Consider the following 72,089-nt stretch of genomic DNA (forward strand, 5'->3'; position numbering starts at 1 on the left):
ATGTTTTCGATAGTGTATTTAAATAGAGCTACTGTAGGTAAGTAGTTTTCAGTTTTAAAGGCATAGTTTAACAAGACAACACTTGCCACCATCCTTCAAACCCATTGGTGAAAAAGACCACAGTTTATGTTTACATTATAATATGTTTACATTATATATAATATATAATATAATGTTTACATTATATATAATATAATGTTTATATATAATATATAATATAATGTTTACATTATAATACAATGTTTACATTATATATAATATAATGTTTATGCAAGAGCCGGAGACTTATGGGACCCCGGGGTCCCACCAAAGGTTCATATGAATGGTTACCTAATAACTTTTGAAACACGGTAATCGCTGTGAAGTGCAGTTTCCAATTCTTATTGTTCACTCAATCTCTCTGGCCTTTCTATGCAATATGAATAAGGGTCATTGCCCGAAACGTCGCTTATCGGATTTTTTCCCTTTTTCAAGGCACCAGTGCTACTGATGCATGAATTTGTTTGGTATTTGAAATGATACGAAGGCTCAGCAAGTGATTCCTTGCAGACATAAACAGAAGCGATACGCGCCACCCCAGCCACCCATGTCGCGAATCAATCGATTATCGCGATTGAGGGCTCGTGAATAAATTCTAGATTCAACGCCTTGTTTTAAAACGTGAACACAGCCGGCTCTAGTGACTGGAGTGGGTGGGTGTTGGACAATGTGAAACAATGACACGCAACATATACAAATCTAAAACATAAATTCTTATGCACGCGATCCGGTGTGCATATCGCGATCTTTAGGATGAATGATCACGTCCGAATCAATGCATCGTCGTTGTTCCCCTAGCATGCGCTCTGCGTAACCCGCTCGTGTTGTTGTTGTTGTCTGCGGCAGAGTTTAGGACCTTCGTGGCCAAGAGCCGCAGCTCCCGAGGCAAAGGAGTGATGGCACGCTTCAAGGTGCCGGACTTGCTGAAGCATCTCATGGAACGATACGGGGCTCCGGATATTCACGATCTGGGCATCTGTATCACCAGCATACCTCTGGGCATTTCCGTACGTGCCGTGCCTGCGTGTACGAGCGTGTGTGTGTGTGTACGTGTGTATGCATTGCGTCGCTTGTTGACTGCGAATTGTATTATTATTGGATGCCTCAAGTTATACTCTTTGGTTCTTTCGGTAAAGTCACGTAGGTATAAAATAAAATAAATCACGACGTTTTGGGCGCGACACAAGCGTCCGTCATCAGGTGATAAAGCCTTGGTGTGCTGCTGAGGCAGACTGTTTTAAATTGTTTGAAATGTGTGTAGCCCATGGGTCATAAAGAAGTGTCCAGGGCTAGTGATGTTAACGTGAGAAATTAGCGTGTAACTGTAAGGTAGGAAAGCGGCCTCCTCCTCGATTTTACGTGACTTTACCGAAAGAACCATAGAGTGTGGATTCCTGCAGTCGCGAAAGCTTCAAATCAAGATTGCCTCAAGTATGTATTGTTGTTGCCCTTGAGGGGGTTTACTTTCTGAATTAAATGCGTTCTGGAATTGCTGACACACAGCCACAACGTACGTGTCGCTGTGTTCACACCTGAGAGTGACACTGCATCAGCCTTTTACCAATATTCCCCCGCCCCTGCGTTTGCCTTACACGGCCACAATGCTGAGCTATCCTCAGTTGCTCAGGCACACAAGTTTCACACCTGTCTCCCTGTCAAGTGAATGTGGTGTATCCTTTTGTCATGCAGTCTGAGACAGACTTCCAACACGATTTCAGTTTTGTGGGTGCAGTGCTGTGACAAGAGCACTGAAGTAACTGCTCGTGTAAGTACATCATGTTAATATATATCGTATTGAAGGCTGAGGCCTATTTTACTGTACCGCTCCTTACAGAAATCTTCTTTCCCGAGTGGTTGTGCATTTGTCGCTTGTTTCAGAGGTTCGCGATTCGATCCCAGGAGTCGCCCTAGTTAATATTGCGGGTGTATTATCCTAAACTGCATTTCTATATGCTTCACAAATAATGTAAAAAAAAAATCCCGTGTTATTATTAATGAATGAGGAGGACGTGTGTGCCGGCGTCAGAATCAAAATTTGCAAATCTAAACAAGTACTCAGAAATGACTGGATTGGGTAAAACCACATGTATATATGTTGAACTTCTTTCGCACTGTACGTAGCCAACTGTGCCAATCAGAGGTGTGGAGGACAACAAACTGAACACAAAAAGCAGTTCTAAAGAAATTGTTTTCAATCTAGATTTTAAAGTGCAAAGCTCCAATGGCTTACTAATATCGGAAGGAAGAGCATTCCAGTTGGCCGCAGAAGCCCATCTGAAAGCGAGTGATGCGGTGACTGTCTTTGGTCGATGGCTTGCCAAAAGCCACTGCCGCTAGGATTATCCACCAATCCCATCTCTCGATTGCAGTCTTGCATTAGCAGCACACCTTGCATTTGCTGTTGAACCACTCGTCCATCACGTGTTCCATCATCGCAACTACAGCACTGCCCTGCACCTGTGGCCGCCACAGTTGCTAACATTGTGTTGTTTGTTTAGGTGATTGGCAAAGCCCAGAAAGGCGAGCGGGAGGCGATGGACCGTGGGCTGGCTCGCATCGAGTGTGACATCAAGCAGGGGGTGGAGAGCCGGCCACACAAGGTCAAGGAATACCTGTTGGAGTCGTTCCCCTTGCCAGGGACGAGCGCCGATCTTCGCCGACAGTTCACGACACAGCCGGCGGCCGAGATGGTGCTGCAGGTCTTCCAGAACGCCGAGGACATCTTTGTGAATAAGCTGAAGAAGGTGGGGCCATGGCGTCTGGACTTAATGCAACAAAATTACCGCGCGAGAAAAATCATGCATCTGCTTAGATTTGTCAAAGATTTTCCAAAATACATTTTTTCTCGGAATTATTTAATGAGTGATAATCGCCATACGTTTCAAGTCTGTCGATACTTCCACCAGTATCAAAAGACTTGCTCTACCACTGAATTAACTCTCCTCTATAATATTTAGGGCCATCGCTTTCACAAAATTCAGTCACACGTTGGGACAAAAGTAAGGGGGGGCATTGAAATCGGTAGGACATCTATGCATGTATCACCCTCTATTTGTCCCAACAGAGTGATATGGCTGCATTTGGTTTGGGTCCTTTGTTGTTTTCACCAACAGTGTGTGCAGGACTTCCTGGGGCAGGTGAAAGGGGACACGCTGGCCCGGAAGCTGTTTCAGTTGGCCCTGTGCTGTGGCTCCCTCGAGACTCCTCGTGACCTCGTGGTCAAGGAGAAACCGGCCGCGTTTCTCGGCAACATCAGCACTCCCGACACCAGACCGCCGCCTCCTCCGGGGAGTAAGGAGACAAATTTGCATATACAGTAGACTCTCGATTATCCGCGCTAATGACGTGGAGGATGGCTGCGGATAATTAAAAATGTCGGATGATCCAAAGATATCTATTTTTTGCAGATCTCTATGCCACAAACTAACGATCAACCGATCGATGCACGTGCTGGGTGATAACACTTTCCTGCTAATTTGACCCAGTCCAATATCGGCCCAACTTTCATGTGACGGACATTACTCTCACGTTCAGAGTGGGTTAGAATGTGCTTCCCTTTACTCTGTGGACCAGAGGTCACTAGAAGCGATGTCAGAGGTAGCTTTGTGATGTTCTCTTCTGTGGGCCATTCTCCAATAGGACGGGTCCCGCTGCTCCGTGAGAGATCCGAGTGGATACTCCGTCTCATGACACGATATCGAAAGCACAATCTGAATAAAATGTAGTTTCTTGTATTGTACATAAGGGGTCAGACCACGGAGGACCTTCAGAATGTTGAGTGTGATCTTGAAATTGATCCTGGACTGGTTCGGGGGATAGTTGAACAATTCGAATATTGGGGCGATATCGTCTTGCATACGGGTGTGAGTGAGAAGTCTGCCAGTGGTTTTTTGAGTCCATCATCTAGATTTTTGGGTTAGATCATGTAAATATGCACTCAATAATACGCGTTAATATGCACTATTTACGTGACCTAACCCAAAAATCTCTATTATGGATAATATTGGTCGCGAAGGCCTTCGTGTTAAACTTGTTTTTTGAGTCATCTGGAGAGTGATGATGAAACTTATCGGGAGGCCGTAGATGAGACGTGGGGGTGGGGGGGCAGAGAGAGAGTTGCAGTTGTTGAGCCTATTGGAGCGAGTTACAGCATCGTTGTCCTCTCCTACAATGGCATTGCTTCTCTCCTTCGCAGAGGCGGTAGCCGAGCATCTGGTCCGTCTGCTGAGCCACGCAGGTAAGATGGCAGAGCCCCTGGGCCTACCCGCGCTGTCACGCGTGGAGAAGCAGCTTGCCGAGCTTTTGACTCGCGCGACCTCCCCAGCCTGGGCCTCGGCTCCTTCTTGGACATCCTCCATCGCAACGCCCAGGTGCGTACGTGGCGTGCGTGAGTCCACCCGCCTCCAGCTGGTAAGAGGCAGTACAGCAAGTAGGTGTACGACACTGCCCGTGCAAAGTTTGAGTGTACTTACCGCCTCCGAGTGGCGCTCAATGTTAAGTTTGTTTCCAAAATTGTGCGGGGTAATATTAGTTTGTTATTACGAACTTAAAACTCATTTGTCGATAACTCGAATACGTTTAAGCGTTATGTAATCACTACCAATGCAGAGCACAACAAAGTGTCACGTAAGATGCATGGGTTTTCTCTTGTAACTCTTAAAAAATATCTGTGAATTTGGCAAACATCCCAAAGGTAGATATTGAAAATCAACGTTAAAATTGAGTGTACAGCGGTGACATTCAGATAAAATATATGATAACACTATATATGCAAAGTGGCCAGGTGGCTCAGAGATCAAAGCGGTGCATTGGCAATAACGAGATTCTGGGCTTGAATCTGGATTTTGACCGCTTGGGTTGAAACCGAGGTCTCAAGTCTTATCAAGTCGATCGTCCGAGCCCATTCACCAGCGACTGCACAAAATTACAGTCTCATTAAACTTGGGTTTTGCACTTCATTTTCCTAATTCCATCTCTGAGAATAACAATTTCAGCTTGACTCTCGTGCGCCGCACAATCTCATAACACAGCTAATGTGAAAGTGTTGGCTCCTATTGTGTACAAGATAAAAGGCCACCCACCGCATTTTATGACACAGGGCCTGCACGGCTATGCGAGATTTACGAATGGATGATTTATTTGTCTCTTGACATTACGCCGATAGCGCATTTGGAAAACTAAAATTGAGAACGAATTTTGTGTTAATTTGCAAACTTAAATCTGTAATATTTAATCAGTTTTCGTGCACTGCATTGTGAGATGCAGCTCCATGCGTATCGTTTAGCTTTAAGCCGGTGTTTGCCTTGCGGTCGCCTCGGTGTCAACCAACTGATGTTGACGGATTTGTTGTATCTGTGGTAGCTGTTGGAGGAGACTGGGGTTGTGATCTCTGCCCTGGGTGGATCTGGAGCCACAGCGGGAAGCTTCTGCCCAAAGCGCGACGAGCTGCATGGAGTTCATCCACCAGTGCGGCAGCCTCGACACCGCAGCGGTGAGACACGGGCCCCAGTAGGGGCCACAGGGGCGGCTCAGAGATGGGGATAAGGATTTGGAGATTTAGGGCGCTCGCGGAAATAAACTCTTCAACTCAAAGCGCCTTACAACAGCGTCTCATCTCAACCATTCCATTGCTCTGCGGCAGTCTACCCGAGGGGACCCCCCCCCCCCCAATGGCAGCTGTTCCTATTTGGCACGTGGTGCACGCACTACCGGCCTGTGAATGGACATGTCTGCCATTTGGGAGCGATGTTTGAGTTTCCTACGTGGTTTTTTCCCCGATAACGTAATTTGCAAGTACTTGATCTGATTTGGCAAATTTGCAACATGATGCGGTTACACGTGGCCAATTCTTTTTTTTTATACAGCGTCACAGGATTATTATCATACATTGTGAAACAGATCTCTTTGTGGTGAATAAACTGGCAACATTAACCAGAGCGGATGCTGGGCTTGAACCGAGAACCACCACTCGGCCATGTTTCCATAAATTTGTGCAGTCACATTAACGCTGTTCACGTCGTACGCAATGGACACTTTATTATTAGCACCACCTCTGGACCTGTTTGGCCCCTGGTCCATCTTGAGTGGTCTTGTAAGGGCGACGTATTACAGTTTGATTTTATATCGGCACAGCAAATAGCCAATGGAAAACCACCCGTTCCGTGGGGGTGCTACGCGCTGGCACGGATCGGATGCGCCAGTGCAAAAGGGCTGCTAGCAACTCGGCCGCCTCCAAACGAAAGAGAGAGGGTTCCAGGTCTCTGTTGTTGGCTGTGTCTTCTGCAGCTGCCGGCCGTGGACTGCGCTGTGGGGCAGCACTACGGCGTGCATTCCTGCCGCAACCTTGGGCACGGCCCCGTGGCCAACCTGGTGAAACTGGCGCAGAAGGCCAAGCCCGGTGGCAGCAGCGGCGGTGCCCATCGGTGCGCCGTCTTGTACGAGGAGACGGCGCTGTGTGCTCGCGACTCGAGGTTTGGCAGCCCCCTCCAAAGTGCCCTCCTCCTCACCCCTCTGCTCACCTCGTGATCTGCCTGACCGCCACGGGTCGCTCCTCAAAATTGTTGAGTCGGCGACAGACACTTGGGGTTCTTTAATCTTTCACATCAAAGGGTCAGTGAGCCACACCAATATGCCATTGGTAATGTAACTTAAGGATTCAATGTTCAAGGCAAGTGATTGTCGAGACAAACTGATGATTGTGTGTGTAACACCCCTCTGGCAGTCAACTGCCTGATGATGGCCTTGCCACGTTGCTTTGGTCATGGGGGTTGTTGCACCAAACTTTACCACGCTTGGTGAAGGGGGCGGGGATTAGGTTCAGGACTGGTTCAGATATCAGTCACCACTGACGTTAGCCATGGCTAGGAATCCAACTCGGATCGCCGCGTTAGTATCGCAGTGCACCAAACATTGCAGCAGTGCTTCAGAAATCATTCCGAAGTTGCTTGATATTGCACACAGTTTGAATAAACCATCGTTACTTCAGGACATATTTTTAATTAAAATTTTACTTTGTACATGCTGTGATCGTAATAAAGAGTTGTGCTAGTTAGTAGTAACAGCGCGATACATCGGTTAAATCGATTAATATTTATTATTCAGCTGACAATTCATGTATTGAATTGCACGTGTAAGAATCAACTTCTAAAAAATTGTATCGCTTTTTATTTTAATAGTTTCACATTGCCACTGCAGAGAGTCGACATGATCAGTGTAAGTTCAAAAGAACTGACACACCTTGTGAAAAACCCAACGCAGAAGATCCCTGGGTTTGATATTCGACGAAGATCATGGTCCCCCTAAACCGCATCTGCACAAAACATGGCAGATGCGGATACCTGATGCACAAATGGAAAATTTTAAACTATCCAGTGTTTGACTGTGGTCATCCAGAACAGATCGTACAACGTGAAACGACGCAATAGAAAATTAAAGTCAAGCCACAGTGCGATTGTGACCATCCAACCCAAGCTATTCACGATATTGTGAACCACAGTCGTTTGTGCTCCTTCAACGGAGTAGTTTTAGTTTAGTTTTCGTTTATTTGGTATAGCCCTGTGAGCCATTCGGCTCTTGAATCGGGTGCAACCTCAACAAACAAAAAAGACAAAACATGAACAAGAAAACATCTTAAAGTGACTTTGTGCATGTGCAAACAGAAAATCCAGGAAAAAACGTCAAAATATTCCTGATATAGCACCGTACACCAACGCTGTGTGCAAAAATCCCAGTGGGATGCAATACAAACAACAACAAGAAGAAAACTTAGATTAAGGCCATCAGTCTAACTCCGTACTACAATAAACAAAAACATGGCCAAACCAAAAAACTTTTAGAAATCACCAAAATAAAGCTATAAATGCAATGTAACAGTGATCATGGGAACTGTGACCGAATTTTTAACAATAAACTACATAAATAACATGTATCACCAAACCCTAGAGCCACAGCTGGCTGCATGAGTCACTCCACAAACAACAGGAGGAGCTGGAATAGTAACCCTACATGAAGCCCTCTCGTCATGACCAGCAGACCTTGGACATTGGCTTATGGCTCCTGAACATGTTGCCCTCATGCGCAGGAATAGAATAGCTCAGGGATTGGCAATCTGCGTCTCCCGGTGCTGCATGCTGCTATTTAAAGACTGTTTGGTGATGTTATTTATGAAGGACCACTGTCTCGTATTCACCACAGTGCATTGCGCCTCTTGAAATATTGAGTTGAGTAATCCCGGTAGTTGAGAAACTAAGGTAGTTGAGTACCCCAGGAACACGCTGTGGTTCGTGTCGCGTTAATAGCTCCGTACCGTGCCGTGTAACTCACTAAGCAGCCGATTGCTCGCGTGCAGTGGTAGTGCCGTGTTCATTGATAACGCTGCACACTCCGTGCAGTGGTAGTGCCGTGTTCATTGATAACGCTGCACACTCCGTGCAGTGTTAGTGCCGTGTTCATTGATAACACTGTACACTCCGTGCAGTGGTAGTGCCGTGTTCATTGATAACACTGCACACTCCGTGCAGTGGTAGTGCCGTGTTCATTGATAACGCTGCACACTCTGTGTAGTGGTAGTGCCATGTTCATTGATAACGCTGCACACTCCGTGCAGTGGTAGTGCCGTGTTCATTGATAACACTGCACACTCCGTGCAGTGGTAGTGCCGTGTTCATTGATAACGCTGCACACTCCGTGCAGCGTTGTGTGAGGACGGCTCACTAATTGAAAGGAGAGTCGTAGCTATCGCACTGTGGGGTGGTCATCGCCCTCCTCCCCCTGGGCATGTGCCGTGTGTGTTGTGTGCGTCGTGAGTCGTGGCGATGTAAACCCGGGGTAGCTCCTCTCTCCGTCTCTTCGTTTGTTGCTGTCCCGGCGAAGCTCGAGTTGGTGAGCGCAACGCGTGGCAGATCCGGCTTCACCCGTTCCCACTCCTCCCAGTCAGCGACTCCCAAACCCCCACTCAATAATCGCAGATCACTACCCAGGTCCTTATCAACCAAATGATTTTTAACTAAACTATTTTTTGTATTCTTAACAATGTATCCACAGTTCAGTTTTTAAGTACAATTTTACCGGCGCACTGTATGTTTTCCTGGTGTGGACTGTGGCTGTTTTTGCTATTGTTTTACTGCCTTTTCCAAGCTTGGAAATGTATGTATGAATGAAATTGGAACTTATATACTTCATTTATTTACTAATTGACAAACTATTTATATTTTACCAGGTAAGGCCCACTGAGCATATATAGCAGTTTTTCAGAAGCGACCTGGCCATCGCAAATGATAGCTCAACGAAGTGGCTTATCGTCACGTGGACATTTATAGCAGACAAATATACAGCATGCGTCAGGGTTGGGATGTAACCCACGACCTCCTGCGTACCAGGGGAGGTAGTTAACATCTCCCAGTCACCGTGGTGCCCTGTGGTCACGTGAGGCCTTCCACTTCTGAATGGCTTGCGATGCATATTTGAACATTACTGCAAGCGTCTTAGCCTCGTTCATTCGGTATTCGAGGGGAATATTGCCATTTAGTAACGCTGTTTCAAATATCGCGCATTGAACTTTCGATTTTAATTTGCAATGTAATTGAGGGACTGTGCGTTGTCTTGTCGTGGTCTGGTGCTGTTGTTGTGTTGCTGCCTTGCCCAAACTTGCATTTGTTGACAAATCGGCAGGAATCTATGTACTTTGTATTTTTAGCAACATGCTTACATTTTCTCCGTCTTGCCTCTCATATCGTTTTTGAACATACCTCGCTGACTCGCCCCTACTGGACATATGTGAAAAGAGCTTCATAGCTCATTGGATTCCTCCAGGATGAAAAAAAGATTCTGATTAATCAGTGGCACTGCCAACAGCCTACATCCACACACGACCAAGCACCCCTTGTAATGCCATACACATGGTTCCTTTCCCATAGACATGTAATTCTGCAAATGTGCAGAAATGTCTGCCGTATGCGAATTACTCCAGACAATTCTTAGTTTGTTCGGTAAAGTCACGTTGAAGGGAAACAACAAAATAATAAAATATATATAAAACAATAAAAAATTCTCACGACGTTTCGACCATAACTCAAACGGTCATATATATTATATTATTATTTTGTTGTTTCCTTCAACGTGACTTTACCGAAAAAACTAAGAATATGAATTACTGCAGTCACGAAAGCTTTAAATCAAAATTTACTCCAGACAAGTTTAGAGTATTAAACGTGACCTGTTGTGACTCGTCTAATGTGTATCGCGTGGTCGTCAGCACAGAAAGATGCGTCTGGTAACGTCCTAATGGACCAAACATCGTAAAAAGGAGGCTGGGTCTGCGTTGTTCAGTGACCACCATATACAGGGACTCTTCTACTTACGGACGAGTTAGGTTCCAGAAGTCTGTTCGTAAGTCCAACTTTACTCCTGTCGATTCCAAACATGTTGTACGGCGTGTACACTAAACACAGGGAATGGCTTTAAGAGTTGTATAATCTCCTGTAGACGCCACTGGTTCTTCACGTTGTGTAGATGTAGATGCCACCACCACCATCTATTGCGTGGCGGTTGAACTTATGAATCTCGGTACAAACAGGTAACTGGACATATGGACAGGTTTCTTTGTATCTCTGAGACTTTCTAAGTTGAATGTTTTTTAAGTGAAGGAGTCCCCATAAATATTTTTGAGGACCACTGGGATCTTTAGTTTAAACCGTGAGTCTTGGAGTCATTGGACCAGAAAGAAGCGAGATAAAAACGACAGTAACATTGAAAAATATGTACACAGGGCAGGGAGGGCCCAGCCGCATGACAGGATTTATTCAGCGCTATCGTCACGGTAACAGAAAGAGTGCTCCCGAATGAATCGCAGAATCCCCCGAATATTCCGCCTCAGGCGGGAGAATCTCCGTCCAGGCCCGCGTGACGCCTTTGGCCCAATCTTGTCGACGGCATCATCATCATCCTCCTCGTTGTTGTTGTTGCCTGGTTGGAGAGCAGGGCCCCGCCTGGCAAATGGACGCACGCGCCATCGTTAGCACGGTCGGCTACGGTTAGCACGATCGGCTACGTACGCGTTCAAAATTATTTCAACGTACAGACATGCGCGTATCTATAATGCCACCGTCTGCCCCATCGTGCATTCTCGGCTGTGCTTACACTGGTTGCTGCAGTGCACCTCACATGTGTCCGGCCGCTCAAATGCGAGGTAGGAGGATGCCACACATCTCTCACTATGGCCAGTAGCGGAATGCTACATTCCTATAACAGGAGCCAATGGTGGTGTATAATAGGATCACCGCTGTTGACTTCCCACAAAATGGGATTCATTATTTGACTATAGCTCGGGTTGATAAATAAGCTGTTAACCTTCTTGACCTGGATTTTGAACTCGCAAGCGTACAGTGATCGTGGAGTGCTCTAACCGCAGCACCTCCAAGTGGGATGCAGTGCAATTCATATATTTATAATTAAGATATATATTTTTACTAGGAATGCATTTAGCTGCAGATTGGTGGAGATGAGGTTAGGGATAAGATATTACATCCTGTGGAGCCCTGGGATATTTACATCTTCAAGTGAGATGAACTAAAGAGGTGAATGCCATTACAGAATCCTCATTTCACAACTCCTCATGAAACAGATTCCCCGTTCTTACAATACAGAACTTGTCTCATCTGATACAGAACCCAAATCTCATGTTTCCTCAATATTTTTTTCTTCCTCTCAATCGTGAATACTACATTGTGGGAATCAACAGTGGTTGTAATATAAATAGACTTGCCCTTGCTATAGGAATGTGTAATTTACTCAAATAACTAATTTATGATGATGATGGTGTTTGCTATATGCTAATTTATATCAGGAGACACTTTGTCTGAATGACCTCCCCAATACACATGTTTCTCAAGGTGCACTTCTGCGTGGAGACTCACTCTTGTCTCGTGGCCAACTCCATCTCCTCCTCCTCCGCGATGACGTCATTGGTGCCACCACTTTGGGGAATTTTTCAGACAGGCGTGTTACCACACAGTCACCCGCTGACTCCACTCCCCACTCCGACTCCATTCCCCAATCAGAGTTTGAAGCCCACTCGCTCACAGAAACTGAGCCTGCAGTATTCTGATTTGACCAAGTGGACTCCGAAGTCTGCTCGCTTGCAGCAGGGACTTGGAAATCTCCCTCACAGAGACAGGGGATTGCCGAGAGGCTGCAGGCCACCATCGGCTCCATTTGCTCTTCAACGATGACGTCATTGGTGCTGTCACGTTGATCGAATAGTTTTTCAGACAGGCGTGTTACCGCACAGTCACCTGCCGACTCCACTCCCCACTCCGACTCCATTCCCCAATCAGAGTTTGAAGCCCACTCGCTCCCAGAAACTGAGCCTGCAGTATTCTGATTTGACCAAGTGGACTCCGAAGTCTGCCTCCTTGCAGCAGGGACTTGGCAATCTCCCTGGCTGAGACGGGGGACTGCCAAGAGGCTGCAGGCCGCCACCGGCTCCGTGTCCATGGCTGGGCAAGGCGGGAAGTTCGCTTGCGGTGGCACGGCCCTGCCGCCCAACAATAATGGGTGGTTGAGGGCCTCCGTGGGTGTGAGGCGACGTTGGGGATCCCACCTGCCAAGGAGGCATACGGAGGGAGTCAGGTGCCTGTTGCATTCTAAAATCGCTTCATTGAATCGTGGTCTGGGGTGAAATGAGCAATTCTATCCTCAACACTTTTGTTAGAAACGATATTTATTTGAAAAAGCGACGAGATGAAGAAACGATGCCCCGGTGTGACACAAAACTTTGCAGTCCTAGCCCAAACGACGCGTGAGGTCTAAGATCGTTTCCAGTAATGTTGATGGTAGACGCAAAGTGATTTATATTTAATTATTTGTACGAGGTGAAATGTAGACAATAGTAACAAGTCTCTTACTGAAGGCACCCGCGGAGAAAATTGATGAACTTTTGATTGCGGGTTCCCAGAACCGCCTTCAAAGACACGGAGCACGGGACGATCCGTTTCCCGTTGACGACGGGGCGATTCTTTTTGTCTGTTTATTGGACAGAGAAAAAGAGAGAAACACTGAATTAGTTGTGGCGATCAGTACAATGCGGGGGCGGTCCTTAACCCTCCAATTGCGATGTTTGCAAATATGATTCCATGTTGGCGGTCGACTACAGCCTGTCATCCCTCCAGGGTCGATAAAATTTGTAACCGTTTGTGAGACGTTTGCAGTAGTCGTGTGGAAAGGATGGCTCCTAAGCGTGAAAGTGAAATTCCCACTCTCAACTCTGGGTCACCGGAGGAGACGAGAACCTCCTGATACTTGTTTGAGCAAGGAGACACTTTGATGTTTATTTTAGTATTATATTATTATTTGCATCACTTGGAGAGGATGGTAATTTGTTGTACAAGCGTGCTTTTAAGCATAATCTATTTCTCAATCAAGGACCCACAGTTTGTGTGGAGGGTTGTTCTCTGTGGTTGTTTTGTACTATGGTAGAACTGCTCTATGCTGATTTAGGATACCGTCGCATCTGCCACACAATTTTTTAAAATAGTGCTAAGTCATGCTGAAATAAAAAAAAACGGCCACTCATCTTTATAAAAAATGTGATGGCCAGAATTCCATGTAATTAATACACACGTCCTCTGTTGGATTGCAAATCCCTATAAGGTTTTCCAAATATACTCTGCTACCTAAACATAACCGTTCCTTTTAAAGTATTTTTTCATAAGACTCCTTACTGTCACACTAATTCAACACGTACTGACGAGTACGTTGCCAAGACCGTTGTGACTTTTAAACCCAAATAAAGCACAGTTCATTTTTACATTACGCGAAGCAGTTTCCATGCCTTTCTATTCAAGCACAGAGCACGAGACACGCGGCTGCACGGCCACGACTCTCCGGGCAGTGACAGCAGCAGCAGCAGCAACAGCTACGAACTCCAACACCACCACCTCACCACCCCCCCGGTCCATTCACCAAAGGAGATAATGTTGTGGGTCGAGGCGTCAATCATGGCTTTGGGTGGGAGCCCCAGCATCTGAAACCAAGATCACAAGAGGGATGAGTTGGATGAGGTCCGTCGCTCGAGTGAACAGAGCGTACATACGCTGCTCTTTGTCTCATTGAAACGTCGATGAACAATTAACTTTGCCTGCTCTTGTACATACTGTTTGCAGATATTTATCTCTATCATCAGGCGAAGCATACATATTTGGTCTTTAATTTATGACGTGGTTACTACGTGTGGCCTCGTTGCTCTCCAACACAGGCTCTGAAAGCCTTGGGGATTAACAACAAACCACAATAATCATAACAATAGTAATCATTCCGAAGGACATCAGCCTGACGCTCTGATTATTTGGTATTACCGATGATCCCGAAATCTCTCTTTACTTCTTTACTCATGCAAATGGTGCGTGATCACGCAGTGAACACGTCCACTCCTCTCCCGTGTACCGGCAGCTGAGCGACATTTTGTGACCAGTGAAAGGCCCAGAGGATGACGACAGCCCTGCACGTAACCAGCTTTGTCGCATGAGCCATCGCACAGCGGGTCTGTACGCTGGTGGATCGTCGTGCGCCATCAGTCATAACCAACCCCCTGCTGCTGCTGCTGTTGTTGTTTATCGTGGACTCCATCGTTGGTTCAAATTCGAATTAAACCCTCCCTCCTCCTTTATATGGCGCAGTTGGAACGGTCCCATGGGAAATACGACGCCCGGTTTGGTGGTGCCGTATTGGGCTCGAGGTTTGTTACAATAAAAATTATAGAATTCATCAGTATGTATATATTATAATAATTAATATTTGTAAGGCGCATTTAATCCGATGATCCCAATGCGCCCCGTGTATGAAAAGCAGGGAAATGAGACGACCAAAACGAGGAAATGAGACGACCAAAACTATGGGGAATAGGCCATTTTACCGAGGTGAGTTTCCATGGCGAGATTTAAATAGCTTTAAAAATTATGTCTTGTTATCAGAGGCCAACGCGTTCCATAGTCTCGGAGCTGCACTGGCAAAAGCCCGATCGCCCCCAGGAATTGAGACTTGACCTCAGAAAACTGAGTAGGAGATCAGAAGATCTCAAGGACCTCATTGGTGTAGATGAGTGGATCAGCTCCTGTAAGTATTGGGGGGCTAACCCACTGACAGCCTTGTAGCTCAACAGCAGGACCTTATAACCAACTGGATATATATGCAATGGTGTTTTCCCACGCGTCAGATACCTGGATGAGATAGCCGATGTGGTCTTCCGAGCTTGTCTTGAAGAGCGGGTTCCCGAGGAGCATCTCGGCCACCACACATCCGAGTGACCACATGTCCGCGCTGCATGTGACCGGGAGCCCAAAGTACATTTCGGGGGCCATGTACCACATCGAGCCAAGACACCAAGCTCCTAGCAGCACACGGACAGACAGATGACCAAACAAGGTGGCACTTGCACATTATTCACCTGTACTTGTGAAGTGCAGAATAGATGAGGGTATGCACACGCAGTCACGTATGGCACTCAAAATACGCACAATGACAAAGATCGCCCACGTAAATGCGTGTATCAGCTGGGTAGCACTTAGAAATGTAAATTATTTTCATTACACTGGTGCCAGCTATCATAGAGTGCAACTGTCGTGTCGCGAGAGTTCTCTGCGGTGAGTAACAACTTCTTTAAAAGCAACGGCGCTGCGACGCCTCTCTGAATAAAATTAACGCCGAGCCGCTTTGCGCGTTTCAAGATTCAGTGATGAACCGGGGACACCTACCACCACCCTGTAACGTGCAGACGTCTCGGAACGGGAAAAGGTTAAGTGAGGAATGAGGACGAAAGGAACTTAGGGCTGCCATGCGATCTGTACATTTGCAATCGTAAATCACATGTAAATCACACGTAAATCGGCCATCCGCGACGAAAATTCCAATGGGATTGTCTACTGGCTCCAGACTTTCAATACCAGCAATCGATTATGAAAATTGTTACCGGTTTACTGGTTCTTGTTTGACAACTACCCTCCTCAAAACTGGGAGGTTGAGAGTTGAAATCCTGGCCAAATGATTGACGAAATGTAACGTTTGAAGGGTATCAGTCTCACTACCATACTTTGTTTAAGCGGTGCTAACCACCACGCCACCACAGCACGAAGACAAAGACCCCCCATATAGCTTAAACAGGCTCGTAGCGCAGCGTGCTAACTGTTAACACCACCGCTCCCCACAAACACTGTGACACGCACACACACACATGCTGCTACACACGTACACACACACAGGGCAGCTAGATCACTCACTTGGGCAGGTCTCGCTGATGCTGAGGCCAAAATCCGTGAGCCTGATATTGCCACTGATGTGGTCTTTGACCAAGATGTTTGCCTGCAAAAAAGACAGAGTGGTTGTCAGTGAAACTCGTGGTGTGTCGGTGAGATTGCGTCTTGTTGAATTGGTTCATGGCGGTTTACTCAAGGATTTCATGTACTCATTTTTGTTGAACACTTAATGCCCTTTGTAAATGTCATCATGCTTAAAGATCTCCCTACCCCATGCCGTGTTAATCAAGGGGGTTGTATGGCCATACCTCACCATGCTGCTCAGGGGGCTTTTGAAGGCAATGGGATCCAGGACCGGTTCAGATATCGCCCAAACCCTGGTTTAAGCCGTGGCCAGAAATCGAATTCGGGTCATTAACCTCTGAGTGCAGTTTGCGAACTACCGCACCACTGCTACGCCCATCATTTAGCTTTGGCATTCGGAATTGTTGCTTAGGGCAGTGGTCGTTGTTGTTTAACGCAAATTAGAAAATATTAAATGTTCCGCGGAGCGTTGGTTGTTGAGAGCAAACAGAGATCCACGTGAAAAGTTGTAGTTCTATTCAAGTTTTGGCTATCTGTGTTTATGAAATAGCAAGTCGTGGCATGAGTGTTGTTGCGGTGTAGAATAAGAGATCTCGAAATCCTGTTACTAAGGTTTACAAGAGTATTCTCATTTTCTACAACTGCACGAACTGAGGCACTAACTCCATACTGACGGACAAAAGACGCAGCGGGCTGCTTAGTTTACTAACCGGCTTCAGATCCGTGTGAATGATGTGCATCGCCTTCAGCTTTGCCAGGGCCCGCAGCATGGAGCCCACGTACGGCTTCAATTCCGTCATGTATAAGCCATAGGTCTCGTCCAGCTTCTGGAGGAGGTCTCCGCTGCGTGACGGCACAAAACGTGAACGGTTACAGTTTCTTCCTGCTTGTGACCCATTCCCTGATTGGCCCCTTGAACGGGAGCACACGTGCTTGACTGAGGCGAAGCCGCACGGAGTAACCATACAGGGTTGCCGCTCAACTCAAAAGATAGTCAATGAGGCAGGAAGGCATTATAAACAGTTATGTCTGACCATGGAGCCATGTACAAAGACAATAATTCTAGGGCATTCTGAAAGCCTACGGACATTTATTCTACATCCAAATGATTCATGTGTGTGAACACACGGACGCATCGGTGTTTGGGGGAGCGGTGGTGCAGCGTTTAGCGCGTTGCTCTACAATTCCCAATCACGGCCAAGACCGGTGACTATTATCTGAACCAATCCTGGGCCTCCCCTAGGTCGACTCAGCCTCAAATGAGTACCTGGTGCGGTGTGTAAACATCGCCACTGGGGAGACAAAGGCTGCCGGGCGTGGTGCTGCCCACCCACCCCCTCGTGTGCCTTGCCCGTCTTCATAGGCGCTACTTGCTAACAGCACTTGCCCCAACAATCTTCTCAGGCTATACTGGTTAATCTTTGTCTTTGGATCGGTGTTCATCGGACGCCATGACACTCACCTGATGAGCTCCAGGACGACGCAGTTGTGTCCCCGGAAGGTGAAGTTGTCCAGGAGGGTGACGATGTTGTTGTTGTCAGGGTCCCCCTTGCTCTGCAGGATCTTCATGATCTCCAACTCCAGCTGCTGTCTCTTGTTGTTGATGCTGGGGGGTGGGGGGGTAGAACGCACGGAATGAGAGTTGTCACCTCGCTCTGAGCATCGCAACACGCAGGGGCGGAGGCAATGCTCATTCATCCTCCATGAGTGGTCCTAAGCCAAGAGTGTGAATCCCACTGGCTGAGGGAACCATTAAACACACCGTAAACACGCTGTTTGTGTTTAGTTTGTTGCCCTTCCTCTGCACCTCCGATTAGCATGGTCGGTTACATACGGTGCGAAAGAAGTTCAACATTACATACTTACAATGAATGTCAGAATCGGCATATGTATTTATACTGGAGGAATTTGATGAGCTGCAAATAACTTTTTCACAGATATAATTATACAATTTTATATATTTTTTTCTCTTTAAACCAAAGTCACAAATATGCACACATTTTAGATTTTGGACTAAAATTGGGGGTGGGTGGGGGGGGCAGCTGCATACATTTGTATTCATTTGTGATCTCTGTGTGTGGATAAATGTGATCTATGACACGAGTTACAAGGCGATATAAGTTATTTGGGCAAAGGACAGGCATAGGGAGATTAATTTAGTGTTTGACGAATGCACAGCAATGGGGAAGCTGGCTTAAAATAATGTTAAAGTGGACACCACTACAGATTATCGTTCTGTATGTTTACTGTATAGATGTGTGCTGTGTGCTCGTATTAAAAAAAACGAAGTAGTTGACTCATTTAAAATATTACATCAATAAAAATATGTATTTTGGGTGAATATTGTTGCTGAGGAGCAGTTATGTTAACGTGTTAAGATGGTGATTTTATCTCAAAGTGATTCCCATCCGATATTTTGAGGGGGTAATTGACGAAAGTAACAGGCCTCATATCATCGTGGGAGAGGAATATTGGCGGGCGTATTGCGTCTCTGTACAAGGATTGTTGTTGTTGTTGTGACGGTAAACTCTCAGTGACAGTGGTGTGCTACGTGGAGCAAAATCCCAACGTGAGGCTGAAGAGGAGGTGGACGAGGTGGTGACACCGCCGAGAGGAGGAGGAGGAGAGCCATCAGGGGTGGCCAGGCCTTGCCGAGAGGATCTCAAGGAGCGCTCCCCCCCCCCCCCCCCCATTGACACCACAAGGGAGGAGGAGGAGGGAGCAGACATCGCGGAGTTGCCGCTCATCTCCCGTAGCAGCAGCAGCAGCCAGAGAGCCCCACCACGACTGCCGTGCCACGCGACTGTCACTGCGACTCCGGGAGTCGGGGCTCTCACCACCACCACCGCCGCCCTTCTGCGTCGACTCACAGCGGAGCTCCACAGCAGCAGCAGCAGCAGCGTGACCCCTGCCGACCCGCGCGGTCTTCTACGCCGTCTTCTTGCGCGGCGGGGACATTGAGTTTGCGGCTCCTTACGGCGTACGGACGTTTCAATAGGGGTTAAAAAACACAATGTCTCTGTGTGGTGTTTCTCCCTTGTCATGGGACTTTGTAGGATGAACGGTGGAGATTGTTAAGGGGTGACCAATAATGTCTGAATTGGTCTGTAATAAGGTAGGGCACTGATAAGGTAATGACGACACGTGTGCACTGGCGATGAGAACATTGACGCACTTTTGTCGAAGCGTTACTGAGTTTCAAGTCTCTGTTCCCGACAGTATTGTTTGGTGGAGGGGATATTTGGGGCCTCCTGACAAAGACTTTTCTAGCTAAGCTCTACTACCATGGTAGAATAACAACAACAACAACAACAGCAGCAGCAGCACTGTCCTCATAATAGAAACACTCCTCCTCCTCCACACGTGCGTGCATTCACTTACTGCCACCTAGACACCGCTGGAACTTGTGCAGAGACATTTCGTGACGTTCAAATGTCAAAGTTTGTGCTCAGAGAGCCAGCCGGAGCCGTCGAGAGTTTGCGGATTGGCGATGCCTTTGTCGAGGCAAGACGCAGCCACACTCGGGCACAATTAGAACCTTTAGATAACTGCAATTGTCTGAGGACTTTGAGTGCACGAGTTATGTGAAACAGTTCTCGGTGGCAATTGTTATTTTGTTAGTTTTAGATGTTTGTTTGGCCTCCTCCATGCAATTGTCCTACTGGTGGTGTATTTAATGGGCTGTGAGCTGCTGTTGGTCATTGCTGGTCGATGATGATGATGATGTGTGGATGTTCAGAGTTGGGACGTGGCGGTGGTGGGGAGGTGAGGACAGAGAACTTTGGGCATAACCCCCCTGACTCTACTCCACATTATCATCATCACATTCAACCTCCTCATTATCTCGCTGCTGCTGCTCATCATCATCATAGACTTCACAAGGCAGCAGCAACAGTAGTAGGATGTGTGGGGTGGTGGGTGCCTGTGTTTCGGCTCTTAGCAATGTGATCACAAGTTCCACATCGATACCCAGACACGCCTCAATTACATTTTTTGGCGGGAAAGTTTATTTAAAATCTTTATTTAAAGCAGTCCTGGGCACAATGTGAGGAGATATGTGTTGCTGGATGTTGCTGTGCTCGTGGATATGAAAGAAAAGCGAGACCACTGTGTGTTGTAAGGACAACATTGTGGTGCTCACTCTGTGAGGAGTTTGTGTGCACCTTCCCAGGCAGGGTCGCCATCCGAGCTCTGTGGTCTCATCGCGGCCTACCTAAGTATTGCTTCCTGCGTGTCTGCCGCATTATTACCGCTGATTTAAGTTGTTGTCGCTGTCCAGCTCATTATATGACCGCTCCATCTTCGTGAACCAGCGTGTTGGGACGCTAATTCACTACTTTGAAGGAACAAACGCGTGTTGTAGGATGTGGCAGTGCATTTGTCTGCGTGGTTGTTGATACTGCGAAGGGACAGTGGTGGCTGCTGAAGTGCGACTTCTGGAGCTTCTTCCTCCTCATCCACACATTATTTTAAGTACACCACAGTACTTACAATAATTATTAGTCCATCTGTGGGTTGTATGAATGTCTCCTAACGCCGTGTTGGTCACAGGAAGTATTTGACTATACTTCACCATTCCTGGTGGGTGAGGGCTGGGGAAAGCCCTCCGATTCTATCCACCACACGGGGAATGTTAACAACACGCACTGCGCTTCTGGTCAAATAACTCGCACGGCATGGCAAGGCCCTCATCCAGCAGTGGATGGACCAGGGCTGCCCACGCTGCCTGCGTTGTGTTTGTGAGCGAGGGTGTGGGGAGCGGTGGCGCAGCGGTTAGCGCTACGCTGCGCTACGAACCCGGCGACCCGAGTTCGATTCCCGCTCACGGCCACCAACACCGGTGACGATTATCTGAACAGGTCTTGGGCCTCCCCTAGGTCGACTCGGCCTCAAATGAGTACCTGGTTGCGGTGTGTAAACATCGCCAATGGGGGAGACAAAGGCGGCCGGGCGTGGTGCTGGCCACCCACCCCCTCGTGTGCCGTGCCGGCCTTCGTAGGTGCTCGCTAACAGCACTTGCCCCTACAGTCTGTTAAGGGTTCACTGGGGATCTTTGTTTTTGTTTGTTAGTCTGTGAGTCTGTGTGAGTGAGTTACTTTGTGAGTTCATGTGAGTTACTCCGAGTCTGTGTGAGTGTGTTACCCGGTGAGACTGAGTGGGAGTGACTGTGAGTTACTGTGTAAGTCTGTGAGTTACTCTGAGTCTGTGTGAGTCTGAGTGAGTCTCCGAGTGTCAGAGTGAGTGACTCTGTGAGTCTCTGAGTGAGTGACTTTGTGAGTCTCTGAGTGAGTGACTGTGAGTCTCTGAGTGAGTGACTGAGCGTGAGTCTCTGAGTGTGGCTCTGAGTCTCTGAGTGAGTGTCTGAATCTCTGAGTGTGGCTCTGTGAGTGCGTGCGAGTTTCTGAGTGAGTGACTGTGAGTCCCTGAGTGAGTGACTGAGCGTGACTCTGTGAGTCTCTGAGTGCGTGTTACTCTGCGAGTCTGTGTGTGTGTCAGAACTAGTATGTGAGTGTGAGTCTGTGTGTGAGTTACTCTGTGAGTCTGCGTGAGTGAGTCTGTGTGTGAGTCTGTGGGTCTCCTTGAGTGAGTGTGAGTCTGTGTGAGTGACTGTGATTCTCGGAGTGACTCTGTCAGTCTCTTGAGTGTGGCTCTGTGAGTCTGAGTGAGTGACTCTGTGAGTCTCTGAGTGTGGCTCTGTGAGTCTGAGTGAGTGACTCTGTGAGTCTCTGAGTGTGGCTCTGTGAGTCTGAGTGAGTGACTGTGAGTCTCTTGAGTGTGGCTGTGAGTCTCTTGAGTGTGGCTCTGTGATTCTAAGTGAGTGACTGTGAGTCTCTGAGTGTGGCTCTGTGAGTCTAAGTGAGTGACTGTGAGTCTCTGAGTGTGGCTCTGTGAATCTGAGTGAGTGACTCGTCATCACCATCGTCATCAACATCATCATCACCATCGTCACCATCTTCATCACCACCTCCATTACCCAGGTGCCATGGGGTGACACGCTGAGATGGGATGGGTAGCCAGCACCACGCCTGGCCGCCTTTGTCTCCTCCCATTCACCGAACCTGGATACTCATTTTAAGGCAGAATAGACCTGGGATGGGACCGAGATTGGTTCAGATACTCGTCACCGATGTTGGCCGTGAGTGGGAATAGAACTCGGGTCGCCGGATCCCGTCGCACGGTGCGCTAACCACTTCGGCACCGCTCCCCATGTAATCCTCACTTCAAGCACACACCTCATCACCGACACAGCTTCCACATCGTCATATCCACCACTCCTCCCCCAGCCCCATCGCTTACAACACTCTCACCCCTTCCCTCTCCACAATGCCGATGCACCTCACACTCCCCACACCTCCCATGCTCCCACCAGCAGCTTCCACTCCCGATGACGCCTCCTCACAATACCCCTTCACTCCCTCCCATCGGACCGCCGTTCTCAAACTATAACTTTTAAACTAAACTATATTTTGATTTAAAGCTTTCGTGAATGCAGGGATTCATATTCTTGGTTCTTTCGGTAAATTCACGTAGAAGGGAAACAATAAAATAATAAAAATATAAAACAATAAAATTCTCACGACGTTTCGACTGCAACACAAGCAATCATCATCACCTGATGATGATCATCATCACCTGATGATTGCTTGTGTTGCAGTCGAAACGTCGTGAGAATTTTATTGTTTTATATTTTTATTATTTTATTGTTTCCCTTCTATGCGACTTTACCGAAAGAACCAAGAATACAAACTATATTTTTTATTTTACCAGTTTGAGGCCCCACTGAGCTATGGAGCTATTTTTTCAGAAGCAACCTGGCTATCACAAATGTTATCTTCAACGAAGTGGCTTATCCCGTGGAAATTTATAGAGGCCAAATACTCTAAACGCGTGATGTTTATTCTAAATGTAGTGAGAGAGAGACATGCAACCTCAAAATACACAGCAGGCGACAGGGTCGGGATTGAATCCACGGCCTCCTGCGTACCAGGCGAGGTAGTTAACATATTGCCACTGTGGTGCCCTGTGGTCACGTGAGGCCTACCACTTCTGAATGGCTTGTGATGCATATTTGAACATTACTGCAAGCGTCTAAGCCTCATTCATTAGTCAGGTATTCGAAGCGAATATTGTCATTTGGTAACGCTATTTCAAATATCGCTCATTAAACGTTCAATTTTAATGCAATGCAATTGAGGGACTTTGTGGAGTCTTGTCGTGGTCTGGAGCTGTGGTTGTTGTGTTGCTACCTTGCCCAAGCTTGCATTTGTTGACAAATTGGCAGGAATGTATGTACTTTGTATTTTTAGCAATTTGCTTACATTTTCTCCATCTTGCCTCTCATCGGTTTTGGAAATAGCTCGCTGACCCTCCCCTACTGGACATATGTGAAAAAGATCTTCATAGCTCATCGGATTCCTCCAGGATATAAAATAGATTCTGATTCTGATTAATCAGTGGCGCTGCGAACAACCTATTCCCTCTATTGCTGCGGGAATCTGCATCCACACATGATCAAGCACCCCTGTCTAATGCAATACACATGGTTCCTTTGTCATAGGCATGTAATTCTGCAAATGTGCAGAAATGTCTACCATATGCGACTTACTCCAGACAAGGTTAGACTATTAAACGTGACCTGTTGTGACACGTCTAATGTGTATTATGTGGTCGTTAGCACAGAAAGATGCATCTGGTAATGTCCTAATGGACCAAAAATAGTAAAAAGGAGGCTGGGTCTGTGTTGTTCAGAGTGACCACCATATACAGACTCTTGTACGTACAAACGAGTTCGGTTCCATAGGTCTGTTCGTAAGTCGATTTGTTCGTGAGTCCAACTTTACTCCCGTCGATTTCAAACACGTTTTACGACTTGTACACTAAACACGGGGAATGGCTTTAACACTTGCCTCTGGTTCTTCACGTTCTGCAGATGCAGATGCCACCATCACCACCTATTGTTCGGTGGTTGAACTTGCGACTCTCGGTCCGAACAGGAAACTGGACATACGGACAGGTTTGATCATATCTCTGAAAGTTCGTAAGTCGAATGTTCGTAAGTAGAGGAGTCCCTGTGTAGTGGCATAGAATCGTAATGTAACAGCATAGCGCCTGCTGCTGGCAGGGAAAGGGATGTGAGGCTTACGGCCCTGACGTCAGCAGGCCAGGTTATACACAAGAGGGGGATCTAGGGAAAGGTCGCAGAAGGGGCACTGAATTCATAATGATACAATAATTCAGTAACACTGTACAAGTGTACAACACGTCAGATCATTACATGGCCTAACCCTGGTTGGAAACACCGTGGGAGTGAAGAAGAAGATGGATTAATAATCATTATTATTTACATTTGTAAGGTGCATTTTATCCGTATGCCACCAGACTTAACTTGGAGTGTCTAAATTACCTTTGCCCACCAGAATGAATAGACCTCAACTTTCCCACCCCTGCAGACTTGGTATTAAAGTAGATACATGCTAATGTTTACAAAGTAATGGGTGCTTGACCAATTTCATTTCCACATAAATCAATCATTTGGAAATAGGCCCCACTATACCCCACCGACTACAGCACTCTAATCTTGCCTCCTCGTTTTGCCTCTTCCACCTGCCTCATGCTCGTCAGCACCGCCTTTCGTGCAGCCATGCGGGTGTGAGGTCATCATCACGAGAGGCCGTGCACTTCATCGTTCGCACGCGGCGGAGGAACCACTGAAGTCAAACGTTTACATACGTGCGGTTTAGTGGGGTCATTTCCGAGCGAACTCGGTTTTAAAGTGTTTATCGTTGAATGTGGAAGGGTTTGGGTTAGTTTTCGTGTTACCACCTTTTCCACTATGGAGATCAAACCCAGACCTATGTTTCAGTCTGTCTAGGTCTGTCAACAACCATGCAGTAAATTTTGATTTAAAGCTTTCGTGACTGCAGTAATTCATATTCTTAATTTTTTCGGTAAAGTCACGTTGAAGAGAAACAACAAAATAATAAAATATATATAAAACAATAAAAAAATTCTCACGACGTTTCGACCATAACTCAAACGGTCGTCTTCAGGTGTGTTGGTTCGCATAAATTTATTTTTAAATGCTACTGTCATCATGGATAAAATAGAATACAACAACAAAATTAAAGAAATACTCGACGATGGTAGTTATACAAAAAAATAAAAAGAGATCCCACCAACAGCCTCGTCACACAAACCAACAAAATAATTTCTGATTCAACCGCATTAATTGATCAATCTAAACAGTTTTCGTTGAAACCTTCTGCTGCCAGGCCACCAAGATTATACGGCTTACCAAAAATACATAAAGTAGATACACCCCTTCGTCCCATAGTCTCTACTATCGGCTCCCCCACCTACAAACTAGCTCGTTTTTTGTCTGAAATCCTGCGTCCTTTCACTGGAAAGACCACCTCTGCGGTACAAAATTCTACTCACCTGGTATCGACAATCAAGGGTATTTCCCTGTCCCCAGACGACCTGCTTGTCAGTTTTGATGTAGTTTCCTTATTCACCAAGGTTCCTGTACCTGACACCATTGCAATCATTGAAGACTTGGTTCATCAAGGACTAAACACTGAGGTTCCCCCCTGGTGAGACACTGTTTAACCAATACATACTTCACTTGGAATGGAACTTTCTACAAACAAACTGAGGGCACCCCAATGGGCTCCCCCCTTTCTCCAGTTATAGCTAACATTTTCATGGAGAAATTTGAGACTGACGCCATCCAGACTGCCACTCTGCGCCCAACCTTATGGAAGAGGTACGTGGATGACACTTTTGTCATCTGGCCACATGGCCGGCCTGCTCTAGACCAATTCTTCGACCACATCAATTCCATACACCCAGCCATCAGATTTACCATGGAAGTCGAAATAGATGGCAAGATACCTTTTTTGGATGTCCTAATTAAAAAGAGACCTGATGGTTCAATGAGCCACTCTGTCTACAGGAAAGCTACCCATACGGATGCTTATCTGAAACCGGATTCCCACCACCATCCATCACAGAAGAATTCTCTCATCAAGACTCTGTATCATAGAGCCCAATGCATATCCGACCAGGAACACATAAGCAGTGAACTCAAGCACGTACACCAAGCTCTTAGGGCTAATGGTTACTCCGACTATACAATCCGCAAAGCTATCACTCAAACCATGAAGAAGAACCCTCTTGAGGAGCCTTTCAAAACCATCACTTTACCCTACATTGCTTGGATCACAAAAAAGATCTCCAAAATCTTGAATAAACACAAGATCCAGGTCCGTTTCAACACATTACATAAAATCCGTGATCTGGTTCCGTCTGTAAAATATGTGATTCCGGACATACAATACCCTGGTGTCTACAAACTAAGTTGCATCTGTGGTAGTAGTTACATTGGAGAAACCAAACGCCATGTCTCGGACCGCATTCGTGAACACAAAGCAGACCTTAAACACGGTAGGACCAACACCTCGGCCGTGGCAGATCATTGTTCTAATTCAGTAGGCTCACATGCCATTGACTTTTCCAAGACAGAGGTTCTTAGTAAGCCATCTGGCTTCCATGAGAGATTCGTTCATGAGGCTATCCACATATACAAGCACAGAGACAATTTCAACCGAGAAGATGGATTCTATCTTAGCAATCATTGGAAAGATTTGATAAACCATTTCAGGTCTTAATTGATTGTTCACGCTTACAGTGGCTTTCAGACAGCATACATTATATAAAAAAAAAAAAATTCGTCTCCCCCCTCCTCTTTTCAGAATATAGATGGACTAGTCCTGGGCAAACTGCCAAATCGTTGCGCATGGCGCTAACGTTTTTTATAAATAAATAAATGCGCCGTTTAAAAATAAATTTATGCGAACCAACACACCTGAAGACGACCGTTTGAGTTATGGTCGAAACGTCGTGAGAATTTTTTATTGTTTTATATATATTTTATTATTTTGTTGTTTCTCTTCAACGTGACTTTACCGAAAAAACTAAGAATATAACCATGCAGTAGTAAAGTTCAGCACAGTACCGGTACCAGATCTCGGTACAAATTAATTCATGCCACCCAAACACAGATGCCAATTCACAGACTGTCTCGGCTGGACCGGGACAGGAGGTAACCCAAGGGTAGTGGGAGGATAACCGCTTTGTGAGCTATTTGTAAGTAATGCGTTTAGAGTATTTGGCTACTATAAATTTCCACGTGATAAGCCACTTCGTTAAGCTATAATTTGTGGCCAGGTTGCTTCTGAAAAATAGCTATTTAGCTCTCAATGGGCCTTACCTGGCAAATAAAAAATAGTTTACTTTAATGGTATACATACTTGAATTTTACTGCGGATGTTTTAAAACATGTCCTGTCTAACTGTCAACTTTGTTTGAATTTCAGTGGGAGAAGTTCTCACACAGACGTTAAAGCAGGTACCAGAGTCCACCTGAAGCTACTGCAGTGTGCGCCTCATATAGGATTCCGTCCATTACTGTTGGTGCGATGGTTTGGATTTTCAAGTTGAAATCTCCTAGTTCATTTTATTTTTACCCAGGCGACAACTCAATTGTCAAGGGTAGTCCTGTTTGGAAGAGGCATCCTTGTCTCTTGAGTTCCACATCTTGGAGAGGATGTGATTAGTCAGCATCGATGCCATTTTAGTTGGTGTCATGCATCATGCGTGCATTTTTAAATTACTGACGCTGACTGAAGACTGAAGATGCAAGTGTGCCATCTGACAATGAAAGTTATGAAGCCATTTTTTGTCATTGCCAATCTTCCTTTGTGCTCTGTCAGAGTCTGGGATAACACGGCCTTGGTGAAGTCTCCTGGACTTGTGTCATTTCTGTATCAATTATTTTTTTTCATTTTGAAACCTCTGCTCCACGTCCTTCAATTGCATCCATCTGCACCTCCAATTAGCACGGCTGACTGACGTACGGCGCGAAAGAGGTTCAACGCACATACCTACAAGGAGTTTAAATTCATACGGTGCCAGAAACTCTGCACGAGTTCGTGCCGCGTTCTCCCGATGTTGCCGTCGATGTTTGTCCAGCGACAAGCCATTCGTTGCCAAGCGCGAACCTGTCTCACCTCCACAATCACAGGGCCGAGTGTGTGACGTGTCCGGCAAGCCGTGTGATGTGTCTGCGGATGATAATCTTCAGCAGAGGCCTGTGCCTTCTCCCATAGACGCCGCGCAACTGACGCCGCTCCCAGCGCCGCCGACCTCTGCTTCCCCGGCCACGGCCACGGGGAGTTCCTCTCCTCTGCTGGACACCCCGTGTGCTGGACCTGCTGCTCCACCACACTTGCCTGCCCACTACACAGGCACAAAGAGGTACGGGCAGAACTAATGCATAAACGCTTTCAACATAAGTTGGAGAGAACTGAGCCTTTCTAGGAATTCGGCAATGCTTTCCCACCTGTGATTGCTCCCGATATATGACTCGAGAGCATGTAGGTTTTGCTTGCAGGCCACACACACACATGAATTATGTGTTTGGTATTATCTCATGGAAAATAATAAATTGCCCCATTCATTCTGAACGATTAAACCAAACTGACCCACGTTCACACACTAGAGCAGAGAGGTTGGCTGCAGGGTGACGCATGCGTAGAACACGTCGCTGTGAAAGAGTTAGAAGGTTCCCCTTCGTACTTTCTTACTCTCCCTCCCACCCCCCTCCTTCCGGTCAGGTGATTATGAAGTGTCGTCGTCACGCGAGGACGTGGACCGAGACAGCGCGTGGAACCAGTGGCTGTGCTCCGAGATCCCGGGGCTCTTCCTGCAGGCCCTGCACACGTTTACCGTGAGTCGGTGCAGATGTGGCCTCGCGACTGGGGCTGCCACCTGTCTGTGTTTGACCCCCGGACAGTGTTCGGGTGGCAGCAGGAATTGATTTGTGTCGAGATCTGGTACCCCGGGTATGGCTATGGTTGAATTTTATCACCGTGAACTGCACAGTTTTAACAATAGACCTGGGCTCGCTGAGAAATGTGCCTGGGTTTGCTCTGTCGTAGAAATGGTGGCAGCTGTACTTGGGGCATCGGCACGTTTATTCGCGCTCCAGCTCCATTTACACTGAGAGTCACGTGCTCGTCTCGTGTGGGGAGTGGTGGTGTAGCTGTTAGGGGGCATCCATTTAGTATGTATGCATGGAGGGGGGAGGAGGGGTTAGCCCAAATGCGTACGCTTGCGTATGGGGGTCTACTGACAATGTGTAAGCCGACTGCAACGGCATGAATCTGCCCATCGCAGTGACATGGGGAAGTAATTGCTTCCGACAAAGGCGTTCTATGACCTTTTAAATCGTACTCAGGTTTGAGCACGTGGACAATTTGCATTCATGATCCTGAATCATAACAATTCCTTGACTCTCTGGCAGTGGTGAATCGTTCCAACCACCAGTAGGAATCGTGTATATGTTGTGTACGTGTATGCACAGCTGTACCCATTGGCTTCTGTTGTGGTCAAGTACGTTTATTTTTTATTTCGTGGAATATCACTTGTTGTACTCCACGCGGTGAGTTCTTTGTGTAGATAGGAATCATGTTATGTAGAGAATATAAATCTTATTCAGTACCTCTATATGTCTCCCACAGACGAGCGGGGAGACAGCAGCCAGGCGGTGAGCCGGCACTCCCAACAATCGCCCAAGATCTGCGGTTCTCTTTACATTCCGATATTTGCAGCCACTTACTGAGTGTTTACATGTGGGGGGAAACCAGTACACTCGCAGAAAACGAACGAATGTGAGCAAGGGGGCAACGTTCTATCCCGTGCAGATGGAAAGGATTCCACAGTTGTGTTCCACTGCCTCCTGGCAAGCCAGGGTATAACTCATCCTCGATGCCCACCGGAAGGGAGATTGCACACTTGCAATTGAATTCCCTGAGATTATTTATATCATGGGGTAGGCAGTGACAAAGCCCCTGACTCACTTAACACGAACATGCGGTCCAGTGCATTGTACGTGCAAGGATACTCGCTTTCCAAAATGCATTAATGTGTGTTGTGCTTGAATCTTGACTTAAAGCTTTCGTGACTGCAGGAATTAATATTCTTTGGGTCTTTCGATAAAGTCACGTAGATAGAACAATACAATTATAAAAATAAAGTGAATACAAAATAATAATAAAAAATATCACGACGTTTCGATCGCAACACAAGCAATCTTCATCATTTTTCTCCTGATGACGATTGCTTGTGTTGCGATCGAAACGTCGTGATATATTTAACTTTTTTATTCACTTTATTTTTATTTATTGTTCTATCTACGTGACTTTACGGAAAGACCCAAAGAATATGTGTTGAACTTCTTTCGCAGTGTACGTAGCCAACCGTGCTAATCTGTGGTACATTAACACCTTGCCACAAATGCCCTGTTGCTCATGAGCCCAGCGACTAAAAATGAATCAGGCGCAAGGTTTGCATGATTAATGCTTACATAGTGGGGTCTATAATGAACAATATGGCTGAAGCTCGAGTTCTGTTCATTTAAAACCAAACGTGTTTCTTACCAACCATACCTGGTGTTTGCACACAGATACAGATTATGGGCGATGCGTTCTACACCATTCGGAATGCGCTGTTGCAATGTGCAGCCACAGCTGCTGCAAAAATATTTGTCTCGGTTTGATCCACTGAACAATATCCACTGACCACACCGCACGCGCAACAATGATATAACTATGAACAAAAATATTAATCAATTAGGATGGTTTATTAAATATATTGCACGTAAGAAAATACAGCAATAGACGTAAAAATACATGGCAGTTTAACACGTAGGCTTTCGCGACAAATATCCATAATACAGGTTTTACGGGTTGGATCGCGTAAATATAAGTGTCATTATGAGACCTTTGCCAGTAGCAAGATATAGTAATAGGTTTTTACCCCTTTATCTGGCACCAAAACTGACACCTTTATACAAGGGATCATGTTTGCAATAACCACAACACAAGCAGTCAAAAATGCAAACAAAAAGAGACAACTCTGATAGTGATATACACTGTCCTTGAAGTTGATTGGTCCACACCCGAGACGGCTTTTCTTAGAGCCTAGTCTCCACTGGTGTTGGACCAGATGACGCCAAAAGGCATACAACTCAAAAACAGCGCACTATCAGAGTATTGAGAGCTCGGGGTAAGAATTTACATTATGAGACCTCCTTTGCCAGTAGCAAGATATAGTAATAGGTTTTTACCCTTCTATCTGGCACCAAAACTGACACCTTTATACAAGGGATCATGTTTGCAATAACCACAACACAAGCAGTCAAAATGCAAACAAAAAGAGACAATTCTGATAATAATATACACTGTCCTTGAAGCTGATTGGTCCACACCCGAGATGGCTTTTCTTAGAGCCTAGTCTCCACTGGTGTTGGACCAGATGACGCCAAAAGGCATACAACTCAAAAACAGCGCACTATCAGAGTATTGAGAGCTCGGGGTAAGAATTTACATTATGAAACCTCATTTGCCAGTAGCAAGATATAGTAATAGGTTTTTACCCTTTTATCTGGCACCAAAACTGACACCTTTATACAAGGGATCATGTTTGCATAAAGGTGTTAGTTATGGTGCCAGATAAAAGGGTAAAAACCTATTACAATTTAAATGTGTCGTTAAACCCGCCACCACCCGACAGCCAACTAGTAAGGGTTGTCACGTAAACAGAACATGCCAATTCATCACTAGTACAGCACACCGGTGTGTGGTGTAGCCATTTCTGTGAGCAGTCACAAGCTAATCACTCAGCTATTTCAATGCTAAATTTTATGCTAATTCCTTTGTCAAGGGGTGCCTCTGCCGATGTGTATACTTTAACTTAGCTATTTCAATGCTAAATTCTATGCTAATTCCTTTGTCAAGGGGTGCCTTTGCGGATGTGTATGCTTTAACATAGCCATTTCTGTGACCAGTCACAAGCTAATCACTCAGCCATTTCAATGCTAAATTATATGCTAATTCCTTTGTCAAGGCGCTCTGTTTCTTCTCACACAGCTTAAAGGTCGTGATCTGAGCGTGGCTTTTTTCACTCCAGTGCTGTCCTCCAGACAGTCTCGTCCCTTCACCTGATGAAGGCCGCTTGTGTTGTGGCCGAAACGTCGTGAGAATATTATTGTGTTATTTTATTTTATCAATTTATAATTTTATTCTCATTCTACGTGACTTTACCAAAAGAACCAATAATATGTTGAACTTCTTTTATACCATACGTAGCCAACCGTGCTAATCGGAGGTATTTGTTGCTGGCCATTTGGCATTTTAGGCCTTTGGGCCTTTGTGCCTGTGGTCAGCAACCGTGATTGATAAAACGTCCCATATGCATAGTGATGCTATGGCATCCACTGCATGGTGATAAATAAATTATGTATTAGCGCGTGCGTGTGCTCAACGGTGGATGTCTTGTGTTCCAGAGGAAAAGCCCTTCCCGTGCAGCGACTGATCGTACGGAGCGACGCAGAAGTCGAAGCTCAAGAGACACGTCCTGAGCGTTCACCACGTGCCCTTCGATAGCGCGCTGGACTCGGACTGCGCCAAGAAGAGAAGGCGGCTGGCTGGGTGCCGAGACCACGGCTCAACTCTGGATTTGGAGCGCGCACGATGCTCACGGAGAACTCCCTGATGATTTATTTCATCTTGAAGATGAATCCTTGCAGTCACGAAAGCTTTTAATTGAGAGGTGGCCATGTTAGTGAGACCCCAGCCCATTAATGCAGAGGCACCTAACAGGGCAATGCAACTCAGAGAGTCGGAGATAACAGCCAAATGACAGGAACGAATGGGAGCGCCACAGCAAGTTACGACTTTGCTTGGTTAATATCGTCCTTCCAATGATTGCTCAGCTTATACCCATCTTCTCGGTTGAAATTGTCTCCGTGTTTATTTTTCTGGATGGCTTCATGGACAAATCTTTTATGGTAGCCCGAAGGTTTGCAGAGTACCTTGGTCTCGGAAAAAATAATATCGTGCGCGCCCACTGCGTTATAACAATGATCATCCACCGCAGAGGTATTGGTTCTGCCATGTTTCAAATCTGCCTTGTGTTCGCGAACACGGTCCGAGACATGTCGTTTCGTTTCCCCAATATAACTGCTGCCGCAGACACAGCTTAGTTTGTAGACGCCTGGGTATTGGATGTCAGGAATGACATCCTTCACAGGTGGGATAAAATCATGGATTTTGTGTTCTGTATTGAATCGGACCTGGATCTTGTGTTTGTTTAAGATTTTGGAAATATTTTTGGTAACACCTGCTATGTATGGCAAGGTGATGGTTTTGATTGGGCCCTCAGATGGTTGTCTCCCCATAGCTGGAGATACAGCTTTGCGGATTGTGCGGTCTGAGTATCCATTCATCTTGAGGACTTGGTGTATGTGTAGAGGCATTAATCGGCACTGCCCATCCTGTTAGTGAGTAGCTCCCCCTTCTCTTCAACAGGGGGTGGAAGCGCTATCACGCCACTGTTAATGACTATGGCCCAAGGGGCCAACGACAATCCCTGGGAAGTGGATCCTGAGACACATTCCCCGGACCTCGGGAGGGGGGACTGGGGGATGATGTCACCTTCCAGAAAGTTTTGGAAGGGAGGCGTGGCTAGGGCGGAGCAAGCCACGAACCAGTATATAAGCCGGACCTCTCAAGGGTCCGGCTCAGGCATCTCCAAGCCGAAGACTGTAGACCTGGGCTGAAGTTAGGACCCTGGACCCCAAGCTCCGTCGTCCTTCCAAGGGTCGGAGCTCAGTAAGGCCAGTGGTCAGGACTCGAAGACCCTGGCACGGTCGGGTCAGCATAGCCTCCCCTAGGGCCCCCAGCCGGAGGACGGGGAATTAACGGGTTCCCAGTGTTAGGGCCCGTGTAGTCCGGAGGCCATACCTCCCCAGGTATTGGGTGAAGGGGCCGCTACCCCTTTGTGTTAGGGATCCTGTAAAATAGAGTGTTAATAAATATCGTGTTGCCTCACAAGAAGTTCTCCGCCGATGATTTACCCACAACATATGTGCTCCAGTTCACTGGCTAGGTGGCGCTGGTCGGAGATGCAGCGGATTATTTTTTCCGCCTGAGGACGACCGCTTGTGTTGCGATCGAAACGTAATATATTATTTTTTATTTTATTTTTCTACCTACGTGACTTTACCGAAAGAACAAAAGGGTATGGATTTCTGCAGTCACGAAAGCTTCAAATCACCACCAAAATAAGATTTTGTATATGAACAACAATTACTAATTATCTCTATTTTCCCAATGTTACCCACCAGATATCCTTTCTGTATATACACAACAGCAAGCTAATTATAGCACCATACGTTCAGTCCCTATTCATGACACACTTGGCTCCCAATCCCCATGTAAGATTGCAATATAATTTCTGCATGAGGGCCCGTCAAAAAGTGTTGAGAATGGACACTTTTTTCAAAAAAACTACGTAAAAAATTATTAATTAAAAGTCCAGTATAGTACTATTCGTGGCACTCATAAGTGGACTTCATTATTGCTTATGCTAATTATTACAATATTAACTATTTACCCAGGAAAGCCTCATTGAGTCTAAAGACTGATTTTTTTCAGAAGTTTCCCATTGCAATGAGATATTTGGCAATTACATTAATGAGCGTTTGGCTCTGTGTGAGTAGAACCCAGAGAGACCCCCACCTTGCACATGGGGAAACAGCACAACTCTGCACAGATTCTACCCACACTCGATAAATAATTAAAACCGATCTTGATTTGAAGCTTTTGTGACTGCAGGAATCCATACTCTTTGGTTCTTTCGGTAAAGTCACTTTGCTTGAAATAAAACAAAATAAATCACGACGTTTCGATAGCCACACAAGCCATCGTCTTCAGGTGAAAATCGCGACAGCCGCGATGTCTGCTGCGAGCAGCACGATGTCTGCTGCCTTGTGAAGAGAAGCTGTTACCAGCAAGTCCCACATCCACAATTGGAATTTTTATTTACAGGCAGTCCTCGACTTACGAACGCCCAAATTACAAACAGTCGCACTTCAGAACCAACTGCCATGAAATATTAATTATTTTATATGGGGTCGTCCATAAATGACGTCACGCGATTTTGGACGATTTTTGACCCCCCCCCCCCTCGTCACACGGCGTCACAAAAAGTCAGACCCCCCCCTCAAATATGACGTCACAAAGCTCTGCCCCCCCCCCCAAACCATATTTACATTTTGAAAATTAAACATGCTTCAAATCGCTGTAAACTATTGTCATTGTAGCGCGTATTTAATGTGGTGCTGCACTCAGTTGTTGTCGGAGAAAACATTAAAAAGTCTATTTACCTAAGTAGAACGTGTTGTCTATATTTATTTAAAGTTGCGCATTTGATGTGACGTCACATTTCCCAAACCCCCCCCCCCCCGTCACAAATGTCTGACCCCCCCTCCCCAGGTGCGTGACGTCATTTATGGACGGCCCCCATCGCCTTAAAACGCGAACTCGCGCTTGCAAACTGAAACCGCGGAACTTTTTTTGTTCAGCAGCGCGATCCTCCGCGAGATGTAATGAGTCGGCCTCGCGCTGTGAGTGAGTGTGAGTGAGACAGCATCGTCCCCCACTCCTCCTGATGTCGAGGGTAAATGGGTGAGGTTTAGGCCTGTGACTCATGCAGCTGCAATGGCTGCTTTGTGTACGCGGTCCAGATCTCCCCAGAGACCCTGGCTGACAGAGGAGGTGTTCAGGATGGTTGAGAAAAAGCGACAGGCCCACTCTAATCGTCTACAGCATTCCACGTCAGAGAATGAGGAGGCTTACCGCAGCCTTCGCTCGGAGGTTCGGAGAGCCGTGAGGCGCTGCAAGGATGGGTGGTGGTCGCGGGTTGCTGAGGAGATGGAGTCTGCCTCAGTGGCCCGCGATCACAAATCCCTATTTAACTCCATTAAAAAAGTAACCTACAGCGCCACACCTATTACCATTGTAGGGGTAATCGTCACTCACCACTCTGTGGGCTGGTAGCTTCCCCTTATCGTCAATAGGGGGCGGAAGCGCTATCACGCCAGGGCTAATGTCCATGGCCCAAAAAGGGGCCAAGACAATAAACATCGTTTTGCCTCATCAGAAGTTTATTCGTCAATTTATACCCACTACACCATCATTAGGGGAACGAAGGGTGATCCAATCTCCGACCCCCAGCGACAGGTTTGCAGATTTGCTGAGCATTTCTGTGAGGTCCTGGGGGAGGGGGAATCGCTCAGCCTGGAAAACATCATGCGGTGCCTCAAATATTGGAGGAGGAAGTCACCCTCTGTGAGTGGCTGGCTGAGGTGCCATCCGTTGAGGAAGTACTGAGGGCGATCCAGAGTCCGGGAACAGGAAAGGCACCGAGCAGAGATGATCTCCAAAGCGAAATGCTGAGGGAGGGTGGCGTTTGTGCGTAGACTGCCCTACATGACATCATAACAACAGTCTGGGCCACTGGACGGGTTCTGCAGGATTGGAAGGATGCCCTGGTGGTCCCCCTCTTTAAGAAGGGGGACCGCACAGACTGTAACAACTACAGGGCATCTCACTCCTCAGTGTGCCGGGAAAGGTCCTGGCAAGGATTATTCAACATCGCCTTGCTAGGTACGCTAAGGAGAGGCTTGCGGAGCCCCAATGCGGTTTCAAGAAAGGGCGGTCCTGCAAAAATGTCATATTTTCTGTCCGTCTGCTACAGCAGAGGTGGAGGGAATTCCAACTAGACCTACATCTCTGCTTTATTGACCTGGTTAAGGCCTATGATACCATCAGTAGGCCTGGGCTCTGGGTTGTTCTTCGTGCTTTCAGAGTCCCTGACCCTCTGCTCACACTCATTAAGGACCTTCATGATGGTGAGGAGACCCGAGTAAAACTACATAGCCGGGAGTCAGAGCCATTCCCTGCGACAGGGATGTCCTCTGGCTCCAACATTATTTAACATTTATTTCGACCACATAGTTCGTGAAGCCTTCAGTAGCTGTACCAGAGGAATTTACGTCTGGTACAGATACAATGGGAGGCTGATCGATGCCCAGGGGCGGTCAAGGGATGTCTCCCTATTGGTCAACCACATTATGTTTGCCGACGACCTGGTAATTGCTGCTCATTCAGAGGAGGAGTTGGAGGCGCTGCTGCTGAAACTGGAGTGTGCCACTAAGAGGTGGGGCCTTACCATCAGCCCCACCAAAACGAAGCACCTGCCTGGGTATTTTGTGCCATCGGGCACTCTACCCCCACAACTCCCAATCGGTGATGGGGCAGTTGGGGAGTGTGGAGAGTTTTCCATACCTGGGCAGTGTGCTCATGATCGGCTCCGGTTTAACAGCAGAGGTCTCACTCCGAATTAGTCGAGCGGCATTATCTTTTCATCGGTTGTGTAACGTTGTGTGGAAGCTACCTGGTCTGTCGCTCCGCATGAAGCTTCGGTTCTTCTCGGCCACAGTCATTCCCTCCCTTCTCTACGCTTGCAAAACGTGGACCCCCCTAATGCAGCATCTTCACTGGTTAGAAACATTTAGGCTGGCCTGCCTACGATCAATCCTGGGTTTAACCAGGCTGGATTGTGTGAGGAGCTCACAAATCCTCAAAAGATCTGGACAAAGTCCCATCGGTGAGCTCCTCCAGCAGGCAAGGCTGCGTTGGCTGGGCCATGTAGCCCGCATGCCCAATCACTGCATGCCCAAACAGCTTTTGTTCGGCCGGATCGAGGGAGCTAAACGGGCGTGGCACGGACTAGAGAAGAGATGGAGTGATGTGGTACAGGAGGATGTGGAGCTGAGTGGACTTGCCAATGACTGGTACCAGCGGTGTCAAGATCGGCCTCTGTGGAGGAGGCTCGTGAAGGACTCTACTGGGCAGTTGGAGGCAGTCGCCCTCCAACAACAACGGAGGGCGGAGGAGCGACGCTCAGATAAACGAGCGGAGCGTCGGGTGGCTAAAGCTCAGCAAGTTGGCACAGTAGGGGGCACAGGTGGTGCATCAGCCAGTAATCTCAGTCATCTCAGTCAGTCGACCAGTGGCACCTGGGTCTGCCCCGTAACCTCCTGCCAGCCGGCGATCGACACTTCACGTAGCCTCAAGGTGCACATAGCCTGGCACAAGTGTCGTGGTGACGTCACCGCCACTTAGTGGCGAATGGTGGTTGTTGTTTTGAGACAGTAAGAGAGTGTGAGGTCGACTCAGCCTCAGATGAGTACCTGGTGCGGTGTGTCGTAAACATCGTTACTGGGGGAGACAAAGGCCGCCGTGGAGGAGAATCCTAAAATAATAAAAGCTTTTATTATAATAAAAGCTTTGATTATAATATTATGATATTATAATAAAAGCTATACTAAAAGCTTTTTAAATAAAAAAAAATAATGAAAGCTTTAATTATTAAAATTTTATTATTTATTTTTTTCAATTGGCAGAATCTACACGCCATATTCGTGGTTCTTCAGGTAACGTCACGTAGATTTGAAAATAAAAATAATTAAATTTAATTTAAAAATATAAATTATAATATTTAAACTAATAAAAGCTTTTATTATTTTCAATTTATTATTTTTAATTTATTATTTTAATTTTATTAACAGGTCCCTGCAGGGTGGGCTGGTAGGACAAGTCTCTGCGCTGTCTATTGCTGATTTTACACCCAACAGCACGAGATTTCACTTCGTTAAAGTATTGAAAGGGGACGGACGGACGGACACATTAATCTATTGCAGGCTGGTACACTCAGTTTACAACTTCGTTCCTACCAGTATTTCACTTCGTTAAAGTATTGAAAGGGGACGGACGGACGGACACATTAATCTATTGCAGGCTGGTACACTCAGTTTACAACTTCGTTCCTACCAGTATTATGACTTTACCGAAGGAAGCAATAATCTGGCGTGTAGATGCTGCCATCTGCTGGCCACCATTGTTGGGTGTAGATTGTGACTTAAAACTTTCGTGACTTCAGGAATTCATATTCTTGGTTCTTTCGGTAAAGTCACGTCCATAGAAAATAAAAAAAATCAAATCAAATAAAAATGTGACATTTTAAATAATAAAAGCAAAAAACCCACATTCATATTCTTGGTTCTTTCGGTAAAGTCACGGAGATAAAAAAAAAATCCAATTTTAAATTATCAGTTGAATAAAAGCTTTTAATATTATTTCAGCTTTTATTATATTCAATTTATCATTTTAAATTTTTAATTGCCAGAATCTACACGCCACGTTGGTTGCCGGCAGGTGGCAACATCTACACGCCGAATTCTTGTTTTTTTCGTTAAAGTCACGTAGATTTTAAAATAAAAATAATATAACTTAATTTAAAAATACAAATAATAAATTGAAAATAATAAAAGCTTTCATAATTTTCATTTTTAAAATTGTATTATTATTTTCTATCTACGTGACTTTACCGAAAGAACCAAGAATCTGGCGTGTAGAAGCTGCCATCTGGTGGCCACCAACGTTGGCAGGTGGCAGCATCTACACGCCAGATTCTTGGTTCTTTGGGTAAAATATAAATAATAAAGAAAAGTTTAAAAAAATCATGATTTAGTATTTTTTCATTTAATTCTATTATTTTCATTTTCAAATCTACGTTACTTTACCGAAAGAACCAAGAATATGGCGTGTAGATTCTGCCAATTAAAAAAAAATTGCAAATTAAAATAATAAATTGAAATAATAAAAGCTTTCATTATTTTCCATTTATCTTTTGTATTTTTTTTATTTAATTTTATTATTTTTATTTTCAACCTACATGGCTTTACCGAAAAAAACTAGAATATGAATCTGGATTTTGATTACTATTTTCAATCTATTTTAATTTTTAAATTGGCAGCATCTACACGCCATATTCTTGGTTCTATCGGTAAAGTCACGTCGATAGAAAATAAAAAAATAATCAAATAAAATCAAATAAAAAGTGTGAAATGGAAAATAATAAAAGCAAAAAAAACCCACATTCATATTCTTGGTTCTTTCGGTAAAGTCACAGAGATAAAAAAAAAAATGAAACAAAATTTTGATTTTAAAAGAATAAATTGAAAATAATAATAAAAGCTTTAATTATTTTCCATTTTTTTGTATTTTTAAATTGGCAGAATCTACACGCTATAATCTTAGTTCTTTGGGTAAAGTCACGTAGATACAAAATATAAATAATAAAAGAAAAGTAAAAATTTTAATATTTTAAAAAATATTTATTTTATTTTATTGTTTCCTTTCTACGTGACTTTACTCAAAGAACCAATAATATGAATCCCTGCAGTCACGAAAGGTTTAAATCAAAATATAATAATAACAATTCATGATTTTCATTTAATTATTTTCTTTTTATTGTCAAATCTACGTGACTTTACCGAAAGAACCAAGCATATGGCGTGTAGATTATGCCAATTTAAAAAATTACAAATAAAAGTAATTTTATTATTTACGATTTATTTTTTCTTTAATTTATTTCATTATTTTTAAATCTACGTGACTTTACCGAAAGAAGCAAGAATATGAATCTGGATTTTTGCTTATTAATTTCAATTTTTTATTTAAATTTTTCAATTTGCAGAATCTACACGCCACGTTGGTGGCCAGCAGATGGCAGCATCTACACGCCATAATCTTTGTTCATCTTCTTTGGTTCTTTCAGTAAAGTCACGTAGCATGAGAATAAAATAATACATTTAAAAAATAAAATAACACAATAAAATTCTCACAACGTTTCGGCCACAACACAAGCGGCCTTCATCAGGTGAAGGGACGAGACTGTCTGGAGGACAGCGCTGGAGCAAACAAAGCCAAGCTCAATTCGAGACCTTTAAGCTGTGTGAGAAGTAACAAAGCGCCTTGACAAAGGAATTAGCATTGAATTTAGCATTGAAATGGCTGAGTGATTAGCTTGTGACTGGTCACAGATATGGCTATGTTAAAGTCAAAGCATACACATCCACAGAGGCACCCCTTTACAAAGGAATTAGCATAGAATTTAGCATTGAAATAGCTGAGTGATTAGCTTGTGACTGGTCACAGAAATGGCTATGTTAAAGTCAAAGCATACACATTCACAGAGGCACCTAGTAAAAATCAAACCGGAAAATTTAGCATTGAAATAACTGAGTGATTAGCTTGTGACTGGTCACAGAAATGGCTATGTTAAAGTCAAAGCATACACATTCACAGAGGCACCTAGTAAAAATCAAACAGGAAAATTTAGCATTGAAATAACTGAGTGATTAGCTTGTGACTGGTCACAGAAATGGCTATGTTAAAGTCAAAGCCTACACATCTGAGCTATTAATAGTAACTGGGTCAGTGTCTACTTCAAATATTGTTCAGGCTCAGGAGACTTCCAAAGTTATTCGTGATGTTATACATTTGGTTCGTTTTGAGCATAATCGCGACCTTATATAATTATTACGTGATATACACGCTGAATATACGCACACAAACATCGTGTACACGTGTGTCGTGTCCTCTATTGTCCACATAGACGGCTTGTGCTGACGAGAGAACGATCTTAACGTACAATGTCGTGACATGTATCAGCCCTTTGTCGATCCAGCGTTTTGATAGAGGCCTCCCCCACACCATGTCGTTCGTGGGAGTTGTTTAACCATACTTCACCATGCCGGTCAATGCGGGTTTGGTGAAGTGAGGAGGCCCAGAAACTTGTATATGCAGATACGAGTTTGCCTGTGCTTGCATCTGCAGAATTACATTCTCACACATCTTCAAGTGTAGTTTAATACTTCTAAAAATGCATTTATTCTTGAGGATTCCATAAAGTACTGTGGTAAAAAGAAAACAACTTGATTTGAATAAATTTCGATTTACAGCTTTCGTGACTGCAGGGATTCATCTTCTTGGTTCTTTCGGTAAAGTCACGTAGAAGGGAAATAATAAAATAATAAAATAAAACATAATAAAATTCTCACGACGTGTCGGCCACAACACAAGCAGCCGTCCTCAGGTGAAGAAACAGAACTGTCGGAAAGACAGTGCTCCAATGAACACTGCTAAGCTTGGCAGCATATTTTAAGCTGGGTGGGAGGAGCAGAGCGCCTTGCCAAAAGAGTTTACATATCAACAGAAGAATTTAACATTGAAGTAGCTGTGTTAATGTGATAGATTAGCAGGATGGTAAAGTCATAAATTAGCATGTAACTGGGATATTAGCATGATGTTAATGTGAGGAATTAGCATGTAACTTGTCACGGAAGTAGCTATGTTAAAGTCAGAGTTTATATATCAACAGAGGCATTTAGTATATTGACGCTAAAGAACTGCAACTACCCAACTATCATACAATAAACCGATGTGAAAGAACTAAATATAAACTACATCAATATAATCAATGTACTCAATATATTCTCCACTAAGCTGAGCTACTAACAATAAGTTATTATACATTACACTTCTACGTCGCAAAAATTATTATAATATGCCTCCAAATAATATTTGTATTATAAACTGCCATAGACAGACACCAACATTGAATTATACACTGCGTTACTATACACTACCTTAGATTATAATAATATTAGACTTGTAATATTACACTATGTATTATTTTACCAACCCTACTATACCACACTGCTGTATATTGACTATACAATTACGATACTATATAATACCAAATAAATAATATTAAACATTACACTGAGTACTTTGTTGAACAGGGAATGCTTTGAGCTTGTGGGTTGAATCCATCTGTGTGGAGTTGTGTTATTTCTCCATATGCAAGGTGGGGTCTCTCTGGGTTCCACTCACACAAACATCTCAATGCAATGGGACCTTTCTGAAAATGCAGTACTTAGACTCAATGAAGCTTTCCTGGGTAACTAGTTGACATTGTAATATTAGCATGAGAGATAATGACGTTCACTTATAAGTGCCATTAATAGTACTATACTGTACTTTTAATGAAGACTATTTTACGTAGTTTTTTGTAAAAAAGTGTCCATTCTCAAAACTTTTTGAGGTGTCCGTCTGAAGTTCGTCACGCGGACGTCTCGAACGGCTGACTCCCCTCCTGCGTGGACCGCGATGATTTTTGAAGAAGACTGTCTTGCTACCTGAATCCCCCTCCCTTTATCCCACTTACAACAAAGGAATTTCGCCGTTTTGCTCTCTTGGCCTCCCGTCCAATCAGGGGCTCGGATTTTCCCGCCCTTTCGATACCGGGATCCCAGCTCGGGTGATGTCGCCGCAGTGATCTCTCCGACGTCCGCTCTCTGTTCTCCCGCTACCAGTCCACTGACCCGTGCTTGTGCGTGTGTGGTTCCACTCGCGGTGGCACGATGGCCCTTGCCGTGACCATGCAACTTTAATATTAGGTCATGGCGCCGCAGTGCATGTCAGCTACAGGGGGAAGATCGCCCAATTTCCTGGCCGCAGGAAACCATGAAGTTCGATCCCATTAGGGACTTCTGGAAAAAAACCTATCGGCCGGGTGACCTCCCCTCCCGGCTCTACGTGGGGCGTGTGTGCTTTCATGCGGGGGGGGGGGGGGGGGGGGGTGGTGGCGAGGGTGCACCGCGTCGGCGTCGGAATCCCCCGGTGGCGGCTTCACGGTGGTGGGCACGGCCTCGGCAGAGCGGCTCTGCTGCGGCGGCCTCACGACTGTGCAGTGGGCAAAACGCGGACGTCTGAGAAGGCACCGGCCCCGGGAGAGTGGCGGGAAATCCGAGGCATCGGTGACGGCGTCGCGGCGGTGGGCACGGCTCCGCTGGAGCGGCTCCGCTGCGGCGGCACCACACCCTGCTGACTCAGACTGATTTGGGTAATAGTGGCTCGCAGACACGCCGGGAATAAATCGTTAGTGATCGATAACAGCCTCGTGTGGTTTCTACGAGTGTGGGGAAAGTGCATGGTAGTGTGTTTGCGCTCGCCGTAACGCGTGTGGTCGGCGCGCGGTGTCACGGTAGAAGAAACGCCGCGCCCGAAGGACTCGGCGAGTGAGCGCTTCGTCCTGTGACCCCGGACTCCCGCCCTGCTGCGTGCGGGCTAACACCAATCCCGAATATCCGCCCCTCCAGCCCTTTAAATAAACTCCAATACAACCCCCCAATCGGCTACGCATGTACGAGTGATGTCCCTGCCCTCTGACCCCCGACCCCCCCGTCCTGCGCGTGCGATTGGTGTGTCGCTCTAAAACCGACTCCAAATCCCCGCCCCGCAGCCCTTTAAACAATCTCCATTGCCCGCCCTCGGCGGCAACGCGTGTGCGAAGGACGTCATTCCCTCTGACCCCTGACCCCCCGTTCAGTTCGTGTGAGTGGTGCGTGGGGTTGTGTGAGCGGAGACGTCGCGTTTGAGTGGCTGAGAAGCGACGGATTGATTCCAGGCAGCCACGTGCCAGCCCCGAGCTATGCCCCACAAACAGGACCCGCGGACCCGAGGGGCTGCGGCGTGAGGGGAGGAGCCGGAGAGCGGCAGCCCTCTCACCGCGAGCGAGGAGTCGAGTAGCAGCTGCTCTCACTCGAGCGAGGAGTCCGGAGCCCGCAGCCCTCTCGAGATCAGCCCTCCCCCGGGGGGGGGAGCCGGGGGCCCGCGTCCCTCACAACTGACAACCTGTGTACCAACTGGCCGAGCGAGAGTTTGTGTGTATTTGAGCGTAATCGTGCCAGTGTTTAGCTGTACCAGGGAGTTTGATGCAGCAGAGTGTTTCGGTGTAGCAGGGTGTCCGGATTGTGCCGGCACACTATCCTTCTATCCGTAATGTCGTAGGGTGAGCTCCATTAAAAGTTTACTCGGACCCCAACCTGTCAAAGCGCCTAATCTCTGAACGTAGTTCTCAACATCGTCCCTCACCCATGCTACGTACCTTTGAGACGTCCTGCTTTTACAAATGTTGATGAACTGGAGGGCAAAGGTCTGGAGGACCCCACATGGAGTCTGGTTTCTCACACCCGAGCCTCCTGTGACATTTCTGGAGGCTTCTCTGGGATCTTTGTCCCATTTATTGAGTGCGGATTTGGCTTACTTCTGGCTTCATCCCAAGACGTCATCCAGTTGGGAAATACCCGAAGGTTGTGGGAGTCGCCCCGTGCTTCAGTTTATTTCCAACCCTCGCAATGGCCGGATGCTCACCAGCCGGAAGTCTTTTGCTGCATACACCACGACCGAGGTGTTGAGAGCAGCCATCTCGTGGCTGGTCGGCAATGGAAATGGTATTATCGATTAGGGGAGCATGAGTCTGTGGCGTTGGTGGTGCTGCTGTCACGGAGGCGACACGAGTTTAGGAAATTCAGTTTTGTGGGTTTCCTGTAGGGAGCACTGAAAGATCCTCTATTCCTCTTTCTCCACCCTTTGTCTGTTGTCTCCATGTCCCCGTTCAACTCTTTCTACGCCGCTTTCCTTGAATGTGCAGCCGCCTTTACGGCCTCCCCTCTCCCCTTCTCTCCACCTCCAACCCATCTCCGTCGTAATCTCCTTCCCTTTGTTCAGGCTCTTCCCTTTCTTCCTCAGTCTATGGATGGGGTTATTGTTTATCGGGCTCTTATACAAAAATGGAGCTTATTTTAGCCTTTGAATTGGATTTTCTGTTTTCCTTCGGTAGTGTGTTGCGCACATAGGGAAGATCAAGCCACGCCACCGGTTCCCATTATCAAAATCTTTGTCAACTTGTCTCCCTCGGTAGGAATGCCTTTCCTTCTCCAGCAGGCAATTGTCTTCTCTCTCTCACCTCCGGTATTTCTTCCGATGCGCTATCTTAATCTCGCTTGCTGTGTGTATCGACTCTATCATTCAACAAGGGCAAATTTAAAAATTTGCTTTTTTTCCTGTGTCGAGTGGTGGCGGATTTTAACGACACGTTTCTATATGTACGCGATCTAACCCAAAAAACACCTCTATGGATAATATTGGACCCGAAAGCCTACGTGTTAAACCAAAATTTAAAATATATACAAAATAACAATAATTTCTAGATGTCCTCATTCACATCGTGATTCGTATGAAAAGACATGAGATGATTGAGACATGTTAAATCATAAACTATTTATTTATATATATACAGAGAGTCTTCGACTGCAATGTCCTTGTCCACGTGCAAACAGAGTTAGGATAGCAGCCTCCTTTAAAAGTCAGAGCAGATTTATACACTGTAGAAGACAGTTGACGAATCCTCGCTGCTTGATTCCTCCTCGGATCCCTTCAGCAGTGAGGCGTCACCAGTCTTCTCTGCCTGCTCATTCTCCATGTGGCACCGCTGGGGTGGGTGCAATACGCCAGGAGACTGCTTATGCAGCGAGCAGCGAAGCAGGCCCATCTCTGCCTGCTCATCCTCAACGTGGAATTGAGGCGATGGCGGTGAGCTGGGGGCATCGGTGAGGAGGGTGTTACGGAGACGGCCCAGCTCTGCCTGCTGCAGAATCGTCTGTACGACGAAGCGCTCGCGGCGCATGCAGGCGCGCACATGGGATGGCGTGTCCGGGATGATGTATGCAATGCAGGCCTTCGTGAGTAACACCACGTGCTGCACACGTCCACACACAGGTAAAGGATTTTCAGTTTCAGGATTTGCATGTAAAGGGTGCTTACTAAATATAATATGGCAGCATCTCAAAGTGCTTTACATCTCAGGTCAACTATTCCGGTGACCTGAAGCCTAGGGATATTATATTGTTATGTCGTTTTTCCCAATTAATTTAAATCATTTGAGTAATTTTTGAACATTTGGCAAATTATACCGAGGCACTTTTTTTGAATTACTTAATGGGTTTTTTTACGTTCACTATGCAGCAGGCAACATTTATGATGTGCAGTTAATGCACCCACCGTATTCACCTGGGCAGCCGCAAATTACCGCAACAATCAGCAAACACACTCGGCCATGTCACCACTACAAAGATTCCCTGTGTAGCCTTTCACAGACTGAGACAAGTGCATCTATGAAGGGTGGCACAGTGCCTGTGGGGGTGGTGTGCACCTTTATCTCGCCAGTGATGATTTTCACACACTTCATCAAGTACTCATTTTAAGACAGAATCAACTTAAGGGAAGCTCAACACTGGTTCTAATATTTTCCACTGTTGTTGGTTGTGGCCAGAAATAGTACTCCGGTCACACAGGATTGGTAACGCAGTTCACAAACAACAACGCAGCCGCTCCCCTTCCCACCCACACGCACACATGCTTACGTGTGACAAATTGCATCAACAACATGAATCGTCTGCTGCATGATGAAAGTGAGTATTGTATTACCACTATTATTTGTGATCTCAGAAATACTGTGCAATTGTGAGGTGTAATAGCATTACTGGCATTATCTGTAATGACCCATTGACAATGATCACGGTTTGCTCTGCTGACCTTAACAACTGCTCACAGATGAGTCTATACGATGGTGCAGTAGTGTAAGGCATTGCACACTAGACTTGCAATCCAGAGGTCACGGGTGTGAATTGATCTTTGGTCGTGGGAGTGTAAACAATGGTGAAAGTTTTTTTACATTCCACTGCCTCTATCCACCTAGCAGTGTAAATGGAATACATCCAGTCAATTGGTCGGCTGAGTTTGGTTCTGTCCAGTGTGGGAACTCCCACATCTTCCCAAGACGTCTGACCAGTGTGGAAGAGCAGTAAAAACACATCTTAAGGGTCTCTCTTGAGCTCCCTATAGCAGGAGCGCTTTTGCCATCAGTGACATGAGCAAGTAATTGGAGGGCTGTACCTTTATCTTTCAATGGGTTTATGAATGTGTGTGTGTGTGTGCATGTTGATGTGTACCTGCATGGCAATGACGAAGGCCAGCTTTGCCGTCAGTACTTGCCAGTACTGCTTGGTGACGGAGTAGGCTTGGGGATGATCCGGCGGGTAGCGATAACCTGGATACCTACACACGTACAACCACGCATGGACTATATTGAGCAAAGTGCCTCGAAAGTAGAGTTGGCGCTAAATTGAACAAGTATGGTTGTGCACAAATGGTATATGCGTTCACAGCCCTTAAAAAAATCCGCTTCTGAAAGAGGGCCTTCCCACAACATGCAGCTTGTGGGGGCTCTTTTGACAATGGTTCACGCTGGTCCATGCCAGGTTGGTGAAGGCAGGGAGTACAGATAATGGGAGAGCAATATAGCACAACTGTTAATTTTGCTGAACTACCCACTGCTGACAACCTAGCTCCACAGTCGCCTACTGCACCTGCATTGTGCATGGTGATCATCAATCTAACCACGAACAAGGCTCAAGCCGGCTTGACTTCCGGAATCTAAGATCAGCTGTATTCGTGGTGATTTGATCATAGTCAAGTAAGGTTATATTAAATATCGATCAATATGGTTATATTGATTATAGTTGTGTATGCCAGCAATTCAAAAACGTTAGAGAAAAGGGTTGGTAGATCGCATCAATTTCTTAACTATCTGTGCTGAGGTGACCAGAAGATGGCTTTAGAGCAAGTGGTTTCATGTCTGTGTGAACCTTTAAGCTTCATTTCATTATCATGGGTTCTCCAGGACCTCTTATTGCATCCCACATGCATAAGACCACCTTAAACTGGAATCCCAATGCACGGTCTTCCTGAAAAGGGATCCTGAGACTCAATTAAGCAGTCGTGGATCGATAGATAAATAAATAACATTACTCTTTAGCAAGGTAACAATGAGCTAGAATTTATATCAATCTATTATTATATTTCTCTAAGTGGGACTTTGGTTGTGAAGCCACCCCACCCGTACCCACTGCTCCCCCCCTCCAATTCCCCCCCCACCCCCTTTACTGTCCCCACCCACCATGCACACTCTTCCCCCAACCCTACCACAACCCCTTACTACCCAACTAAGCCAAACCCTGTGTCCACGGTAAGGGGCAGGGCATAAACAGAGGTGAGGCCTAGGGGAAGTGTGGGTCTTAAAAGGAAAGTCACGGAGTGAAAAGAGGAAGAGAACGAGCCTAATCAGGAAGGGGCGGAGCCAGGAGGACGCCACACCCAGAAGGATGTCGCATCTACCTGGACAACACACCCAGACATCAGTGCATCACATTCGCAGGGACGGCACCCCCGATAGCTGGGCATGACACTGAATGGCACAAACCTGCAGGTTGTGTGGATTGCCGGATCAAACCAGGCTGGCAGGATGTTGGGATAATTTTGCTCCTTGAAGTCGCTGATCTTGAAAATTGAAAAGCTGTCCTCCGTGTACCCATGCATTGTAGGCGAACCTGTGCCATACTCTGCTGAGTATCCATAATAATACACCAGGCGTGGGATGATGTCCGTTGTGAACGCCAAGATGCATGACTGTGGAATTAGCATACGGAGGCACAGCGATAGCGGTCACTTAGCATGCAATGATTTGACCAAGGCTTCTGAACATCTTACCTTGGCAATTACATTAATTTTCACAAATACAATTTGGGGGGTTGCTGCCAGAGTGAAATGGTTACCATATAAGGACTTGCAATCTGGCAGTCGTCAGTTCAGTCTCCTGACACAACAGTTGAAGCAATGGATCATTTTCTTAAATCTCCCCCACCTCTGTCCAATTAGCAATATAAATGGGTTCATCACTGTTTTAGCACAGGTAATTCCACATCTTACAACATGTCTGGTCATCATGGAAGAGTAGGCCAAATACCGTGTAGAGGGGTTCTCTAGAGCTACCTTTAGTTGAGGCCCGTCTGCCAGCAGTGACATGAGCAAGCAATTGCAAGGCTTTACCTTTTGCGATTTTGGGAGAGAGTGGATAGGAGCGGTGGTGCAGTGATTCGTGCACTGCACTTTGAATTCAGCACACATGCAATTGACTTCCAGCTACGACTAACATCAGTGACGAGTGATACCCGAACCGCTCCTGGTCCCCCACTACACCTCTTCTCAAACCTGCCATGACCAGAATGGTGAAGTATGGTAAAAAGAACCCACACGGCTAACATGACATGTTATGTCACTCATAAGATGGGATACTGAGCGAGAAAGCGAGCGGACAATCTGGCGACTTACATTGGTGATTACAGAGAGGGTGGCAATGAAACTCAGAATGTCGGCCCAGGCTCCAATTCCTCTTGCTCGCGAAACCACAGGCCTCCTCATCTTCGTTACGAGCTTCCACGCGTCGACCCGCACTTCGATGATGTTGTTCAGCAGTGCGAGCAATGGCGCAAGTGGAAATGATGCCACGAAGAGAGTGACAAACCCGAATTGGATAACTGGGGTATATTTTGAGAATGGGTAGGGGGGCAAGGATAGGATAATGAGTGAAACAGGATATAGACACACACTCTTAATGCTGTTATGTTGTGATTACTTTAAGCAAACAAAACATGTTTTCAATGCATTGAATGTGTTTTAGTCAAAGGAGACCCCAAAATATGATCACATTTTCGTATAATTTGTTCACAAAATTATCGTGTCCATTACATTGGCCACTGAGATGCGACCAGCCACTACCATCTTTAATGCTCAGCTCTGGTTCACCTGGGTTTCTTTCGCACCATTTTCCACCACTAGGTGGCTATAATAACTAGATCACATCCTGTATTGAGGACTCCATTAACCGTACCACACATTTTTAGGCATATGCACTGTGGCTGAAATGCCAACAAATCACAGCAGTTAACCACAGTGGACATGATGCACAAGAGTTTTAAATAAATAGTAAGGGGGAGAAACGTCAACCCAAGCTGACCAATGTAGCTGCATTGGTTAGCAGACAAGAGGAGCAATTATGTGCTCCTATTGTTTCTAAAACTTAACTCCGTACATATGCACATACGCGCATGCTCAAAGACAATTGTGTTACAGTATATCCATAGATTGGTGCCTATGGCCAAATCACCCAGTATGCGTCAGATTTAATCAGATCCCAGAAGTTAAGGAGAGCTGAGCCTGAAAATTGGTTGGATGGGTGACCATGCAATAGTTATTGTGGGGTTGTGAGCAGCAGAGGACAGTGCAGCAAATTACATTGTTGTATTGTACATCTAAGCTCTTACATCTGTGCTCCCTGCCTTCAACAACCCGAAGTGTGGGTAATTTCCCTCCCACAACAATGTCCGACAGATACACAGGGGCCGTACACACGTGCCTATATAGTCAAATGATATCCAATTGTGTGTTTTTTTTAATAATAAAGTAAAACGCGTTGACTCCGTAGTGTGATCCTCTGAGCTCATTGTACCCATCTCGAGGTATTCATCAAAGAGTCCAAGTGGGCTCTGGGGCTGTAGGTCCATGTCTTGCTCCCAGCGCGTGTAGACAGCCTCAGGCCTTAGCTTGGCCCGACGCTGGGCCCACCAATTGCTGAACCATCTGGGGAATTGAGGGGGGAGGTACGCATGTGGAGACACAGAGACACCCTTACACACGTGCATATCCATTTGTTCATCAACTCTAGGTTTGCTATTTCATAGCTTTCCACTGCGTTTTCAGGTTGTATCATGTGAATATCCCAAGCACGTGGAGCGAAACGTCAAGACATGCCAAACAATATGCGATGACACAAAACATGTCAGAGAGCTGTACAAAACAACTGCTAAAACCTAAGTAGTAGCTGTTTTTCATTTAGCCCGTTGTCAATCCACTACACTCTTTCAGTCATGGGAGTTGCTTGTCTAATATTATGAAACTATGTACGAAGCGTCTGATCGGAATATCGCATGATACTAACGAGGTGAACTTTGTCCAGTTGACTGGTGTTCACTGCTTAACCAGTGCACACTGCTAACAAGCTGTCGACAGGACTTTTCGCTGAATGCGTTTTCACACAACACATTTTCATTGTAACATGGTTCCTATATTTGGGAAAACTTTTCACACAACGTGGAACGTGTCCATTATAATGTGGAATGCACACTGTTAAAACGCCGAATGCGGCCATTATAATGCTTTCCTGAGCAGTCGACGATGAACGACTGTCTTGAGTTGCGCGGCTGAGCAGTTTGATAAAGCATGCCGAATGATACAGTAACACGGCAGCCTAGCCTGAGTTATTTATCCCACCATGGGATGACTGCAGGTTGATTTTACTGTGCTAATGTGATTAACTTAGTAATTCCTTCCTTTGCGCGTTTTTACTTCACGCGGAAATTTTCAGGAACGCATCTACCGCGTTACACGAGGAAACGCCGTAATCAGACTTCACAGCTATCATGTGTTCATGCGATACTTACGGGATGATGACCTCCTGAAAATTGCCAACCATCTGCTTCACTACCATGATGACAGTGAGTTGAGAAGTCAGTTCAAAGAGACAGCCGTTTGGGGGACACTGGAGGGGGGATGAGGTGGAGAATAGATTCAGGTTAAACACTGAAGATATGAAATATTGGGTAATACATATATGGATACCACACATCATTTCTAATGATCCTCTCACATTCTTCTCTTCAGTCAATTGCACACTGCAAAACTGACGGCTCCATATGTTAGAGGGGACAGTGATTAAGAATATCAATATTCTCCAGATTATAAGAAACACTTTCCCCCTCCCCCTCATGTATTTTAAATAAAGAAAATGGTGGCGCATCTGATAATGTTTTGTTTGTTGTCCTTCCCCCACACATCCGATGCAGGCTGTGTACGGTGCAAAATAAGTTCAACACACAACATGCATACTGCAGTTGGTGTTTAGTATCAGGTGAGTTTAATTGCAGAGCATCGTCTAGTAAATATAATAATCGTAAAACATGAAATTAAGTTGGTAGAAAACACAGAGGCACTTAAATAATAAGCTGTATTCTTTATCCTTTATGTGTATTGTTTTTGAGAGGATATCAATCAATGAATCGCCCTCGTGACGATTTCCTACAAATCTGCAGCAGGAGAAGTAGGCACCTTAATATAACACCAAATGTACTCATTATAATCATCTCATGTGTCAACAAGTCTGCCTTCAAACAGAAACATGAGCAACAGGTGCACATTTTGGGCAATGGACTTTCTTCCGAGCATAGAGTGACTGCAAATACTCAGGGTGACTCTGAATGGCAATTATGTAAATGTTAAACTACGTGTCATTAACACTGTCTTAATGACATTGATTTAACGTGTGCACAACGCAATGCTGCTTAATTCCTTACTCCAGAATTCGTTCTTGATATCATATTACGGGGCCGTTCTCTAACACAACGTGCTCCACTGCGCCACAGTGAGTCATAGGTAGTGGCTAAACATATCCTTGAGGGGGGCTGAAATACTGTACATTTTTAAGGATGATCAAATATATAATTTTAAATAAATGGCGTTTGATAAATACGGTATATAATTGAAAATGTCCAATGAGAGACCACAAGGGTACTACTTGCAAAATATGTGATAAACTAACACCCTCAAGTTAACTGGGTTACCAATTGCATCAGTCTAACACGTGTTCTGCTCGTGGTGACCTCGTGCTCTCTCAAGTCTGGTTTCGAAAACTGTTTTACTCCGGAGACTGTGTTAATGCTAGAGCTGGTGACCAGGTGTGAAGACAATGAGGCCTTTTAGAGTTCCAAAAGAAAGAGTCCTTATTTCGACATTTCACCAACAGCACGGTGTGAAGACAATTGTTGGGAAAAATATCAACTACAAAAGTAAAACATAAAAATGTTGTACAAACAGCATAGAAAACAGAGGGGCCAACCCCTCAGATCTACACACCTCCTCGATTCTCCATTTTCCAAAGTAAGTGTAGCTTCCGGGGAAGCCGATGAATTTCCCCTTGAAAAATGCAATGTAGAAAGACGCCGAGTAGAAGTTGACGAACTGAAATAAGAATTTCTTGAACGTCAGCCGATACTCATATTCTCCTTGCGTCTTGGGCATCTCTGTGGGTGTGATACAAAGGCACACATGGACACAAACATCAAACAGGGCAATCAGTTTTGATGTTACTTTCATAGTTTCTGGCACACAGGCTACGAGAAGCCACTGATAATGATGCCGCATTGAGGAATAGCAACATTTCACAATGTAACGTGCTTTGATATCCATTAAAATGAATTTGAAGATCAAAAGTTAATTTCAAAGATGTTGCTGGGGAATGAGTGACAGTGCACAAGTTGTTTACCAGGTGTTGTTCACCACATTCGCCCTGTGGAGTGTCCTTCAGTCTCCATTTGCAATTAAGCCATTTACACTGTCCGTATGATGTCTGAAAGCCAGTGCACTTGATTCTCAAATATCTATAAGGTGTATCTTAGTAATTATCATGGGTCACCTTTCAGAGGGGGTGCAGGCTTCAGCAGGATAAATTACTAATAAAGGGCTCAGTAGCTGGCAACATGAGCAACACAAGCAGATAGCTGACAGCTGACTAGAAGGTAGCAATGCAGCAGTGAGGGTCAGCCCACAATTACATTCAGTGATTCAATGGATCGAGAGGTGAAATCAGAGTGCTAAGTTGGCACCATTGAGATCCTGGGTTTAAATCCAGGCAGCGGCCTCTGGTAACATGTGTTCTCAAGTGCAGTGAATTGATGGCTTCAGGACGGTTACTAATGATGGCATATACATTTGTAACATACACCATTTGGTTCATCACTTAATTTGGTGAAATTCTAGTTGTGAGAATGAGCAATTTGACTGTTACGAGATTAACATTATATTCCGTAGTAGTGTGGATTGAAAAGTGCTTCCCCCTAATGTGTGAACCAGAGTTCACTTGAATGAAGGGTCTCAGAGGTAGCTCAGTGATATTCACTTCTAGGGCCATTTCATGACATTAAGGGTTGCACTGGTCTACAAGAGATCCCATTGGATACTTCATCTCAAGACACGATTCTGATAGCCCAATCGGAATGAAACTGGAGGAAAAATTTAAGAGAGTTCTGACAAAAACAGGCAGTAGTTGAACAAGTGACTGGATGATGCACTGATGCTGCTATTCATGGCCCCATGGTGCAAGGTTAAAATCATGATGACATTTTTACAGCGACATTATTTACCATGCACAACATTTATCCAAGCTTCAAATTTACATGTGTTCTCTTGTGGCGTATAATAAAATAAACATATGCAAACCGTGATGGTGATGACACCTACCCAGATCAGTGAGGACGAGGGCCAGCTTGTCGTAACCTTTGTTGAGTAGTAATATGATTACGATGTTGAGGATGGAGGCCGTGATGGTGGTAACCATATCAGGTGTGAGTAGGGCACCGATCACCTTGATCTTGGTCACATGATTGGGGATACTCGAGGAGAGTATGCCAAAGATGGACAGGCGGTAAACAACCACACCCAAAATTGCAGCAAGAATCAGGAGGATCTGCCAGTAACACAAGAAACACAGAGGTGGGTGAGATTTACAGTCTTGTAGCTCTTTTCCACTATATAACCAAGCCGTGAGTTAGCTGTGCCGAGCTAGCCTGGTGTGGCTCAGGAGGTGCCAGTTCGTTTGTCTACAGCAGAACCAAATGACTGGCAAAACGTCGTACTCAGATTGTAGATATTGTGAATTTGCTATACTAGTAACGAATTGGCATGTTCTGTTTACGTGAACAACTTTACTAATTGGCTTTGTCGGGTGGTGGTGGGTTTAATGACACATATTTACGCGATCTAATCCAAAAAAAATATTATGGATGATATTGGTCGCGAAAAGCCTACATGTTAAACAAAACCTGAGCTGTTTCGCTAACATCACACACAATGAACGTGTAATGGTAACGTCACGTGGTCAATTGTAGAAAATGATGCAAGGTTATGAAAGGAATTACTATCCCTGGCCCTGCTTGACCTCGAGCCACGTTCAGATGTGAAGTTGAGACCAAAAGCCACAGGGCCAAGGTGAGGCCAAGGCGGCAGCTTTTTAGGCCACAATCAGTGTCAAGGTCACTCAAGGTTGGGTGCGCTAGTATGAGGCCAGTGTCAAGGTCGGTACCTCTAGTAAAACTCCTCGGACTGAGGCCACACACTCAAGGCCAAGGAGCTGAGGAAATCTTTTCCATCTAGCCTTAAGGCCGAGGACTAGTCTCGAGAAACCCAAATCGAGGTTGACAGGAGCAGGTGGATAACATGATATGGCTCATGAGGTATTCATTGCCTTGGGGCAGCAGTAGATATTTCAGGTGATTGGATTGACAAAGGGCTGTAAGTTATATGATTATGCATGTATCTATACCCCCACTTGTAATCACTCAATGGATCACACAGGAGGAACAACATAGTTTGAGAGCGATTCTGACTGGGGGAGCAGCGTGTGGAGGTTGGGATTGGGTCAAGTAAAAATATATATATGTGTATAACCCGTATATGAATCCACTGCTGGATGGTGGCCTCCCCAAACCTGTGCAGGTTGTCAGGGTTATTTTCCCATACTTCACCATGCACACCAGTACAGGTTGGTAAAGGATGGAAGCATGAGAATGCAGTTCTCTGTTGGCCACAAGGTAGCTCTGCAGCAGCCTACAGTCCATTTTGTGCATGATGGTTACCGATTCGTGCAGTACCCAGGCTCAAAACCTGCTTCGCCTCCAAGATGAGGCACATAGCAGGTGACTTGGCCATAGCTCACTAGATCAGGAGAAGGGGTTCAATGTTGCTGTTGAGTTGGCGGACTCACCCAGAACAACACCATGATCCCAGAGAGGCAGTAACGGAACCTCAGTATCCTCTTAGGCATATGAGGCTCCTCCTCCTGCACTCACAATGCACGGACATAGACGGAAAAGCATTTGTATATAGTTTAGTCTGTAGGAGTGACCAATGTTAGTGTGAGCCGTTAAGGTTGACTGATGAACCATTATTTGTTTTCCCCACTACTAGTTAAGCATGCGATGATATAAAGGAATGGATTTGATGGTTCTGATGTCTGAGAGTTGAGCTGGCAGCGCTGAGATTCATTGGCTTGAATCCAGGCAGCTGCCACCAATTAAACCAAGTAGTAAGCCGATCAGCCTGGTCACCAATATTACATTTGTTTCTTTTCTTAATTTGGACAAATTTCACCTTTCAGAATAAAAAAAGATTAGTTTGACCATCATGAACATTTCTTTGTAGCAGGGCTGATGCGAAAGGGCCACCCTCTAGTGTGTGTTCACTTGAAGGGATCTTATAAGTAATTATGTAACATCTGCTTCAGCAAACCTTTCCATAACATAGAGTTCCAAATGGACATTGTTTCATAACGATGCCGATAGGACAATCGGGATAATATTGGGAGGAAAACACAATTGACCAAAGGCCAACAAATATGTTAGAAGAAAAACTAGGAAAACAGTGAACAGTTACACATGCAACATTACAAAACAGAGGTGTGTTTGTGCCATGAGGTAGTCGCCGTGGTGACAGCAAAAAGCATTACCATGGTGATGATGTTACATTTCGTGGTCGTGCAGCGAGCCAGGTACTCGGGCCGGATGGGGTCTCCTTCCTCCGCCGCTGCCGTCAGGTCCCAGCGGTACGCGAGCGATGCCTGGCGACGCTTCCAAAATTCCAGGAACACCGTGGCTGTTGCGACACACCACACGGGGAGGATTTACTTTGAAAAGTAATTTGACTATCGATTGCTCAAGGGTTCAAAAGTTACCTAATGTAGTCTGTTAAATGTAATGTTCAAAGTAACTTCATTAGTACTTTCTTTTTCTTTCAAAAATACCTTTATTGGCTTTTTTTGGTACATTGCCACAATTTTATCCCACTTGCACTGAGTGGCATGGCATGAGATTGAGATTTCTTTTGGATCTATAACAGAGCAGTGCTGCTCTTCGTGTTACAAAACGTTACACAAAAGCGAATGTCACAGAGCTACCTCTGTGATCTCTGATCCACATAGTAGGGGTAGCTCTTTCCCAACTGCTTTGCCACGGAGAGGAGCGTTTGTTACGTGATAGTCAAGCTAACATTTTTATTCTCAGAGCTGGAATGTAGCCAAATTAAGTACAGAAGCAACTTCAACATTATGGATTTTTTGTATTTGTTGTGCAGATATCGGTGATTGAGTTGAGACCATCATCTCGCTATAATTGAAAAACTTGTTTAATCGCAGGTGGCCACTTTCATTTCAACACAGAATCTCAGCGGCGGCAACGCAGCACTCTGAACTCTGAGCCACCTGGCCACTTTGTATTTTTCATGGAATCGCCTTGGGGTAGCGCATTCGTTGCTTGTTGCAGAGGTTCGTGGTTCAAATTATGTGGCTGCCCTGATTAATATTGCCGGTGTATTAATTACACAAAAATACACACCATCTGCTTCACAGTGGACATTAAAGATTATCGGTTATCATTCGTAAGAGTAGGACAATGTGTACAAGTCATGGTCCAAATGTGCCCTCATTGAGCAGTGGGTTCATAATAGGACTGTCAGGATCACTGCATACGAACATTGCAAGACATGATGGTACTGTATATGGTTGTACGTATGTATGTTGAACTTCTTTAACACTGTATGTGGCCAAATGTGCTCATCATCATTGCAAACATGTTGATACTTGTCACTGTGTCTGGACAATGTGTGCCAATGCTTAGAATCACTTACCCCAAAGTCCCATGAAAACTGCGAAGAATATGGTGACCGGATTTTCATACATGTGTGAAGTCTGCAACGGCACAATCAGAGGTGTTAGTCACAATTAAACCTTAAATCTTAGCATCCACGTCTTTTCAATATCAACAGCAGGAAAGTAACGATGCATCGATTGATTTTTAAGTTAAAATAGATTAATCACTCATGAAACATCCATTAAATTGTGGAGATGACAATGCTCTACAATGTCTGATATTATAGCGCTATTCATGTATCAAACAAATCTGTATAAATGTGACAGAAAGAGCAAAATAAGCAATGGGCAGTTCCATGATTGTGGACATACATTTCAGACACTTTAAAGTGAATAATCATTATTTCGGCATGACATGTCAACTAATTAGCACTGAAATTCAGATTTCAAAATACTTTGTCCACTTGTATTGATCGTGGAGAAATACTCATGAAATACATCGTGTCGGATTTACTCAAAGTAACTTTTGCACTCCCGCTGGGATGTGACGATGCATTCATTTTCATGTATTTGTCTAACGATCGACTTAGTCCATTAAAATACCCTATTTGCTAAAACTATAACTAACTACCTTCAAAATGATCACACGTGTATTATTAGTATAATATTTTTTTAACACCCACACGAATGGCAGCATAGTGTTTAGCATGATGTGCTGCAATCTAGTGATCATGGTTAATGTTAATGATACAATCTCAGCAACGTGAGTTGGCTTTGTGATAATGATGCACAGCACCAATAACTAATAAGTATCCTTATTTAGAGGGAACATCGATGGTGTATTTGTGTGATACCTTCGCAGTCTCGCAGGTATCATTTAGCCTCCAAAAGGTGCATTTTTGGTCACACTGGGGACACATGACCAGGGATCCTCCGATGGTGTTGTTGCATATTTCTCCACTGCACACATAGACACGCACGAACATAAACACACTAATGGGCATAATGCACTTGGATGAGAAATATAATTTGCCTAAAGGTCATGCCACCTTTGAATGTGTCATACCCTCCCTTTAAACAAAGTCAGACTAAATTATGGGTTCCAACGTCGAGCATTTTCCAAAGTAAAATGTATTTCCTGATGTTTAATTATAATTTTCGTTGATATCAGTGGTGTAACATCTCTATGTATTGATTTCCAGGGGTGTTTACAGCCCTTTTATCAATCCACTTCTGGCTGAGAGCCTCCCCACACCTCGTGGGTCATGAGGGCTATTTAATTCTAGTCATCCCACACTGGTCAGTACGGGTTGTATATGGGAAGCGAAGACTCCAGACACAGAGTACAGCAATGTATTTCCTGCACTTGCTCCCCGCTGTCCGTCATGCAGCTCCACAGAGTCTATGTGTGTAAGTCGTATTATAAGGATACGTTTCACATTTAAACATTTTGGATTTGAATATTTTTTGCTTTTGATTTTCGGATTATTTACAATTCGTAAGAATGTACAATATAATCATGTGAACAAGAGTGACGAAACCCGATGCCACGTGATACGTGTCGTCGTGAGTGACGTCACAATGGGCGATGTCATGTTTTCTGAGCAATCCAAAACAATGTTTAATTTTCCCTGGATTGTCCGAAATATTGTAGCTAGGCTTGATTTTTTGGATTTACTTTTAGAAACAGAGACATTTGGAACATATATACATATACAATATATTGAATGTACTATATTTGTACTGTATATGTATATAAACTGTATGAGATTGTATATATGTGCATATGTACTTTAATAGTGAAATGTTAAAGATGTGGCCCTGAAATTGCTTGCTCATGCCACTGCTGGTGGAAGGTCCTCCACTAAAGAATGCTCTAGATTGCCCCTCGAGATGATATTTGGCCTACTCGTCCATGATGGCCAGACGTCTTGGACACGGTGGGAGTACCCACATTTTACCCCATCACATCTGAACTGCCAATCATCTAACTGCGGTGTCTCCGTTTATACTGCTGAGCGTATGTGGGATAATTGAAGAAACCTAGCCATTATTTCAGCCGCCATGCCAGGTGATCGCACTGGAAATCTATAAACTGCAATTCTAGAAATGTAACTATTACACCATGGCAGCATCCCATGGGATTGTATATAAGTGTACATGTATGTCTATATGTACTTTACGTGTATATGTACTTGTGTATAGCCTTAGTAGGTGCTTGCTGATACTCATTCTTCAGTCTGTATTGCTATACAGGAGATCTGTGTGAGTTCTACATCTGACACATGAGTGTATGTGTGTTTGTATGCATTTGTCTGTATGCATGTGTCGGGCCAGTACCTAGTGATGTCACGGTCATTGCTGAATACTCCAAAGAAAAAGGAGATCAGGCCGACGATTGCAGCGAAGATCAGCATCTTTGTGTAGAAGCCGAGCCATGCAAAATAGAGCCCCACTTGCTCCCCGAAGTATGACCTGTGCCGACAACATCACTCGCACACACAGCGCAAACATCACCAACCGCACATGGCACCAGTGGTGTAGCTATCGAATATGTAAGCAAGGACCATGGGCTGGAGGGAAATGTGAAGAGCAGGGAAGGCATGGGCAAATGCTATTCTGGAACTCCATTTCCCCAGCCGTCTGTGCTATCAACTCCCAGCTAGCATTCAAGTCCAGCCTTAGGACCTTTCTGGACAGGGCAAGTCCCTAAGAGGTACGATGGCCTGTGGTCGAGACTAAGGATGATGTGGCAGTCAAGAGAAGGAATGCGTCTGAGAGGATGTGCACCACAGAGATTTAAGTAATGAAATCAGCATGTGTGCAGGAGCCACATGGATCGTTGCATCAGGAGACTGGGAGAGATGGCGAAGGCTTGGGGAAGTCTTCATCCAGCAGTGGATAGGGCATGAACTTACCGCACAAGGTCAAGAGGCTGCTCCTTGAAAGAGCGCCCGGCTCTCGCCCACTCCCGTCGCAGCGTGTTGCGGTCGCCCAGCGTGTTCGGGTTTTTGGTGGGATGAACAGACTCACTCTGACATGGGGAAAGCAATTGTTAGTCACAAACACTGCATGGACATTCACAAATTACCAGCTCCACCCCCCCAAAACTCTGCCGTGGCGCTGCTGTGGTGTAATGGTGTTGCACACTGCACTGGACTTGCAAAGTTAGAGGTCGCCCATTTGATTTCATGGGAACGACAGTTAAAACAATGACCACGTTTCTTAATCACGCTGCTTCTTCCCAGCAAGCAGTGTAAATGGGTGCACCCACAGTTAATCTATTGGTTGTTCACGTGTTGTGGGATGAAGTGTGGGTACTTCTAATTCTTCCAAAGACTTCTGTCCCACGTGAAATAGTCGACCAAATACCCTTGAGAATGGCTCTCTAGAGTGCTCGTGGAGTCCTTTCCAATGCATGGATATTGAACTTCTTTTGCACCGTATGTAGCCAACCATGCAAATCAGAGGTGTGTTTAGTGAGCTGGGGAACCTGGACACCTATGCGGCGCATCTCTGTGGGACACTAATGTTAAGTATGTGGTAAGCTTTAGACTATGCTATAGCGTCCTATACAGGTGTGCAATTCAGGTGTCGTACATGGGCCTCCCGTAGGGTGTCAGTGTGCCCTCCACCCCCTACCCCCCCAACAACTTACGTCATGCAGTGGATAGGCTGCAGTATAGCAGCCATTTTCAATCATTTGGTTGATATTTAATATGTTCGTGCTGTCTTGTGGCATGGGGTTTTGCAGCATGTAGTGGACCTGTGTGAGCACACATGACACACATGACAAACATAACATGCATGAAACATAGGGCTGGGTGGGTAAGCTATTATTGACTCACTCCACTCTGAAATGTTTCCCCCTCTCCAACCACCACCAGCCTACACAGTTATAATGGGCCCACAACTCTTATTGAGTCCCGACTCGGAAAGGTCCATAGAACACCCCAAAAACTGAAGCAGATATGTACCGATTTCAGCAAGTACAATATCCAGATTTCAAGGAGACATTTTATGCATGCTTCCCATGCACAAAGGCAATTTATTCAGAATACAATACTATCAAAACCCCAAATGCCCACAATATTGGCTCGACAGGATACCTGCTCACCAAGAACCATATCAACAGTAGTCTTTCATTCTTTTGTTGTGCAGGGGAGAGTGATTGAGGGGACGTGGTTATATAATGTGGGCAGGACTTACAAAGGGTGGGGCTGCTAGCTCACCATGTCTCCTGGTTAAGCATCCCAAAAATTTGGTAGCTTTCTCTACAGGGACACATATTACCACAACCCCTAAATCATAAATCCAGGCATTCTTAATAAACCATAATGATTTACACTTCTAACCACATGTCACTCAGAGATCGCAAGTTGCGATACAGAGCTGAAAACTTTAATTAAAATGATAAAAACACGACAAAACCCTATTAAATTAACATGTTTTTGCAAAAAAACCACCCCATTCTAGCATTTTTATACAGCATTATTGATACAAACGTACGATTTGGCTGCGTACGGCCGGTGGGATGAGGACGTCATGATCCTTTATAGGATAGATGTCCTGCTGCGAACGCCGGTAGGGTGCCGTGAAATAGTCCGGTTGTTTGGGCACGGCTCCCGGCTTCAGGTGGTGAATATTTCCCAGGTAGTGAAGAGGCCCACTGTCTGAGCCTGACACCTGGGGGAGGTCGCTCTCCTTGAGTGGCACCTGTTTGATTTTAAATGTATTAAACCCTTTGCCTCGAGCACATGGAATCATCATCAGCCAAAATCAGTCCACGAATGGATGAAGGTCTCCCCAAGTTGTTGCAATCTATACAAGTCCTATAATACACCACTCCTATAATACAAGTCCTTTAATACAACAAGTCCTATAATACAACAAATCCTATAATACAACAAGTCCTATAATACAACGTTCTATACAAGTCCTATAATACAACAAGTCCTATAATACAACAAGTCCTTTAATACAAGTCCTATAATACAACAATTCCTATAATACAACAAGTCCTATAATACAACAAGTCCTATAATACAAGTCCAATAATACAACAAGTCCTATAATACAACAAGTCCTATAATACAAGTCCTATAATACAACAAGTCCTATAATACAACAAGTCCTATAATACAACAAGTCCTATAATACAACATTCTATACAAGTCCTATAATATAACAAGTCCTATAATAATACAAGTCCTATAATACAACAAGTCCTATAATACAACAAGTCCTATAATACAACAAGTCCTATAATAATACAAGTCCTATAATACAACAAGTCCTATAATACAACAAGTCCTATAATACAACAAGTCCTATAATACAACAAGTCCTATAATACAACAAGTCCTATAATACAACAAGTCCTATAATACAACAAGTCCTATAATACAACATTCTATACAAGTCCTATAATACAAGTCCTATAATACAACAAGTCCTAAAATACAACAAGTCCTATAATGCAACAATTAATATGCCAAAAGCCTCCACTGCATATCCCACCCACTCTTCAAGTTGTCCCACCAATATCCCCAGTCATGAGCACACGCACATGAGCCAATCTTATCTCGCCATCTCTATGATATACATCATCTTGGGCACGTTCTCTCCTTCTGCTGCCACTCCAATGTCATTTTCGGCCAGCAGACATCATCCCTTCAAGCAACGTGCCCTTCCCGAGCCCATTCACTTTTCTAAAAAGAGTCAATATGTTGCTAATATGCATATTTTTCCAAATGTACGTTTTTCTAATCCGTTTGTATATTTACGTCTCTCGATATCTCGTAATGTCAGTGCTACGATTATTATCGTTGAACGTCATAAATTATAATCATCACAATCATCACCCTCAACATCATACTCTGTATCACATGCATGATCATCGCAATTATCATCACAACCATGATGAATCTTCACAAACATTATTGTCATCACATTCATTATCACCATCATAATCACAATCATCACCACAATCATCATCACAATCATCGGCATCATCTTGATCATCATTACAATGACCATCAGAATCTTGCCTGGATGTGTAGAATCTCGGCATAGGTGGTGAGTGGGTTCCATGGCGCGTGTACTTTCACAAAGGTGGTGCGTCCGCTCACCGACTCCTAGTGGATGGCACGAAGTTCATCGTCAGACTCTAGATGAGTGCATTTAGTTGTATTTATTAGACTTTGTTTGACCAGGTGAGAGTTCAAGGGAACAGGATGGTCTCATTTGGAAGAGTGTCCACGGCCGCGTGGATTTTCGTGCTTGTGTCACGTGTTGTTAGCACCTCGTGCCGATCAACGTGTGGCACAACCCAAAAGCAAATTGCATAATGTACGTGCAGTTATCGAACACTTATTACTACAGTATAAATAGCTGGCATGCCACATTAAGGTGGAGACTGTTATACCCTCCAGTATAAATGGGTAAGCCACAATTAATCCATCTTAAGATTGTGCATGGTGGGGTAAAGTATGGGTATTCGCTATCTCTTTCAAGACGTCTGGCAAGCATAGAAGAGTAGGCCATATACCCTCCAGCGGGGATCTTTAGCGCTCCTAATCAAGGAATGTATGCCAGCAGTGATATTATGAAGCAATCACAGTCTAACACCTTTTTATTTGTATACAGTGTCTGTCATCTATAGCAGAGAGACACGCAGGAAACTTACCTCCTTGGGTTCAATCTCGAGATCTAGCCCCATCTTCATCAGGCTTGCCTGATATTCGGTCCTCTTCTTCTGTCAAACAAAATTGACCATCTGTGTTATACATTGTTCTCAGTTGTGTCACTGTGGGAGTCAAGTCAAGAGGTGAGGAAACTTCTTGAACTCTTACAGTGAGTAGAGCCTCACATGGGAATCAATCAGAGAACGGCTCTGCAAAGTAGCATCACTGAACTGCTTCAGTCGGTGTCACTTCAGCAGACCTTAATAAAATAAAAATTTGCACAGCTCTTTGTCAATCAACTGTTTGAGTTCACCTTATTTGTTACAGGGATGGTCTCACTTAGCTAGTTGCTTTGCTATTTTACAAGGGAGATAGATCCATTGTGCGTGGGTACAATAGCAACAAAATAAACAAAAACATCAATATTGCAGAGAATGCATACTGGGTACTTCAGCACTGTTGTAATAGTTTTCCATTTGGCAGTTAGAATGTGGATATTACATATATCCTGTAAGTTGTGTCTGGGTGTCGGTGTGTGCAATATGAAAGTGGTGTATTTATTGAGGAGTTGTGGATGGAGTGTGATACGTAACGATAATTGATTGTTGTTCGCCAAAGCAGTGAGGCGTATGGTTCAGGGTATGGATGTGCGAGTTGAGTGATGGGAGTCTAGCGTTCATTGACTAGCGTGGTCTGCAGTTGACGATACAGTTTGATAAAGGATGTATACTGTGGATTTAAAGACTCGTATGGAGGTGGCAGGGTGATTCAGCAGTCAGAGAGCTGAGCTGGCACCACTGCGTCAAACCTAGGTTTAGAGGCGTGTGGTGTTGCACGTGGGGAGGGGTGATAATGCTGGGTGCAGGAAGGTGGAGCATTATTTGTAGGTTCCTCGTTCTCACCTGATTGTTGATGGCGTCCTGAGAATGGACCTCATCATCGAACGCGAGGATGAAATCGATCCGACGGACTCCATCGCAAAAGTAGACAGTGTCCTACACGCAAAGGCAAGCACACACACGAATATGAGAGATGTAATAGCTTATGCATGAAATGTATATTTATTCATAAGCTCATGATACATGTATCAGGACATAAGTTAATCTGCTATTTGTATGCAAGTTGTTTATTGCTATGATGATGTACTTGTTTACCCAGGAAAACCTCAATGAGTTTACATTTTTATTTTCAAGGAGGGTCCTACCAAGTTCTGTTTTTTTGCAGTCGAGAACGAAGTTGCTTAGTTTAATTCCAATTGAATAATTTGCATGTATTTTTTCAGCATTGGTACGTTTGGCCAATACCAGTTACACTGTGTCATTTAGCTATGGGAGGAAACCAGAGACCTGGAGAAATGTGTACACAAAGCATCTAGCCCCTGTGCATTATACAAAAAACATCAGTATTTTCTAAAGTGCATTGTGGTAATGCTATCTTAAACCACCATCAAAATAAAGTTGAGCAAATGTGACAGACTAACAGCAGCAGTTATGCAGTGATATGCAACTGTGGACCGGTGTAATCCTCATTCGGACTCATCAGCACAGTATAGTCACCAAAACGCACTGCTGCAAAGGCTGCAAATCTATAAATGAGGAGCAGCCATGTCTACACTTTGGGGCCCATTAGTTGGCGAATGCAAACAACAACTAAATCTGTAAATACCAGGAATCTCCCATCTTTGACATTAGCCAAGCTAATTTATAGGCAGTGCAAATCCACGTTGTGCCGCATCGTACCTGGGCCAGGGTAGATTGAAATGATGACGTCGAAAAGTCTTGCGGCACCGTTGAAGGCTGAGCCTCATGCCCCTCCGCTCCCTCCTCCTCATTCATTCTCTCCACGAGCTCTGCATAGGTAATGTGGGGGTAGAGGGTTCATTGCATTAGGGACAGGGGAGGCAGGTGCAGGGATGGGAATGTCGGTAAAGAACCGCACATGGTACTCATGTGTAACGCTTTCTCATAAATGTCGACGCTGCTCCAGTGTGAGTACACCTGTGGTATAAAGTTGTGTTACCATTAGGGGACTTTTACCCCATTGAATATCGTACACTTTAACAAAGCCGTGCCCAGCATGGTCAGACACAAACCAGGGCAAAAAATATTAGTTGGAATATGCAAAGTCATTTTTGCCCTGACAGCTTGTCAGCTATACTCTTTGGTTCTTTCGGTAAAGTCACGTAGGTGAAAAAAAAATAGAAATAAATCACGACGTTTCGAATGCAACACAAGCACTCATCATCAGGTGTGACAACCACAGCAAGGAAACTGTTTTACTGAAGTGGGAGAGAAACCAGGGTTAGGGCAGTTAAATAAGTCAGAGAGGGGGAGGGTGGGGGTGAATGGGGCGAGGAGTGCGAGCGCGGCAAGCGCTGCAGAGAGGCTGAGAGTAAAAAAGAGGCAACATGATTACTGCCAAGATGGAAGCTTGTCAGCTTCTGCGAGAGCTTCCCCGTGACCACACAGATCATGGTGGTTACTTGACCACATTTCAATTGAAGTGCTGTCGTCCCGACAGTTCTGTTCCTTCACCTGAAGAAGGCCACTTGTGTTGTGGCCAAAACGTCGTGATTTTTGTTGGTTTATTTTTTACCTACGTGACTTTACCCAATAGAACCAAAGAGTATGGATCCTTGCAGTCACGACAGCTTCAAATCCACATTTCACCACTCTGGTTAATGTGGGTTGGTGAAGACGTATAGTATGTATAGTACAACCAATTTTGATGGACTGCCCTTTGCTGCCCACCATGTAGCCCGACACCACACTTTTATACCTGTTATGCACTATCCTGGCTCAAACCCTGCTGGGTTATCACGTTTTTTTTTATCACCGTGCCTCGATTCTTCCTCTTAACCTGCATTTTGTATCCACGGGATAACATGTGCAGTTTTATATGGACGTGCCAACAGTGCCTCCCACATTTCTATTGCCTGGTTCTCCACTGGCCGTTTTCCATGTTGCGCTAGAACCAAAAACCGGGATACGCTAACCTCACGCGGTGTCTGAATATGGCTTGGGGCCAAGCAGGGCCAGGGGCGGGGATAATGACGCGTACATTGTGCGTGACATTCGGTGAGTGCACGGTAAGGACACCAGCGCACACCACACCAGTGGTTCTCAACCGTTGTTGGCTACCGGTGCCCCCCCTCGTTGTTGAATTTAGTTTAAACCGAGTAGCCCCCCCCACTCCCCCCTTGACCCAACGTGGTTCTGAGAAATCAACGTGTGAATAATGAACGTCAATATTTTAACCAATTGTCCACTTTGTGAGAGGTATATCCTAACCAGCTGCTAGTAACTGCAAGCGAATAAAAACAAATTAAACGGACGCTCTGCACGCGAGACGTCATTAGTTCCCTGGCTGCTCTTGTAAACCCGCATTGTGTACGATCAGTGAGTTTAGAAAGTGCTTTCATATCGTTCCAGGTTACCACGTGGATACAAATTGTATCGTAGTTACTTTACATTGTCCGATTCATACATGACTATTCACCAATGACTCATGTCCGATATGATTTCACATATTTATACATTATCTCACGTACACCCTGGGGCATTGCCACATAGCCCCCAGGGGTCCGCGTACCCCCGAGTAAAAAAAAAGAAAATTACTGCACTACACCACCCACATGCGTCTCGACGCGCTCGTCACACGTGACGTCCGTGGCACGGCTCGGGTTCCGCAGTAGAAACATAACTTGGTGCCTTGAGAGCCACACGGGGCTGGCTCGGCACTGCCCTGGCGCGGCTTGGTAGCGAGGTGGAAAATAATTCGCATCACGTGGAAATTTATAGCAGCCAAATAACTCTGAAAGCACGTTGATTCTAAATGTTAAAGGAACAACCGGAGGACCCAGGGAATAATCCACGCGGCCACGAGAAGACAGAGAGAGAGACACGCAAACTCCAAATATTACAGGCGTCACAATTTGGATCGAACTCACGGACTTCCTGCATACGAGGCGAGGGAGATAACATCTTGCGAGGGAGATAATATCTTGTCATGGAGATAACATCGTGTCAGGGAGATAACATCTTGTGAGGGAGATAATATCTTGTTAGGGAGATAACATCTTGCGCGGGAGATAACATCTTGCGAGGGAGATACCATATTGCGCGGGAGATAACATATGTACTCTTTGGTTCTATTCGGTAAAGTCACGTAGGGAAAAATAAATAAATAAAATGTACAACAATCACGACGTTTCGGCCACAAAACAAGTGGCCTTCATCAGGTGAAGGGACCAAAGAGTATGGATCCTTGCAGTCACGAAAGCTTCAAATCCACATTTCACCACTCTGGTTAATGTGGGTTGGTGTAGACGTATAGTATGTATAGTACAACCAATTTTGATGGACTGCCCTTTGCTGCCCACCATGTAGCCCGACACCACACTTTTAGACCTGTTATGCACTATCCTGGCTCAAACCCTGCTGAGCGTTCGATTAAAACACTGACGAGATCTCAATATTTAAAACTGGCCCAAAGCCCCGTCATAGCACGAACATTACACTTTACCTATCTCAACAAATGTGGACATCATGAATCTTTGGTCTAATCTCAGATCTTGTGAGTTATAACTCGGGAGCTCCTCATGCACAGCCAGCCAAGGATAACTCCCTGCTATAGTGACGTCACAGCAAAAGGGCGTGACGTCACCTAAATATGGGCGTGGTCAAAAGCGGCCCCATCCCCCGCTCTTCCCGACCTTGCTTCTCCCCTCGCCGAGGTTACCCACATGAACAATAATAATAAATCATAGATGTACATTATGAAAGAATCAATGATTTTTCACAAAACTGCTCCTGTACGGCCTTTTGCCAATCCCCTGCTGGAGAGCCTCTTGACGATCGCACGAATCGTGTTGGTTATTTGCACATACTTCACCATGCCGGTGAGTATGGGTTGGTAAAGGAAAAGTAGGAGCATTAACGTACAAACAAAAACCTATTTTACTAGAATGCCTTCTGCTTCCCATCGTGTAGCCTGTAACACCTGGTATGCACTATCCAGGCTCCAACCTCCTTAACGTTAGATGGAGACATCTGGCACATCCCCAGCAGTTTTGTCCACAGGCTCAACATTTAACACAAACACACATCTCTAACACTAACGTTAAACTTTACCTATCTCGACGAAGGTAGACATCGTGAATCTTTGATTTTTTCTCGAATTCAGAGTCAGAAGTCAGGAGCTCCTCGCGTGCACAGCCAGCCCACGATAAAGTCCGACCCAGAATGATGTCACCGTGACGTCGGTTCAATATAGGCGTGGCCAGAATGTGGGTGTGGCCAACGGCGGCGGCTTCCCCGCCCCCCGCTGCCCCTCCCCGCAGGTTTCTCTCAACCCTCAGTGCGCATGCGCAGGCCGCGCGTCTCGGACATCGCCTTCAGCGGCCGTTGGCGACGCGGCGGTTGTGGCGGGAAAATTAATAAAAAAAAACTTCTCCGAATAACCGCGACCTTTAACTACCCTCACGGATAATCCACACGGATCTCTGGACGGCAAGGCGAAGACGATCAATGGAATAATCTCCGGTGAGAGACGGAGAGAGATGGGCAGGCGTGAGGGCGAGCCAGGTTCAACTTTGTTGAACGCTGAGCGCAGAGTGAATGGGGTTTGCTTCACTCAGCACGCGGCTTGGACACTTCGGTGTGCAAAGTGTTGTCTGGTTGTGCCGTGTAAAGGAGGAGGACATTCAGTAAATGTCGTTGGTTTGTTAATGGGAGTGTGTGGCGCGGTAATGGACTGGGTACGACTTACAACACAAGTTCTGCTCACATTGCACGCTAAGGGTTAGCACGGCGATTACTACGCGTGCATTTATTAGTTATTGTTCATGTTAAAAGTAGTATTGATTGTTAAGACAATAATGTTTAGTATTTGTAGGAGAATCATTTCAATATTGTACAGTATAGCATTGTCCTGCTGTGTGGCTCTCACGTGGCGAGCATCAGTGCAGCAATATTCAGTACGTGGTTGTAATGCACTTCTATAGCCCCCTGCCACCAGTGCAGCAATATTCAGTACGTGGTTGTAATGTACTTCTATAGCCCCCTGCCACCAGTGCAGCAATATTCAGTACGTGGTTGTAATGTACTTCTATAGCCCCCTGCCACCAGTGCAGCAATATTCAGTACGTGGTTGTAATGCACTTCTATAGCCCCCTGCCATCAATGCAGCAATATTCAGTACGTGGTTGTAATGTACTTCTATAGCCCCCTGCCACCAGTGCAGCAATATTCAGCACGTGGTTGTAATGTACTTCTATAGCCCCCTGCCATCAGTGCAGCAATATTCAGTACGTGGTTGTAATGTACTTCTATAGCCCCCTGCCACAAGTGCAGCAATTTTCAGTACGTGGTTGTAATGTACTTCTATAGCCCCCTGCCATCAGTGCAGCAATATTCAGTACGTGGTTGTAATGCACTTCTATAGCCCCCTGCCACCAGTTCAGCAATATTCAGTACGTGGTTGTAATGAACTTCTATAGCCCCCTGCCACCAGTGCAGCAATATTCAGTACGTGGTTGTAATGTACTTCTATAGCCCCCTGCCATCCATGCAGCAATATTCAGTACGTGGTTGTAATGAACTTCTATAGCCCCCTGCCACCAATGCAGCTATGTTCAGTACGTGGTTGTAATGCACTTCTATAGCCCCCTGCCATCAGTGCAGCAATATTCAGTACATGGTTGTAATGCACTTCTATAGCCCCCTGCC

This window comes from Petromyzon marinus, chromosome 25 (genome assembly GCF_048934315.1).
Source record: "Petromyzon marinus isolate PM22_M1 ecotype Great Lakes invasive population chromosome 25, UKy_Petmar_22M1.pri1.0, whole genome shotgun sequence".
NCBI classification, from domain to species: Eukaryota; Metazoa; Chordata; class Hyperoartia; order Petromyzontiformes; family Petromyzontidae; genus Petromyzon; species Petromyzon marinus.